The sequence below is a fragment of the Lontra canadensis genome, unplaced genomic scaffold, assembly GCF_010015895.1.
Source record: "Lontra canadensis isolate GAN:19392208 unplaced genomic scaffold, GSC_riverotter_1.0 scaffold327, whole genome shotgun sequence".
Lineage (NCBI taxonomy): Eukaryota > Metazoa > Chordata > Mammalia > Carnivora > Mustelidae > Lontra > Lontra canadensis.
This window is the reverse complement of record NW_022631321.1, coordinates 72,904-144,992: the sequence shown is the minus strand read 5'-3', so window position 1 is coordinate 144,992 and position 72,089 is coordinate 72,904. Positions and strand designations below refer to the sequence as shown.

The 72,089-nt window shown below is 40.9% G+C and overlaps 1 protein-coding gene across 6 annotated transcripts; it reads right to left on the bottom strand.

Annotated features, from left to right (window-relative positions):
• Window positions 1-24,091: 24,091 nt before the first annotated feature.
• On the bottom strand, window positions 24,092-67,327 carry LOC116862785 (protein FAM91A1). 6 transcript variants are annotated; one of them, XM_032850180.1, is made up of 24 exons: window positions 67,016-67,327; window positions 62,060-62,144; window positions 60,889-61,040; window positions 59,167-59,224; window positions 58,413-58,480; window positions 57,725-57,838; window positions 56,108-56,198; window positions 55,635-55,697; window positions 52,207-52,313; window positions 51,688-51,726; window positions 51,070-51,182; window positions 50,533-50,648; window positions 49,622-49,734; window positions 49,205-49,291; window positions 46,356-46,488; window positions 42,155-42,303; window positions 40,274-40,408; window positions 40,009-40,122; window positions 36,045-36,117; window positions 33,289-33,438; window positions 31,225-31,329; window positions 30,360-30,483; window positions 28,984-29,053; window positions 24,092-27,010 (listed from the first exon to the last, which is right to left on the bottom strand). In XM_032850180.1, the coding sequence occupies exons 1-24, from the start codon at window positions 67,085-67,087 to the stop codon at window positions 26,828-26,830; spliced, it is 2,514 nt and encodes an 837-aa protein (XP_032706071.1). In that variant the 5' UTR covers window positions 67,088-67,327; the 3' UTR covers window positions 24,092-26,827. The 6 variants fall into 6 exon arrangements, with proteins under 6 accessions (XP_032706071.1, XP_032706074.1, XP_032706072.1 ...); XM_032850183.1 differs by lacking the exon at window positions 67,016-67,327 and adding an exon at window positions 61,889-61,944; XM_032850181.1 differs by lacking the exon at window positions 67,016-67,327 and adding an exon at window positions 61,893-61,944.
• Between the last annotated feature and the right edge of the window lie 4,762 nt (window positions 67,328-72,089).

Here is a 72,089-nt window from a genome sequence, read left to right as displayed (position 1 = left end):
AAAAAATTTTTTAAAATAAGTGATTAAAAAATAAAAGAATGACTCAGGTGGATGTTTATCAAGTGCTTTCACATAAGTTATATAATTTTGTCCTATCAGTAAATTTTCAAAATACTTTTTTATTTTTAAGTAATCTCCACACCCAACGTGGGGCTCAAACTCACAGTCCCGAGTTTAAGAGTCGCACGCTCCACCAACTGAGCCAGCCTATGATTAACCATTTTTGTGTGCCAAGAGTTGTGGTTGGCACCAGACCTCTGAGGAAGAGAAGACCTGGTCTGTGTCTGAGTCTTTCAGACTAGTGTGGGATGAGGGCTGGGACAGAGAGACCCACAATCAATTATAAAACTCTAAGTACAGAGCACTAGGGAGAACAGAGGAGGGAATGGCCAGCTCATCTTGAGAGCCTATGAGACATAGAGTCTGCTAAGGCTTTCCTTAGAAAGTGACATGTAATCTAAGCCTTGAAGGATACCCAGAGCTTTTGTCCAGACAAATATTAACAAGGACTCTTCTAGATTTGAAGGCTATATTGGTGGAAAAACAACAACAACAACAACAATGTCCCTGCCTTCATACAGTGACTGAGGTGGGGAACATGATTAGCTTCTGGATAGATTTGGAAGGAAGAGCCTGCAGGGTTTGTTCATAGATTAGATATGGTATGCAAGAAAGATGGAAAGTTGTCAGCAACCATGGCTGGAACTTGGCAAGGTGAATGCAATAAAAGGAAATAAGTGCAGAAGAACCAAGGTTATGTACAAGGTAGCAATTATAAGATGGTCTCCACAGAACTGAAACTGATAGAAAGGAAAGTGATGATATGAGGGACAAGAGGAGTCCTGAAAAGATGATCAGGATAAGGTCCCAGTGGCTTGAATAATTGTTGGATTCAGGGAATTTGAGGATAGAAATATGAAGATCAGAGATTATGATCTGAATAGAATGAGACACAGAGGGAATGCAAGTACAGATGAGTTCAGGGAAGCTGAGGCAGAGCAGAGGACAAGGTCACTGGATAAGACTAGGGTGAGAGGCTGAGAGCTCAGGATTCTGCAGAGCCATCCTTGCACACATTGAAATCACTAGGCATTAGGAGAAGCAGGGTTGGAGAGAATAGTGGTGAGCCAGGGTCTACATCTTCAAGTAATGAAGAGGATGGGAAGTGGCCTGTAGATTATTCCAACAAAGAGTGCTAGTGGGTACTTTAAATCTGAAGACATAAGGTTCAAGCAGGAAGATTTTAGGAAGGAGAGAGAAATAGTGGTATAGAACATTAGTGAGAAGAGAGGAGAATATCCCATCTCATAGCCCAGTGCAACGGAAGATATTACAGGTAGGAAAAAGCTGTCACTAATGGGGCAGTTAAAGAAATAGTTACTTGAATGTGAAACAGGTTTCCATCAGGCATGAAACCTGAGAGAAGAGAGTTGAAGATGGAGGGGATTGTGATGAGTTCTAAGAGGATGGTGGATGGATTTTAGGATTTGGGAGGAAGGAGTGTCAAATTAGAGGCTGTATAGAGCCAAAGGACATGAAAGGGCCAATGAGGAGGAAGGATATGGGTATCTGAATCTACCAGAAGAGGCCAATAGGACCAGGGAGAAGGACACAGTGGATCTTGACCATCCTTAAGACAGATAACCATTCTGAGGTTGTAAGGGGTGGTGAGGAGAAAGGGGAGAGATGTGAATTTTTCCAGGTTCACACAAAGCTCTAAAGTCATTTCTTCATGAAAACAGCATGAAAGCTAGGCATTAGGAGCTCTTCACATGATATAGTGACAATGAGGGAAATGAGTTCAGTGCATAGAGAACATGGTGTCCAACAACATGCGAGTGTGAACAAGCACAGCGTGTATGGGGAGCCCCGTGTAGGTTGATGTGGTTGGTGCACAGAATTAACATGGGGACTACGGAGAGACAAGAGTTACAATGTACACAGAGTTCTCATTAGGAGGCACCTTGTACGCCATGTAAGGAGTTCATCCTCCCAAGTAGATATGGGGAGCCATTGAAGGATCCCAAGCAGGGGGAATGACCCTATCACAATTGCTTTGTGAAATGGAATGTTATTTTTTTTAATTTTTAAACTTTTATATTGCAGAATAGTTTAGACTTACTAAAAACCTGCAAAGATGGTACAGAGAGTTCCTATGATTCCTGTATTCAAAATCTCTTCCTAATATCTTAATAAAGTATGTTACACTTGTCACAGTCAATGAACTGATATTGATAATTATTTTCAACTGAAGTCCATACTTTATTCAGATCTCCTTTGGTTGTTCAAAGTGTCTTTCTTCTGTTCCAAGATCCCATACAGGATACCATATGTCATTTAGTTGTCATGTCTCCTTAGACTCCTCTTGGTTATGAGTTTCTCATGTGGTAATGGATTAGAGCTAGAAACATCAGAATGAACTCATGTTTAGCTTAATGTAGCTACTGATGGATCCGTACAGAAATATTTTAAAATATGTGTATATGCATGGATTAGTATACATAAATATATTCTGTTGGCAGAAAGGACCTGTTACAAACAATAACACCCTGGTAAGGACAAGCACATCTCCTCCAATGAGAGGAACCAGGGTTCTTTGAGGAGATGGCAGATTCTAGGACTGGTGCATAAAGTGTACAAGATGAGTCTGGAACACTTTGTAGGTGCCAAACAGTTTAGGAAAAGCTCCAGGAAAAAAAAAAAAAAAAAAAGCCCACAATATTGAAGGGTATGTCAATAGGAAAAAAGAACCAAGTGGGAGAGGTTTCAACGACCAAGGTTTACTCCAAAAGTGAAAAAAAAGTGGCTCCCACCACCAACCATCCATTTCCTTAATTGCTAAATTCTCAAATGCACGTATACTGGTTTTAGAATCACTAATGCATACCCTGTCAGAAACAACATTAACAGCTAAAGTACACTGTGTATGTAGCTGCTTTTGCCTTTAGTCTTACAGACTCTACTCATTTCCTAAGTCACTTAGGCCACTACATTTATCCCCACCCCTTCAGTAAGGTGGTTCTATACATTTTAATGCAGTTAGATTATTTTATCATGTTCTGCATTCCATCCTGGGATCCTCTAACTTCTCACATAATTTTTTAATACTTAAATATATTAAGGTTCATGAAGTTTTATGGGTTTTGACAAATTTGTAGTATCATGTATGCAGCACTGAAGTACTGTACAGAACAGTTTCACCACCCTAAAACAATTCCTGTGTCTCATCTAGTTAATGCTACTCCACCTAACCCCTTGGTAACCCTGAATAGTTTATCACCTCTATGGTTTTGCTTTTTCTAGACTGCCACATCAATGGAATAATGCAGTATGTGTTATTATTACTATTTTACTTATAAAAATGCATTTGAGATGTATCCATGTCTTTGCATGGCTCAATAGCTCATTTTTTTATTGTTGAATAAAATGCCATTACTTGGATGTAGTACACCTTAATTAACCATTTACCTATTTAAGGACACATGGAATGCTTAAAGCTTTTGATAATTTGGTAAAACTGTGATAAACATTTAGGTGCTGGTTTTTGTGTGCACATCAGTTTTCAGATCCATTGAGAAAATGCCTGGAAGCATGATAGCTAGATAACTTATAAAGATGATATTTAGTTTTCTGAGAAATTGACAAACTGTCTTCCAAAATGACTGCGCCATCTTGCATTCCCACCAGTAATGAATGAGAATTCCTGTTGCTCCACATCTTTGTCAGCAATTGGTTTTATCCATTTTCAGATTTTAGCCATTCTAATAGATATCTACTGGAATCTCATTTTTGTTTTGCCTTGTATTTCACTGATGAAAAATTATTTTGAGCATCTTTTCTTAGACTTACCTGCCATCCATGTATCTTCTTTGGTGAGATTCTGTGCAGATTTTTTGTCCAGTTTTTAAATTGGGCTGTTTATTTTCTTATTCTTGAGTTGTAAAAGTTCTTTGTATTATTTGGATGCAAGGCTTTTATCAGGTATGTGTTTTGCAAATGTTTTCCCAGTCTGTGGTGTTGTATTTTTATTCTCTTAACAGTATCTTTTTCAGGACAGAAGTTTTTTTTTTATTTTAATCAGTTTCAACCTATCAATCTTTCTTTCACAAATCATACTTTCGTTGTTGTATCTAAAAGCTCATCGCCAAAGCCAAAGTCACATAGACTTTCTTCTATATCTTCTGTATTTTTGCATATTCTAGAAGTTTTGCATGTTACATGAAGTAAAGTTTCCCAAACTGTATACATTTATTTCTTTTTTTTGTATTCCACTGGCTATGAGTTCCACTAGGATGTTGAATAAGAATGGGGAGAGAGGACATTCCTTCCATCGCTGCCAATCTTAGAGGGAAGAATCCAGTCCCTCACCATCAAGTATGATGTTAGATGTCAGGCTTTTGAAGAAGTTCTGTATCAAGTTAACGATGTCACCCTCAATTCTAAGTTTAAATCATGAATGGGTGTTGAATTTTATCAAATTCATCCTCTGCATCAATTTGATATGATCACATGATTTTTCTTCCTTTAGCCTGCTGATATGGTAGATTACTTTGACTAATGTTTGATTCGTGAGCCAATTTTCCATACCTGGAACAAATGCCATTTGGTTGTTGTGTATAGTTTTTTGTATACATTATTAGACTCAGATATGATTTGACATTGATCCTTATAGCATCAGTGTACAAGGTAGATTGACAAGACCCATCTGGTCAAACTGGAGACGAGATGACTACTTGGAAGACTACTGGAATAATTTGGTTAAGAAATAGAAAGGAATCAAATTCCCTAGAGGTGATAAGAATTGAAAGAATGACCGGTTGAACTTAAGCAGTATTTGGAAGGTAGAATGGGCAAGATTTGGCAATAATGGAAGGTGTGAGAAGAAATAGAGAGGAGAGTTGACTTCCTTTGATTTAAATTGACCTCCAGATTCATAGCTTGAGCTTGAGCAAGTGGGTAGTGCCATTTATAAAGTCACATAAGACAGTATGAAATGGATTTGACAGGAAAGGGGTAGAAATGCTGGTCTTACCTCTGGGCATATTACCTACAGAGATGATGTCTCTGGCATCATCTCTGTAGGTAATATGGCAAGACATCAGATGGAGATGCCCAGCCAGCATTTGGATCTACAGATTCAGACACTGGAGATGGGATGTGCTCAAGATACAGATCTGGGAGTCACCTGTGCAAGAATGGTTGAAGCCACGGGTGTGTACAAGGAAACAGGGAGATCATATATGGGCAATTATTAAGAATTCTCAAAACGTCCAACTCTACAACGACATGTGAAGGTAAAAAGTCAGTTCTTGCAACGATGAAAAGAAACTAGTCCAATCCTTTGCTTTTTCTACCATCAGGCCTTATCCACTTGACTTCCTTATCCAACAGCAACTTCCTTCACTATTTCTTTAAGAAAAATATTCCTGCCCTCTACTCTATCTTAATCACCTTGGACAACCATTCCATCTCACCTGGCAGCAATCCCAGATTCAGCCACAAACTGGATGCCATTGTAGCTGCAGGTTATAACTCACAACTCCTCCTCCCTGGCTGAATTGTTGAGTTATTTATGAATCTCTCTGTGGAGTATATGCTTTACTTTATATTGCACCTCTCTTGAAATGTCTGGCAACTCTTTGGTGACTTCCTGCCTTGTTGAATCATTAGCTCAGAATTGGTTTTGCAGCTACAGTGAAAGAGAGAGAAATTATTACATCTACATCCTGAAATTAAGCAGACAATGACTCCTACTGGAAAATAAAGATGAGTATCAATTCAAGTCAACAGACTTTTATTTATTATTCACACGAATATACCAACAGGCCTGCAGGGAGGTATGCTAGGGGAAAGAAACAGAGGGGTCATTTAGGGCCACCTCACAAAGGGTACAGGCAGCAGAGATCATTTTTCTGGGAGTGGAAAAATTGCTGTACTTAGAGTGTGTTTTCATTATATAAAGAAATGAACCATTGGTTATGACAAATAGAATTATCAGGGAAAAGTTGTAGAAGGAGATGAAATAGTTCTATTGAATGAGCATCTTGTCTAGCAACAGCCTAGAAAAGATGCTAAGTATGGTTTGGGCTTTTTTATTGTTTTTTGGTTGTTTGCTTTTTGTTTTTTAATTTTCATTACTCTCATTTTTTTATTCCTTCCATAGACCTGAAATCACTAATTCAAAACTTCTTACCACACTTGGAATTCTTAAATGTCAGGATTTTAAATAAGACAGAAAAGCTCACCAAATCCTCTTACTTAATCTATTTATTTATTTATTTGTTTATTTATGAGAGAGAAAGATCACAAGTAGGCAGAGAGGCAGGCAGAGAGAGAGGGGAAAGCAGGATCCCTGCCAAGTAGAGAGCCCGATGTGGGGCTCGATCCCAGGACCCTGGGATCATGACCTGAGCCAAAGGCAGAGGATTAATGCACTGAGCCACCCAGGCGCCCCCTTCTTACTTGGTCTAAATAGCATGTTTTCCTTTTAAAAATTCTTGTTAAGTCACCACCCATCTATTTTCCCCCTGTACCCGCACTTTAGTCCCTCCCAATAAACAAGGAGAGAGGGAGAGGGGAGGAGTTGAGAGGTACAGAACTCACAAATATAATGTCGAGTGAAACAAGTCAGACACACACAAAGTGCATGCTATGTGTTTCCATGCATATAGAGTCAAAGGTTGGCATGAAAGAATCCACACTGTTAGAATTTAGAATAATGATTTATCCTTTGTGGGCAATGTGACTGGTAGGGAGAAAAAGGGAGCTTTGCGGGTACCGGCAATGCTTCTGATACTGATCTGGATGCTGATTATAAGGGTCAATCTAGTTGGTGGAAATTCGTTAATTTGCATCCTTATGCTATGTCAACTTTTCTACAAATACATTATACCTCATTAAAACTCATTAAAAGAGGGGAAATAGCATTCTTTTTCATGAAAACAGCTACATACAAATATTGTGGGAAATATTGACACCCAACATTTAAGGAGCAGTCCCCATGGCCTAGGCACTGTTCTGAGCTCTTTGCTCAGTCAACAATTAACTCACTCTTATTCTCAAAAACCTAGTCTATGAGACAAATACTAAGGTTATCCCCATTTTACAGATGAAGAAAATGAAATTAGTAAGTCATCCGCCCAGCATCACACAGATAGAACATACTGGAGTCAGGATCTAAACTCAGGTTGTCTGGCTCCCAAACCTGCACTGTTAACCACCGTGTCTTGTGTTGGAGGAGTGCAGACATTGGACCCAGAGTGGGGCACTTGAGTTGTTGTCCCAGGACACACTGTGACCACAGACAGGCATCTTCCCACCTTAGGCTTTACCTCCCCTATAAAGTGAATAGGTGGAGGTCGTGATTCCCTGCCTGGGACTACACTGCACATTGCAGGAAGTCTACCATTCCCAGCCCCTAGCCACCGCCACTAGTAAGTGGTTGTCGCTGATTGTCATAATCAAAACAACACCACACATTTCTGGTCATGTGGTCCCTAAGAGGATGGCACAATCCTGGTAGAAAACCAGTGAGCTACATGACCTCTATGATCCCTTCCAGAGCCAACATTCTACCGCCTGAACTGTGAAGGTCTATCGTGGAAACCTTCTGTGGCAGAGGCAGGGCTGCTATTTCTCAGCCCACCTCCCCCATTCTCTGGATGTGCACACAGTTGGTTGTGATTCCCATACTCCCTTGCAGTTGGTTGTAAGCATATACCTGAGTTATGGCCCAAATATATGAAGAGAAGTGATCTACGCCAGCTCCTATGCTTGCAAGATTCACTCTTGTTCCTCTGCTTTCTTTCCTCTCCCCTCATTTGCTAGCAGGTGTTAAAGATGGCACTGTGCCCATAAGTCTGGGACCCCCACTCCACTGGTGACTGAGCTGTAAGCCAGCAAGAAAGAGGCATCTGGTGTGTTTGCCACTGAGGCTCCAGGGTGGGTCTGTTCTTTTACAGCAGCTAGCACTGCCCTCACTAACACGACAAATGGGAGTAGGCAGTGGGGTCATGATCACGGAATTCACTGGTATTACCATTATCCTGAAGCAGCTGACCTCACACAACAGTGGAAGACGAAGTCACAGTGTTAGCTGGCTGGCAACCCCTACAGAGCTGGGGCAAGGCTCTTTGGGGGGCTGTACATGGTCTGAATCAGCACCCAACATATGGGGCTGTTTTTGACTTAGTGAAGATCCGTGGGCATGGGCATCAAGAACAGAAGTGAGAGTGGCACCACTCATTACTAACCACTAGCAAATAAAGCCACACACTTGCTTCCTGAGCCAAGCAACAATATATATAAATCAGTTGAACATTCACATCAATGAGCAAAGGAAGCCCAGACAACAAACAGTGCAAACCATATGATCCCATGTACATGAAATTCAAAAGCAAGGTGCTAGAGGTCAGCACAGCAGTGACACCTGGAGGGGACATGAGTGAGAAAGAGCACAAGAGGGTTTCCTGGAGTGTTGGAAATGCTCCTTTCCCATATCTGTAAGTGCACGTGCCCACGCATACATGCGCATATGCACGCACATGCACACACACACCCCCACAGGTCTGAGTCCTCCAATTTCAGGATGACGTCAGTGAGAGGGAAGGGCTGAGAGGCAGTTCCATAAACAGCTCTGTAGGAACAGTGACGTAAGGGTGGACAGTATGGCTGAGTGACCAGCCTGGATCCTTCTAGTCTATATACTCTGTAACCTCTCATGAGAAACAGGTTTTATTTTGATCCCAAGAGAAACGACCTAACTGTTTGAGACCGTTGAGATGGACTGCATGATGTCGTTCAGCACAGGTTAATTGAAAGGGCAGCATCTGAGGGAATGGAACCCTCTGCCCAGATTTCAGGTTACGCAGACCCAAGACTCTTCTGAGAGTCCCACTGGTTATCCCACTTATATTCCAACCGGAGTTGCTGGCTGGGTGCTGGCAACCAGCCGGGGCCTCTGATGGGGCTGTGAGCAGTTCAGACCCCTGCAGGGCTGCGAGGTCAGAAAGACTGAAACTTCATCGATCTCTTTTGTTCACAAAAGGGAACACTCTGGTAAGTGACTCTGCCATGGCTGGGGTCACATTAACAGGATGCTGAGCCGAGCATATTTGTCAGGACTCACCGATGGTGATGATGTTCCGGAGCTCTCACTCCACATCATTTAACACTTGCCTGCATCTGCAGGGTAAGTCTTATCCATCCCTATTTTCCTGATAAGGAAAGTGGGGTTCAGAATGATCACACAGCCTGTCCAGGGTCACTTAGCCAAGCCAGTATTCTCGAAAGCGATATCCGGCCTTGTTTTTAGAAAGTGTGGCTCTAAGAACAGTCACTCCGCGGTTGCCTGTGGTGACTGTGCCCCCCTCCGTGACTGTTGTCCACAGTGTGAAAGTCAGGGATGCGTGATGGCCAGCCTAGAGAACTGTCACAAGTTGGAAGGAAACGCTCCAGCACGAAGTCAGAACCGTGACTGACCCCCACAGTCTGCAGACCTTACGGAGCTGACCAGCTTCAAGTCAGATGAACAGTGGGACACCCACGGGTCTGAGCCATTCCATAGATCCAGAAACTTTACTATCTTCTGTAAGTCCTTATAATATGCCAATATTCACACCATCTCTTTAAATCTTTAATGCATCACAGTGAGGAAGAGGTATATCCCCACTCTACAGACAGGGAAGTCAAAGTTCACATGGTGAAGTTTGTCGCTGGCCACACTGTAAGGGAATGGATGGATTGGTATCACAGAGAGAGCATGGGAGTCTGACAGCCCCGTACAGTTGCCAAGAAGAGAACCAGCTTGCAGCCTTAGCCTAGTATACGCCTGCCCCCATGTGGCTCTCCACCAACGGGGCTCCACGCAAGGACAAAGTGAAAACACAGCTTGCTTTCCCCAGTAGCATACCCAGTGTCCTGAGTCCCACCAATATCCCCTCAGCCCAACCCAAAGGCTGCCCGTAGCTTCAGCTCCTGTGTACATGGCCACCTTCCTTCACCAGATACAGACGTTTCTCGGTCTCAAAGTGTCACACTGACCCGAGAAGTATGCTCAGCCCCCAGGTTGGCAAGGTCAAGGGTGCCAGGGAGTTAACGCCCACAGGAGCTGCCCTCAATCAATGAGGGATGGGGTCAGAGAAGCAATCCCCAGAGTCTCTGACCCACAAGGCACATTGCTCAGATGGGCCTCCCCAAGTTTCCCAGAGGGTCCCCTACAGAGTGGAGCCCTGAACGTCTGCAGCCTTTATAGACCCTTAATGGCTCTTCTCCCTTCCCTCCCCCTCCCAATGTGATTTCAGGGGTCAGCTCTCATATAAACTATTTGCATAAAAATCCATCTCATTTTGACATAACTCCCCAAGACACACCTTTAATTTGTACCTCAAATCAAGACATCAAATAGAGATATCGCTACTACTCCACATCACACAAATAGACAAGTTCAAGTACAAATGGAAGGGCAGCCCTCAGTGCTTGATGCTGGGCTCCGGGCCACTGTGTGTCACTGGGAAAGCTTGTGGGTGCTGTGGACCTGGGGTACAGGGGCATGGGGTGCAGATTAAAGTCTCTTTTCTCCAGTCTTTTCATTCGTCGGTCATAACTTGCTCAAATCCTTTTAAACTCCTTCAAGGCTCTCTTTGGTGGGCCAGGGGCGGGGTGGGGAGGCAGCGGGAAGTACTCTGAACTGTCCAAGCAGTGAGCATAACATGCGCCATTTACTGATTCAGAGCAAACACACAGTCATGGCCTTCCCCCCACCCAACCCCGCCCAGCGTCAGCTCCCCGGTCCAGTGGAACCGGGAATCTCACTGGACTTAAAGATCTTTGTGAAACCCTCTGCTCCTTCCTCCATGAAACCAACCAGCCTAACATAGAGAGCCAGCCCCCTATTGCGTGCAGACCAGGTGCTGAGGGACACTCACCTGGGTCGTCCTGAGGAGACAGCACCGCCCACCTGCACGGAGCCACCGAGGAAATGCCACCTTGGTCTCCCTTTCTAGTCCTCAAAATTTCACCTTTGCCCTTACCCTCCCGTACACCTGGAAGGCTTTTCCTCCAGCTCTTGCCATCGTTGGTTCAACTCATCCCTCTGGCGCTCAGCTCCACGTCCCCTTTCCAGAGAGGCCTTGGCTAAAGAGCCCATGTCCAGGGCTTTCAGCCACCTGCCATTCCAACACCTCCCCGTTTACTTTCTTCATGAGCACTTAGCACCCCCTGAAGGTATCCTGTTGCTTCCTTTCTTCTTTTATCTTGTGTCCCCAGCCCAACGTCCTGGTCACGAATGGAGACACCATCAGATCAAGAAGCTTGCATGTCTTATTTCCGGCATGTGAACTGTTATCTGGGGCAGTGACAGAATTCCTGCCCCCCGAGATTCCCCCCCACGCCCCGGTGTCACAGATATTCTCTTAGTTCTTTGATCAAACACTATTTAGGTGCTGCTGTGAAGGGGTTTTGTAGATGTAATTAAGGTAAAACAAGGATTGGGTGCAGGTGGGCCTGACCTAAGCACCTGAACCGTTACAGACGATTTAGAGATCAACTACAGAGAAGTCAGGGAGGGTCACAGTGTGACGATTCAACACAAGGAAGATTCTCCATGGCTTTGGAGATAGAGGGGGACAGGTGTCCGGTAGCACAGGCAGCCTTTAGGAATGAAAAGAGCTCCGGGCAAGATGGTCAACAAGGAAACCAGCCCTGCAAGGCTCTGAATTCTGAATTTGGCCACGATCCAAATTGTGGATTTGGATGAGCTCTGGATGAGAAGCAGCCTTCCAGACACCTTGATTTGAGCCTCAGGGGACTCTGAGAAGAGAACCCAGTTACACCGTGTGCGACCTCAGAGCCGCAGAGGTGGTTCTAAGCCATTAAGTGTGTGGTAGTTTTTACACAACATGGAAACCCAACGCACACACAACATTTCATTCAATGCAAACATTGATCAAGTGTCAGCTTTTCAGACTCCGTAACATCCCTCTGCTGTGAACCCACCCTTCTGTGCCCCTCCGTGAAGCCAGGCTGGGCCAGATGCTCCTGCGTGGCCCCTGTTGAGGGAAAGGTGACTCTTAGAACAAGGTCAGGAAGAAGGGGTGGTGGGCACCCATCTCAGCCACTGCCACCCAAATACAGTCAAGTGATCTTGTGACAATATTCCTGTGTCACCTTACACAGACACCCCCCAGCACGAGACAATTTCCCTTGGAAATATATTCATACCAACCTAGGGCAGTAAGATCTGACGTTCTCAGGGTAATTCTGCAAGAGAACAATAGTTAACAGGACTGGGGAGGTGGGCGAAGAAGGGGGACGACCACCCCACCGACTCCTGCTTACTCTTCTGAAGAAGAGATCTGTGCGGTCCTCCCCGTCCTGCCTGGCAAGCTGAGAATCCCCCGAGCAAGGATGATCAGAAAGTGAAGCACTGCCACCCAGCGGAAGGGAAGAGCCTGCAGATAAGACTCGAACTACCCCAGCCATTCGGACCCCAGCGGCAGGAAGGGCTTTGCCTGAGTCCTAAGGCTGGCCCAGGGGCGTGGACAGTCACTTTCCAAACACCAGCAAGAACATCACCGAGAAATCACGTTTAAAGAAAGGTTTAATCGGGCACCTGTGTTTTGGCATTCTGGATTTTCAACGTTGTTCTTCAAAAGACAGTGGACATCTGTCTAAAAGACAGATTTCTGCTGGACAGTCAACTTGGGATGAAGCCAGTTTCTGCTTACAGAGTGGAAAGTGTCCGTTGTCTTCTCTCAAGGATGAGACGTACAAAAACAACAGCACATTTTAGAGCAGATTCACATTTTCCCAAGCTCTGTCCTTGTTCTCCCGCACAGAGAGAAAAATCACACTCTTGAATTTGGGCCCAAGAAGGAGCCTCTTGGGATTTATTCGGAATTGACATTCACTAGGCTTTCATCGGGAGGTTTTTTTTTTGGATTGAGAAAATGGGCTAGTTGTTCGTGGACTTTATTTTAAATAAGTATAACTTTCATTTTATTCAGTTGGCCTTAAGGAACCACCTAAGTTTTGATCCTCACAATTTTTTAAGACAATTTACTTAATTGGGGTGCTTAGGTGGCTCAGTGGGTGGAGCGTCTGCCTTCGGGTCAGATCATGATCTCGGAGTCCCGGGATCGAGTGCAGCACCCAGCCTCCAGGTCCCAGCTCAGCGGCGAGTCAGCTTCTCCCTCTGCCCCTCCCCCTGTTCATGTTCTCTCTCAAATAAATAAATAAAATCTTAAAAAAAAAAAAAAAGACAATTTACTTAACTAATGATGCTATATATCCATGAAGAAACTTTGGCATGAAAGTATACCTTTTCAGAGAACATCTGATAGATGAAAAAATCCTAACGAGGTCATGTGGAATGGAAAAAGCAAGAGACCAGACTTCGTGTAGAGGGAGGTTCCCTTTGTTCCAGGCGTTTACCTATGTCTACGTGTCTGTGTTTCTGTGTTGAATAAGTGGGAAAAGGTACTGCAAAGAAACACACCAAAAAGTTTCCCGTGTTTATCTTGGGGAACTGAAGTTATGGTTCACATTGTCTTCCTCATTTTTGTCTGCATTTTCCAATGTCGTAGTGAAAGTAAATTGTGTCCTAATTGGAAAATAACGGTGACTTTAAAAGCTTTCTAAAAATAATATAAAAATGTACACAATTATAGAGGCTATGCCTGATAGTGATTTTAAAACATGTCTATATCTCTGATTGCTGTCACAGTTGGAAGAGTCAAGGTCAGCAGCTCTCAAACATTTCAGTCTCAGGGCTCCTTTATAAGACTAAAAATTATTGAGGCCTCCAAAGGGCTTTTGTGTGAATGGATTATATCTGTTGATCTTTAGTAGAAATTAAAACTGCAAAAAATGTTGAGCATTTATTAATTCAGTTAAAAGTATAATGATAACATATGTAATGAAAAGTAACTCTATTTTTTTTAAAGATTTTTATTCATTCATTTGAGAGAGAGAGAGAGTGAGAGAGCGCATGAGAGAGGAGAAGGTCAGAGGGAGAAGTAGACTCCTCATGGAGCTGGGAGCCCGATGTGGGACTTGATCCCAGGACTCTGGGATCATGACCTGAGCTGCAGGCAGTCGCTTAGCCAACTGAGCCACCCAGGTGCCCAAAAGTAACTCTCTTTTTCAAAGAAGAAGTCCTTCCGTGAGAAAAAGAGCACTGTTGACTGTCCCTGCAGATCTCTGTAAACGTCTGGCTTACTAAAAGGCATCTGGATTCGCATATGCTTCTGTATTCCGTCTGTCGTGAGATGTCATTTTGACTGAAGTATATGAAAACTATTTGGCCTCACAACAAATATGTGTTTGGAAAAGAGAGGAAGTAATTTAAAGATTTATTCTGAGAGAGAGAAAGAGAGTAGGGGGAGGGGCAGAGGGAGAGAATCTCAAGCTGATTTCCCACTGAGCGCAGAGCCCAACGCAGGGCTCCATCTCACAACCCTGAGATCATGACCTGAGACGTAATCGACAGTCAGACGCTTAACTGACTGAGCCACCCAGGTGCCCTGAGAGGAAGTAATTTAGGGTTAGCCTGTTCAGAGAGTGCTGGATACTCCCTTTTTACTACACTGTGGTGGGTTCACTGCACATGGCACCTTGGTCAGACCACGGGGATGGGTGAGGAAAGAACAGATGCTCTCTTCATTGAAGTAACGGGGGATCCAGGCTGAGTGAGCTCTCACCATTTTTTTTTAAAGATTTTATTTATTTATTTGACAGACAGAGGTCACAAGTAGGCAGAGAGGCAGGCAGAGAGAGAGGAGGAAGCAGGCTCCCTGCTGAGCAGAGAGCCCCACGTGGGGCCCGATCCCAGGACTCTGGGATCATGACCTGAGCTGAAGGCAGAGGCTTTAACCCACTGAGCCACCCAGGCGCCCCCCTTCAAGCTGTCTGGCTGCAAAGAGGGTGGCTATCTGTTAGCCCCCAGCTGTTGGTTCCTTCAGGGTCACCCTCAGCTTTCCACCCTGGGCCACAGTCTTCTCAGGGCAGCCCACAGCCAATGACTGAGCACAAAGAAAGAACACCCAACAGAGAGAGAAAGGGCGAGGTGACCATTCTAGCCAAGTGGAGGGACAGGGACACGTCCACATGTCCCTTTTGTTGGGCAGCCCCTCCATCCACTACACCCAGCCCCACAGTGGCTTCCTCTGTGGGTGGAGTTCCTTGTCCCCTAAGGGAATAAACAAAATATAATGAGGTTGGGAGAATTTCTGATTTTGAAAAGTTAAAGAACATTCTGCCCTTCTTCTCTTGGCAACCGTGCACTAAAAACCACAAGGAGAATGAGAAGCAGAGATAATCACCAATAAAGAGAGGTTTGTAACCAAACCGTAGCACACGAAGATGGAAGGCGGATTATTGGGAGGGCAGATGGCTTTTCAGAGCAGACGAAGGGGAATCCAACAGAAAGTCGAGTTCATTATAAAGAGCACTGACTTCCCCACATCACACCACTTCCTCATCCAGCTAAGATGTAAGGAGAAACAGTCAGAAAGGCTCAGGCAGAGTAAGGCAGGGGACGGAAGGGAATGGTTAATAAAACCTTGACTCCACTTCCCTTCCCAGCTCCCAGAGCTTGGTAGCTGTGCTTATAACCTCTGGACAGGAACTTGAAGTCTCTCTAGAACCTCTCCTTGAACCAGAAATGGCACAAGTATCCAGACCACACCATTACACTGACCATTAACACTGTTCAGACCCAGAGAAAACACCTCCAGATCCAGACAGTTGGAAGCACCTAGGAAAAAGCAGCTTCCTCCTTCAGTGATTCCCACCCCGCAACAAGCCCCACCTGCGCACATCCCAGTGATCTTCTGGGGGGGACCCACCCACACAGATGATCACCAGTCTTTAGAGGAAAATCTCCAGAAGCACAAGCAGGAAAAAAAAAAAAAAAAAAAGGAAACGAACACATCATTTGTTGATTCTTCTATTGACTTTTGGATTATTCCCACCAACCCCCATTTTCTGCTGCTGCAGAAATGCTGCTCCTTGCCTCCTAAGTCATTTTTAGGACTAGAAATGCTGGATGTCGGGGTATATAAATTCACAGCTTTGCAAGGTTGTATCAAATTGTTTTCCAAAAAAAAGCTTGTTCCAATTTATACCCCAGGCAGTTTGCAAGAGCTCCCACTGGGGAAGGTCTTCTCCATGTGCACACCTGGGGGGTTCTATCTTAGAGAATCTTCAACACTTTGAATCAGCAACCACCTCGTGGCACCCGCTCTCCCATATTCAGAACACGAGGGCCCAGGAGTCAAGGAGGGGAAATGGGCATGGCTTCCTTCACGACGACACTAATAAACCATTTGCCACATTTCTGCTTTTCCTTCTGCAGATTTTAGGCTCCCCAGGAAGGAATGCTTCCTCTAGGGAGCACAGCAAAGCTTCCTTTGAACCAGTAGCTGAGACTGCCACCTGGCCACCTGGGAACTTCTTACGTCATTGAAAGAGCATGTAATCAAGGGGGTCACTGAACCGGCCAGATAACTCTGGTTACTGAGGCGAATTGGAATTGCTACCATGCCACGGGCAGCGTTAGTCCAGTTTCCGCTTCTCACCCTCAGCCGGGAGGTGCTCCTTCTTCAAATCCGAGTCCCAGCACCGCAGTGGACCTCTTCCCAGAGCTCCCAGGGCAGCTCGGCAGCTCAGCCGTGCTGTCTCCTTCCTGGCCAGCTTCCAAACTCTGGAGGGCTCCTCCTCCATGCTTCAAGGTTCTATTCATGCTCACCTCCTTTGAGGTTTACTTCAGACCTGGGAGGTAGATTTCCTGCAGTTACTGAACCTATGTGATCTCAGTTTTCCTTTTCCCCAAAAAACTGTTTCCCTATTTTACTTCTCTGTTAAAATAACTAATTGGGGCTTCTATTTTCTACGTAAACGCTGATAGACAAAAGAAGTTCTTCGTAGCAGTGTTGCATAAATTCTTACCTCATTGCTAGGAACTTGAGGTTTTTGCCATTTAGTACCTTTCAAAATATTTAATTTTTGTTTATTCCTGGTGAACAGAGATGCATCTGAATTTTATTTACTTTTTTAAAGATTTTATTTATTTATTTGACACACAGAGAAAGATCACAAGTAGGCAGAGAGGCAGGCAGAGAGAGAGGAGGATGCAGGCCCCCTGCTGAGCAGAGGTTCCCGACTCGGGACTCGATCCCAGCACCCTGAGATCATGACCTGATCCGAAGGCAGAGGCCTTACCCCACTGAGCCTAATAGTTCACCGGGTTAATTTGTTTTCTGTATCAAGTTTCATTACCTGTGGATAATGGCTATTCCTTTCATTGTTTCCAACCTTTTTTTTTTTTCACTTCACTGCGCTAGAACCTCCCACATATGATTTAATAAAAGTAGGAATTCTGGGTATGTTAATCTAGTTGCTGAATTCAAAGGGAGTTTTTCTAACACTTCCCCACTAAAATGATATTTGTGGTAGGTTTTTACTAGATACATCTTACCAGGTTGAGAAAGCACCTTTCTTCTCTCAGTTTGCTAAAAACATTGCCTTTTTTTCTTCTTAAAATCAATACCTCACACATGGATTGTTGCACATACGCAAATTCCATGCTTGCCCCTTATTCTCAACATACCAGCCCCAGGGATCGGTAAAATGTCACACTGTATGCTTTTCTGCTCGAAACCTAGTGATTGCACACCTGAGTCCAAGTGCAAGATACCAAACCGTTGGCCTCCTCCCCTGCTACCAGGTCTGTCCAGCAACCCCCCAGCTCCCTTTACCCAGTCTCATCACATTTCTTGAAGGTCCTTTGGACATGCCATGCATGCTTCTACCCAAGAGCCTTTGCCCAGATGGTTTTCTCTCCCTCAACGCTCTTCCCCGGATGTCTACATGGCTCACATTCTCATTAAGTTTTTGTTTAAATGTCTCCCTCCTCTTGAGGTCTTCTCTGACCAGTTACGGGTGAACTAGAATCCCAGGCCTTAGTGTTTTCCATCCTTCTCATCATGACTTTTCTTTTTTCCCATAGAATTACCACCCTCTAATGTGCATGCTGTTTTGTTTACTGTCTGCCCCCACTAACTAGAATGTAAGCTCTATGACGTCCAGAATTTTTAATTCACCGATCCACCCTTACAAACTAGCACCCATTTGCCATTTAGTAAATATAAGTGTTGGGTGTGCAAATCGAAGATTATTTACTCTAAAAAATATGAGTGGAGTGCTTTAACTCTATGTAAGACATCTGACTCACACGCCATTATCTTTTAGGGTTTTAGTCCTATTTTCTTACTCTCCCATATTAAACATAGTTTTTATTTTTATTCAGAAAAAAATTTTAATCAACATTTTAATCAACATCTGTGTGCAGCATTCCCCATATTGCAGAAATTCCTTCTGGAGTAATTCTCCTTTATTTGAATTTTGAATGGTTTCTTAGGTGAGTCTAATGATAAACTTAGTAACTTATTTTTGAAAATATCTTTTTCACCTTTGTTGTTGAAAGTTTTGCTGGATTCATAATGTAGGCTAACATTTTCTCTATTTTTGTGATGTGATTGAATTGTTTCTTAAATTCATTATTGATTTGCATTGGATTCCTGTACTTCTGGACTCATTTCATCTGTTCTGGGCAATTCTCAAACATTTTCTCTTTGGAATTTACCTCACTTAATCTTTTTACTTTCTGATCCCACTGACTAAAAGGACAGTGAGGGAATACAGGCATTCCTTGGAGACAGTACAGGTCGGTTCCAGACCACTGCAATGAAGTGAATACGATAACATCAAATGAAGTTTTTGGTTTCCCAGTGCATGTAAGTTATGTTTACATTATCCTGGAGATGATTTTTTTAATTTAAATTCAATTAGCCAACTTACAGCACATCAGTAATTTCAGATGTAGTGTTCAATAATTTACCAGTTTCGTATAACACCCAGTACTCATCACATCACATACCCTCCACCAACCAATTACCCCATCCTCCCTGCCCATCTCCCTCCAGCAACTGTTTGTTTCCTATGGTGGTTTTTCTCCCTCTCTTATGACTTCCCATTCTGTTTTCCCTCCCTTCCCATAGGGTCCTCTGCCAGGTTTCTTCTATTCCACATGAGTGAACTATACAGTAATTGTCTTTCTCTGACTTATTGCACTCTGCATAGTCCACATCAATGTAAATGGTAAGTATTCATCCTTTCTGATAGCTGAGTAATATTCCATTGTATAGAATATACCGCATCTTCTTTACCCATTCACCTGTCAATGGCTATCTTGTCTCTTTCCACAGTTTGGCTATTGTGGACATTGCTGCTATAAACACTGGGGTGCAGGTGACCCTTCAGATCACTTTATTTTTACCTTTGGGTAAATACCCAGTAGTGCAATTGCTGTGTTGTAGTGGAGACGATTAAGTGTGCAATAGCACTGTCTAAAAAAACAATGTTGGGCGCCTGGGTGGCTCACTAGGTTAAGCCTCTGCCTTCAGCTCAGGTCATGATCCCAGGGTCCTGGGATCGAGTCCCGCATCGGGCTCTCTGCTCAGCAGGGAGCCTGCTTCCCCCACGCCCCCCGTCTGTCTCTCTGCCTACCTGTGATCTCTCTGTCAAATAAAATCTTAAAAAAAAAACAAAGTACATACCTTACTTTAAAAAAGCTTTGTTGCTAAAAAATGCTAAACATCATCTGAGCTGTCAGTGAGTTGTAACCACTGATCACAGATCACCATCACAAATATAACAGTGGAAAAGTTTGAAACACTTTATTACCAGAATATGACACAGAGACACAAAGCGGGCAAACGCTGTTGGAAAAATGGTGCCAATAACCTTCTCAACGCAAAGTTGCCACAAACCTCCCATCTGTAAAAAATGTTAATTATCTGTGAAACAATAAAGTGGTGAGCAATAAAATGAGATATGCCTGTACTGCGTACAATCAATGCTCACAAACTCACACGTAATTCACCATACTGAGTCTAAATAAAAATAAACCATTTAATCATCTCATGGAATACAATGAAAACAAAGACAAAATCCAACATCCATTCATGATAAAGAAAAGAAAAAAAAGGGGAACACCTCAGTATGTAGAAGGGAACTTCTTTAACCTGATGGTCACTTACTTAAAATTCTACAGCTAACATCACACTTAATAGCTAGAGACTGAATACTTTTCCCCTGAGATGGGGGAACAAGGCAAGGATGTCTGTTCTCATAACTCCTATTCAATATTATACTGGTAGTTTGGTCAGTGAAATAATGCAAGAAAAAGAACTAAAAGGCATGCAGATTAGAAAGAATAAAATGTCTTTATTCAGAGACCACATAATCATCTATGTTGAAAATCTCCCAAGAATCAACTATAAATTTCACTAAGTGAGCTTAGCAAAACTGAAATGTACCAGTCATATTTCTATATATAAGCAATGAATAACTTTAACTTGGAATCTTACAAAATTTCTAAAAGCACCAAAAAAATGAAGACTTATGAAGAAATCTAACAAAATATGTAGTTTATGTATGCTGAAAGCTACAAAAGTACTCAGCCCCCTCCCCAAGTTATAAATAGAGAGATATTTGTTAGGGTGTCAATTCTCCTGTTTATAGATTCAATATAACTTTGATTTACATCCCTGCAAAGCTTGTGTATAGCTACTGACAAGCCAATTCTAAAATTTACATGGAAAGGCAAAGGAACTAGAAGAGTTAAAATCAATTCATCGATTCTCAAAAAAAAAAAAAAAAGAACAAAGTGGGGAGGACTCCTGCTAGCCAGTTTCGGTGTGGTATTCAAAGGACAGACACACTGATCAAAGGAACAGAAGAGCGGGCCCAGAAACACAACCCACACAATGTCAACAGATTTTTTTTCAAATAGCTTTATTGAAGGATAACTTACACATGATAAAATTGGCTTAAGTGTACAATCCAATTATTTTTTGGTGACATTTCCAGCACCCCAAAATGACGTATGCCCATTTGCACTCACTCCCCATCTCCACTTCAGGCAACCACCAGTCCAGCTTCTGTCTACAGGTTTATCAACTGATTTTTAATAAAGATGTAATGACAATGCAATAAGAAGCGTCTTCTCATGAAATGGCATTCTATCAACCGGATGTCCACATGCATGAACATGCCTTGAAATAAATCTCATCCCATATATTAAAATTAGTTCAACATGTGTCCAAGACCTACACATAAAACTATGAAACTTTCAGAGGAAAACAAAAAATCTGCATGACCTTGGGTCCGTGATGAGTTTTTTAGGTACCCGCATCAAAAGTATGGCCCATTAAAAAAAAAATAAAGTAGATTTCCATCGAAATCAGAAACTTGGGGCACCTGGGTGGCTCAGTGGGTTAAAACCTCTGCCTTGGGCTCAGGTCATGATCTCAGGGTCCTGGGATCGAGCCCCGCATCAGGCTCTCTGCTAGGCAGGGAGCCTGCTTCCTCCTCTCTCTGCCTGCCTCTCTGCCTACTTGTGATCTCTGTCAAATAAATAAATTAATTAATTAAAAAAAGAAGAAGAAGAAATCAGAAACTTTTGTTCCTTAGTAGAACTGTTAAGAGAGTGAAAAGACAAGCCAGTCTGGGAGAAAATATTTGGAAAACACGCATCTAACAAAGGAGCTGTGTTCAGAATAATTTATGGAACTCTTAAAACTCAGCAATAAAACCCAATTTTTATTTATGTACTTTCAAAATATTTTTATTTACTTATTGGACAGAGAGTGTAGAGCAAGAGAGCGAGCACGAGTGGGGGCTGGGGTTGCAGAGGGAGGAGAAGGAGGCTCCCCACTTAGTGGAACGGCTCACTGGGATCATGACCTGAGCCAAAGGCAGAGGCTTAACAGACTGAGCCATCCAGGAGCCCCAGTAAAGCCCAACTTTTTAAAATACGGACAACAGATCTGAATAGGCACTTCAGCCAAAATATGTGAGTGGAAAGTAAGCATATGAGAAGACTGATGCTCAACATCATTTTTCATGAGGAAATGAACATTTCAGCCACAAAGTTACCACTATAACAGAAACTCTGCTTCACTGCTGGTGGGATGCAAAATGGCAGTCATTTGAGAAGACAGTGTGGCAGTTTCTTACAAAGTTAAATATACACTTAGCAAATGAGTCACCAATCCCACAGCAAAATGAATTATGTTTATACTACAGACCTACATGTGACCATTAAAAGATAAACCTTGATACATCCATACAATGAAGTACTCAGGAACAGAAAGAATGAGCTACTGATTCATGTAACACAAATTTAAAATGCATTCTACATTGCAAAAAAGGCCAGATTTTAAAAAGCTACGAATTGTATAATCCCACCATTTATGACATTCCAGAAAAAGCAAAATTATAGGAATGGAAAAGAGGTAAGTGGTTGTGATGGTGGGGAGTAAGAGAGGAATTTTTAGGGTGATGGGACTATTCTATACAGTACTGTGACAGTGGGAACATACCATACATTTGTCAAAGGCCATACAGAGTGAATTTTATAGTATGAAAAACTCAACTGAGATGTAAGAGGCCCCAGATGGAAGGCACAGAGTGACAAGCCAATCTGTTTTCCAAATGTCTGACATAACCTTAATGAAGGAAGTGGGAAATAACAGGAGCTGAACTAAGTTACCTTGGAAAATGATGCTTCGAGTAGCTAGTATAAGGCTCAGGACAAAAACACTTACTTCAATACTGTACTCCAGTGGGGCCATTTTTCTCACAGGGGTAGAACTTGACTATTCCAAAACCACTTTAGAAATATTCCAAGGTTCAACAAATAAGCAAATAAATTATAAAGAAGCCAGGGTTCTCACTCTTAGAGAAAAGTTATAAACGAACACAGAGGTACAACTAGAATGAATCCTGCAGTGCTGGTTCAGTGAGTATAACTGAATGTTTAATTCAACATATATACAGATATATCAAGAAATAATTATAGAGATGTGTACCATATACTGGTTAGTACGCATATAGTAACTCTCAGCACATTTCACCAAAAAACCGTAGAAGCAGTAGCAGTAAGCAAACCCAACACCCAGATCTTGGTATCTAAATACCAGTCTTCGATAAAAGCAACCAGTGTTCCTTGGAGAAACAGCTAATTCTAGGGCCTGCATCAAGATAATACTTGGCAGTGCTAGAAAGTAAAAATATGGTCTTAAAAAAAAAAAAAAAGGAAGGCACATCAAAAGAATTTAGGAGTCATCCTCAAAGAGTTCTCAACAGCCCAAGTTGAAACAATTTACACAATAAATAACAGTATTAGATTTTAACCTAAGTATAAAATAAATAGCCATGATCACATTACTAATATAAACAAAGGATCAAATAAATAGGAAAGAGGAACAAATTTTAAGAAAAATTCTAAGTAATGTATATAGATACTACCCTCCTCCACTTTACTGTGGGCTAGACTTAGTAATTTACTTCCAAAGGCAAAAAGTATAGGAAGTAGGAAAATACTTTACAGTGGAAATTCCCAGCAGACACCAACTTAGCCAATGAAGGGCTATTACCAGTAATGCCTACAGACATCACGTACCCTACGATGTGAAACGGTGCAGAAGGGCACAGCACCTCTGTGTATCCTTCCCGATAAAGCATAACCTCAAATCTAATCACAAGAAAACATCAGACAAACCCATTTATTAAGGAACATTCTACATAATAACCAGCACTCTTCATAGTGTTGAGGTCATGAAAGACTGAGAAACTGTCACAGATTGGAAGAGACAAAGGAGGCATCAACGACAAAAGAAATGCAATGCAATGTTCTAGATCGGATTCTGGAACAGCAGAAGGACATTAGCGGAAGGCAGATAAATACCAAATTAAGTCCATAGTATAGTAAACAGTATTGTCTGAGTTTTCTGAGTTTTGACAGATATGCCATAGTTTATACAGTGGTGACATTAGGGGAAGCTTGGGGAAGGGTGTAGAAAACATCTCTGGACTATCTCTGCAACCTTCCTATAAATCCGAAATGTCTTCTAAATCTGAAATTAAAAGCTCATTAAAGAAAAGTAAAGAAAAGCCACAGCACTGAACGCACGGCTATATTTAATATTAAGAAAGAGACTTAGAGATTATATACACATTTTTGCAGTAATTTGATCAACACCACAGTTTATTTGTAAACATATTATATGTGTCAATAATCAAATTGACAACACTTTATACATTTTGTTGCAGAATATTAACATCATACCAGAAAACAAGCCACTGTACTCAGTTACAGAGTTGTGGTACTTTAAAATCTTTAAATACAAACTGTATTTGAAACACTGAACATAAAAGAGAAACATGAATGGCAGAGAAGATTGACAACATCAAGTAAAAGAAACTGATATTCCCCCAAAAAACGAATACAAAATCATCTGATCACAGATTTAAAATGAAATAAAGGAATCGAGAAAATCAGGTATGGTTTTAAATGACACAAAGTCCCATTTCTGTAGACCCACCTGAGAGGTGAAACTGTACCACACCAAATTCTGTGTCCTTTGGGATATTTTTCTCTTGGTTTCTAGAGAATGTTTCCCACGGTTTAAGTACATTAAGGGGAGAAAAGAAAGGGGGAGGTAGCACAAAGCCAAATGAAATTACTTTAAAATTCTTTCATAAGTCTTCTTTGGCAAATGAAGTCTACACTTAAAATTTAACATTTTGTTGAATTGGATCAACACCTGTAGGATTAGGAGCTGCATCTTTCCACGAGTTAACACACGGATGAAACAAAGCCAAATTCATAAAGCAAAGCACAAAAGCAGCTTTCACATTTTACTAACAGCTCTAAAAAGCAGATTCTCCCTCCTTAAAAGTATGAGAGGTTTTTCAACTGAGACTCAGAACCTTTCCTCATTCATGGGAGTTGCCCACCTGTTTTGCCAGTACTTTCCCTAAAATTCATGATCACTATTAGGTCCCAATTCTTCCTCCATTATCTCTCAAAGGAAATACAGCAGCAAATCACTCCCATATTTTAAGTTTTCAACTTTCCACCCACTGGGTTCCCCGCCAACAACTACAGATTATTCGATTCTTTATTAGTGTACATGTCATTACTGTAGGCTTAGATTAACACAGGAATAAATAAAATAACTACAGTTAATATAAACAAAGCAGATGAAAATGAGATTAAAGAGCCCTGATCAAGTGAAATACTTACAACTTTCTGTTGAGAAACTATAAAAGTTACATACATACCTAATAGCACTAGGAATGTACAATATCAATTATTGGAAAAATAAATGAGTGATTCACAGTCATAAGAAATTATTTTAATATTAGTATGTATTTTTCCTTTTATAGACAAACATTTATAACATACACTTGATTTCTACCTCATATAAGACAAAGTAGAAAACGAAACGTTACTGCACTTACCCCAAAACACAGCACTGACTGTGTGTCACAGGTGACCTGCTCCGAGATATTCAATTCTATAGGTAGGCCATGGTATTGAATGCATGGCTATGTTAACAGTTTTAAGAAAGGCATATTTTTCCAGAAGTATGTTAAGTACACAAATACCAGTTCTATAAATAACAAAAATTATCAGCAAAAATGTTTAGGTTCTAACATTCCCGAATTTTCTAACGCTTTTAGTATTTTAGATATATATGTTGTCTGACCAGTTAGTTTGGTTACAGTTTTAAACGAGCAAACCATTATCCTATGAGAAGAGCTACACTAAACTATAACACTGCACAAACTTCCCAAGGAAAGTAACTTAGAAAATCTAGAAACTGATTCCAATTATTCTTATTACCATTTGATATCTAAAAGAACCAATGACCAAAGAAACATTTTGAAATTACTCAATTTTTCTCAGTTCCTCCAAAACTAGTCACATAAATTTAAGATCCAGATTGCCTAAGAAAGTCCTCAAAGCAGGTTTATCACCAAAGTGTTTTTTATCAGAAGACATAGCCTTAATGCCTCTAATATGTAATTCTAACCTAAAATCACAATCCTTGGTTTCAAAACATCAAATTCGATTTCGTAACAATTCATTGGTAAAGCTACTAAACAAAGAATCAGTCTGGGTGAAAACGTGCAGCAGCCACAGTTACAAGAGTGGAAAATAAATTCTATTCTTCCATAAAGACTCTATGAAAATATAAAGCCCAGAGTGACAACGGAAGTCCACATATAAACATTGGTTTAAAAATAGAATGTTTTTCAAAGCTTCTCATGAGATGTCAATGTATAGTGATAGTCTGAGTTAAGACCTTATAAATCAAGGTTAAGTTATACATAACTATGCTGATTTACATACCTTCGACAATGTTCAACTCATATACATAATTTACAGACATCCACAGAAATTCTTAATGCCCCATCGTATCATCTCTCAAAACTGGATGTTTATTGTTTTATAGTTTTGCTACTTTAAAGTACCAAGAAGCCTTTTTAGGGGAAGAGTTCCGCCTCTTCCCGTGATCCCCTAAAGAGTAGGTAACAAAATATAAAATTAAACAAGATTTATGTTTGATAAACTAACATATAAAATTACCACTACAATATTCATAGTGACTGCTTATAAACGGTAACAGTCATCGTAAAGCCTATAAAGTATATATCCTCAGTTTTATAAAAGAAATGCAGATTGTCTCAAGGTAAAAAATACAGTGCAGGCTGCTAAAAAGCTCTCTGTGGCGTGAGGAGGTGCCATAATGAGGGAAACTTCAGAAAACGCCAACCCGTTCCCCAACTGTTGAACATCAGTGAAGCGTGAACTGCGCTGCCGCAGCACGATGCTTTTTAGTGGCTGGCACTATAAAGCTAACGTCAAGAAAGAAAAAAGGCAGAAGTGTGAGCAACGAAGGGTGGAACCAAATTATTGCAAATGGAGATTAGGAATAAGAAGCGAGGAGGGTGACCGTCCACTCCACTCTGACAAGACGCCATCTTTAAATATTAAGTTCTTTGCCGGAAGTGGAACGCCCGACTCGGCGCAGGACTGCGAGAGCACGCTGGAAAAGCCGGCCTCGGTGGGAACGTCCAGGGTTGAAGCACCTTCCTGAGAGACAAAGAAAGGAGAAAAATCCTATAACCAACACTTTACCAAACTACTTCATACAGGCCATAATAAATACAGACTTCGCTGACCCAAGAAATGTTTATGGAACGCAAAACACTGCGGGAGACGCAGATCGCTACCTCACAGACCCTGAGATAACCAGCGACAGGTATCACCGCAATGCGATAATGGCTAGTACAAGTCAGGCTGTCCTAAGTGCTTAGAAATAAATAGAAATAATGGACTATGAGACTGTAAGAGAAGACAAAGGTTCAATCTTAGACAATCTCTAAAAACCCCTCACATAGCATTAAGCACCAGAACATTCCATGCGCTCCCAGGGCTCTCTGATTCACATATTTAGGGCAGACCTTTCCCCAGGACTCCAGGCTCACACCCTCACATCGGCTCTTGGTGTTTCGCCATCCATTCCACACCTACCAGGTTATCTTCACCCTCCAAGCTCTTCCCCTGTCCTCCCTACTCCACACATCAAGCTCGCCCAGAAACTGGAGAATCATGCCTGACTCCTCCCTTCCTTTCACCATCAATCTTTTCCTCACACTGAATTAACTGCCAGCTTCCAGCAATCCGCCTCCAACACTTTATTCATTCACCACAGCCCAGCACCACAGTCTAGGCCAGTGGTCTCCAAAATGGGGTATGGGACTACAAAAATTTTAGAAAACCTGTATCAACTACTGCATCCCTGCAGAATTTCTATTTTTGTGTTATGTTTTATAATATACATAATTGATTGATATAACAGTACACATGGGTAATAAACTTTTATTATGGATACATGCAGAATTTGGGGTTATTTTTAATTCAAGAGGGTGCTCAGCTACCAAAAAGTCTCACATGGTCTCTGAACGAGCTTGTCCCTTTTTAATCTGCTCTCCAAATAGTAACTAATCTTTTAAAAAAGTTGATCAGAAATAATGTCATTCCTGTTTAAAAGTCTTTAATAATTTCTCTTTGCACTCGAGCATAAAATACAAATTGTTTACTATCCTCTAGAAGGCCCTGCCTCCCCTCCTCTTCCGCCTCACCTCTTGCCAATGCCCCACCTCCCCAACCACTTTCATGAGGCTTCAGCCACACCAGCCTTCTTTCATTCCCTTTCATTCCCTTGGACACAGAGTGTTTTCCTGACACAGGACCTTTGCTCCTACTAAGCTCTGCACAACATACTCTTTTCCATCCCTTAGGAAGTTTGAGCTTATGTATCATCTCTGTCCATTTAAATTAGGTCTCCCTTTGGCTTCCATCAGATCCCAAGGAGTCTGGCTCCTTTCAAAGTGCTTACTGAAATCTGTAATTACTTACATATTTCAATGTTCACTCCACTATCTTCTGTCTCTCAAACATTATAAATTCTACTAGTGTCCTGGACAGCATTGCTTCCCCAGCACCTAGTAAAGGGTCTGGCAGCCTCAAGTAGTTATTGAAAAAAATAAATGAAACAGAACTCCAAAATACTGATTTTGTAACACTGGATCAGATATTCTGAACAGAAATATTTCTGTCCAAAAGTTTATCCACAAATCAAATCTACGGAGTACCCTTTCTTTCCCTGGGGGAGGGGAAGACAAAAGGTCTACAGCACTGGCCTGAACTACAAACAGCCGCCTCAGCCCCAACCCAGAACTACTGCAGTTAACAGGGGCAGATCATACCCAGCAACCAGCACCTGTGTGTGGTTAACGCAGTTACGCAGCATGGGAGCCGCGTAACGCGTTTCTGTTGAACGATGCCCTGGCACAGAACAGAGTCCCAGCTTTAGACCTTCTCCACCCAGCCAGTAAATCATGTGCAAGAAAATGAACTTCCTAAATCTCAGCATCTTTATTTATCAATGAAAATTAATGCTTATTTTATTACTGTGGAGACCCAGGACAAACATGGAAGTGTTCTGCATCCTATCCTCTAAAGCTCTATGCAAAAATACCATATTTTTAAAATTTTGTTACCTGGAATGAGTGAACAAAGTTAAGGACCTGTAGAGAGAGTTTTCTACTGGAATGTAAGAGGTTCTGAAGGCTGAAAAACAGGGGCAAAAGTTTAAAACAAATTTAATGAGAAGAATGAGTATCTCGCGAGTTTAATTTCAGCAACTTAAGTGCATTTATATATGTAAATATATTCCGATTAATCACATAAATTTTTTTTAAAATTTCAACGGTTCTCATCAATGAAACTGTCCTGGGGGCAATGAAAATTGCCATGGTTCTCATCAAGCTAATAATATTAAAACTGGGAGTTAATAATGCCTAAAAAGACCATTTTGAAATAAAAAATCACGTATAAAACCAAAACTGAGAAGTTACCATTAGCAAAAGCTTAAACTATTAGCAGCAAATACAAATGTTAAATGAAAGAGAACTTTTCAAGTAGGAATGACAAGTATGATACCAACTTCAAATACCCAAATTTATTTTAAAATACATCCTGATAAAAGGTCTGACAGAATAACTATATATCAACCCACCAAAATCAAGTATTTTTCAAATATGGAAACTGGTAACAATTATGGTGGCAATCTTTAAAGCTGTATCGTATTTCTACTTTTTTATTCATGTAGATGACTTTTGGAGAATTACTGAAATTTGTGTCGACTGAGTACTTTTAATCTTCTGATAAAATATTATTAAGTCAACTGAATGAATTATTATCCAACTTTGTTTTCTTAAATGAAGAAGTCAAGGAGACTTGTGGACATCCACTCTCCCAGACACCCTTGCCACGAGAGTCAGATTCAAGGACATTCCTCTCTGCTCAACAGTCGTAAAAATTTTCCAACACTGCCTCTTAGCAACGGCTCCCAATGGATCAGAGTCGGCATGCAAGACAAACCTCCACGTCATCTCTGATAAGTAATACATGCTCACTTTAGAAAATGTGAAACTGAAGAAAATTTAGAAATTCAGCTATAATTCCAACAAAAGAATCACTATTTACATGACATAACTTGAGTGTGTTTGCTCAAAGGGACAGAAATACACAAGGGAAACATTCTACAGAGACATACATATTACAAACACTAGGCACGATCTCACATAAGCATGCTAATTTATATCACACTCTAACCAAATCGGGTAACTAAGTTAACATAATTAAAATTAACCAAAATATGTGCCCCCAATGTTTGCATGTATCAAAGTTTTGAGATGCTAAAGTTTAATTTTGAAAAATATAGTAAAACCCTTAAGCTAGCAATCTTTATTCAATCAATGAATAGACACAAGGCCATTACTATGCTCATGTGTGAAATAAAGGAAAATAAGACGTGGCAACTGACAGCCTAAGCCTCACAGATGAAAAGATGACAGTGAACATAAACCCTTACCTCTCTTTTCTGCAAAGGCCATGTGTAGCAATTTTTCTACAAACTTTCCGGTTTAATTCTGAACTAAACAATGGAATTCCAAAGCACAGCTCGAGAGGAACCCAATCTGCTTCTGTTGTGGCAACTAGAAGACAATTTATAGTTATTAATCACATACGTATTTACAAATTTTTAACTGACCAGGGTTTCTTAACAGACATCCAGAAATTTTCAGATTCCTCCTACCCCTGGGGTCCACCAATGGGCTTCACAGGGGAGAGGACTTAGGGCGGGTCAGTGATCTCTGCAACAGGAAAGAATCTTTACTGAGTAAGTACATGCTTCTGGGGGGAAGGCACAAAGTTTTCACCAGATGCTCAAAATGGCCTTTTACCAAAAAAAAAAAAAAAAAAAAAGAGAGAGAGAGACTGTAAGACATCAACAAGATGAAAGAATTTAACACAGGAAAAATGAAACTGAAGTCATTGTTCTCAGGTCCTATTTTTGTAACATTTTCATTGTTATTCTAAATACATAAACATGTTTCCTAGTGAATACTTACTAAAATAAAAGGCCCACTATGGATAATCAGAGCAAACAAATGACATCCAAATGATTTAACAGAAGAGTTCAATCTCTGAAGCTAATCTAAAACTGCAAATAATTTTTTTTTTAAGATTTTATTTATTTGACACAGAGAGAGAGATCACAAGTAGGCAGAGAGGCAGGCAGGGAGTGAGGGGAAGCAGGCTCCCTTCTGAGCAGAGGGCCCAATGCGGGGCTCAATCCCAGGACCCAGAGATCATGACCTGAGCAGAAGGCACAGGCCTAACCCACTGAGCCACCCAGGTTCCCCTAAAACTGCAAATAATTCTTAAAGCCGTACCAGAGTTTTGTTTTATTGACGAGTCTATAGCTGCTTCCTCAATGACCATTTCAAATGACTCTGTACTCCCATTTACATCCGAGCCAGAAGCCAAATCAGGTTCTCCTTGCAATGAAAAGACATACACAACGTTAGGATTCTCGTAGTTGGCGTAAGTCGTCCGTCAGCCCTAAAGGGAGAGAAGACTTCCAGCAACAGGAATGACAATGGAGAACAACGAAGGGTCTTCAGCCTATAGCAGCTGTTCCCAACTAGGGGGCAATCCTGCCCCCCAGAAGACCTCTGACAATGTCTGGAGACCGATGCAGCTGTCAAGCATGGGGAGAGGGACGCTACTGATATCCAGGGAGCTAAACATGCTTCAACGCACGGGATAGGCCCCACAACACGGAACTGTCCAACTCAGAATATACGTGGCGCCGAAGTGGGGAAACCTGGGCCCCAGGAAACGAGGACTCTAAAGTCAGAACACAAGTTCAGACTTTCACTTAGATCATTACCAAAGTCGCTTCTATCCCCATGGAAACATGCAGCCAGATTATGTCACTCCTCTTCAAGATTTGGAGTCCTCCTATCTTTTAGCACATGAGATCCTCCAAGATCTCCTGACCTTACCTACTTCTCTACTCTCATTTTCTACTACTTTCCAACAAATTCTTTCTTTTGGCCCAGAAGAGCTATTTTTCTGCCTGGTTCCCTCTGCCTGAAAGGCTGCTACTGTCCAAATAAACAAACATCTTTTATGTACCCAAAGCCTCACTTTTCAAAACTGAGTTCAAACTTTACCTTCTCTAAGAAGCCTCCTCTGATAGCTCAGAAGGGCCGAGATGCACCTTCTCTGTCCTACGGCAGCCCATTAAGCCATTGCCAAGCTCTATCGCAGCCTCTTAACACTACAAGGCAGGCTGGTTCACTGGCTTGTCTCCCTTCCTTTGGTCTTAGTAATTTCAATCCTTTCAGCACCTAAGCGGGTACTCCATAAATGTTTGAGCGGTGAAAGAAATAAAAATGACTGTAGCAGACATGCTTTGAAATGACTGCCTTACCCATACCCCCGTTTGGAAAATGCCCTGTGATATGTGGCGGCCAACTGTTAAGATTTACTCAGATTCTCCGGCCAAAGGTAAAGGACCAAGGCTGGATATGTAACTCAAAGGGAGCCAAGCCAATCCACTGGACATCGAGCAATGGACCATATTTACTCAGGATTCCATGCTAAGAGGCTTAGGGAACCAATATCTATCAACAGCAGATGTTTGAACTGAAAGGTTTTCTAGAGTCACAGACCAGAGCTGGTACCAAAGCCACATACAAGCCAAAATTCTTCCAGAGCAGAAACAATCAGTAAGCAGAAGGTGATGGGAAAATACATTTTTTAATTAAAAGGAAAAAGGAAAATCAGCTGTTGTCAGCATGAAGGCTAGAGTGGAGACAGAGGAAGGAGAATGAGGCCAGGAAGGCTAACGAGCAGGACAAGGCTCCAACAACTCATGGTCAGACGACTGAGACGCAGACCAGCGTGACCGTCACGGCGAATGTAAAACGGAGAAGGGAAGATAGGATATAACAGACATTTTTAAAGACTGATTCACAGAATGTGGAAACTAAACGGCCATCATGGCAAAAGAAGGAAGAGACAAAGATTAAGATTACAGGCCTGGGTTACTGAGACAGTCATGCCTTTGACAGAAAGAGAAAGCTTCAATGGGAAAAACTGTTCATTCTACTTGAGAAACAGTATTACACAGAGACTGAAGTCTTGAAGCCATCACCCCACAAAAGGACTTAAATTAAAACCTACAGAGATGACAGGGCTAACACCCCACACCCATTCTATACTCCAACCCCAGGCTAGCACCCCTTTAGCTGGGCGCATAGTGTTTTCTCCATCCCAACAACTGGTTTGTCCAAATAACGTCACAGAATACTCCATCATCTTAGTGAAAAAACACCAAGCATAAAATAATTCAACATCCCACGGAAGTTTCCCTGCTTCTTAAGTATTAAGACTGTGATCAACTCCACAAAATGATCTTAATTCAAAGAACCCAACTGTTGGCTGACCTCGTTCATCAGAAGCATCACTGAGTTTTCGGTGTGCAAGCTGGCTAGAAGCATTCAACATGGTGACATAGCCACAAAAATGCTGCAAGTCCACTTTGGTCCTTAATAGTTGCAAGGCTTTATGAACACCCATATTGATACGAGTAAACTCTGAGGACAAAGATTGACAGCACATTTTAAGTAAACAGTTTTATAACATGACATCAAAAATGTAACTATACTTCTATTAATCAATTCTTTTTTTTTTTAAGATTTATTTATTTGACAGACAGAGATCAAAAGTAGGTAGAGAGGCAGGCAGAGAGACAGGGGAAGGGAAATGGGCTCCCTGCCGAGCAGAGAGCCCGATGCAGGGCTCGATCCCAGGACCCTGGGATCATGACCTGAGCCGAAGGCAGAGGCTTTAACCCACTGAGCCACCCAGGCGCCCCCTATTAATCAACTCTTAGAACTTTAATCTATCAACACTGATTCTAACAAAGAACTACCCATGAACATGAAAGGCCGGTGTACACATATTATTTACAGCCTCCAGGAGGCATTTACTGTATCAAAACAAATTACCTAAGTAAGCAAACAGGACCAGTCGGGGCAAATTCTCAAGGCTTCTCTTTGTGGTTCTATTCTGCCTCAAATGCTTACTTGTTGGGCTTCTGCCAAGAAATGTATTAAATACACACCATGTTTTTGAAAAATTTTTAGAAGTAAAATTATTCCTACTGAAACTAAAGCTAAAGTGCACTTGAAACTATATCCTTAATAAATTATTCAAATATTAGTGCAATTCCTCATAACTCAGTGAACTTATAAACAAAAAGATGCTCCATACTCAAATACGAAGATTCCTTTCTTTTATTATTCACACAATCCTCTCCCAAGGCAAGAGAGCTATTAATCAGTCTTTAAGATTTTACACATTTGAAGATCCTGTTGTCACTAGCCTGTATCTTCAGGTGAACAAATATTTTTCCCACAGAATTTATGAAGTGTCAAAGGATTAAGCAGCAGAATTTAATTGCAGAGAAGTACTTATTTCTGAGAAAGGGGCTGTTTTTTGGAAGAGAAAACTCTTCTCCAAATTTCACGCACATTTATTCACAACAGGCAAAAGAGAACTGAACTTCAAACGCAAGGCTTCTGCAGTCTGGCTATGTGAAGAGGAAAAAAATAATTTTAAAACCTTCCTTTTCCCTACTTTGGGGAAGTAAGGCAAAGTGGTGACTACTATCATTCTGGAAGAACATTAAGTTCTTATATAAATTAACCTAAGTTTACTTGAACCATTCACTGCTCTCTAAAAATTCAAGCATCATGGCTCTAAGAACCAGAAATATACAGAAAAAACATATGAAACCAGAAACATAACCATAACATAAGGTTACAGAACAGCAGTTTTACATGGAGTGGGAAATGTAAGTGCTGTATGAATATATGGCAGTTTAAATCAGATAATGTTTTTCTTTTGAATATATATACCTTTTTAACATTCAAAAGAGAGAGGATTATCTCCTATAATAAACAGAAGGAAGAATAAATTTACTTTTAACAGAAATTCTGTGAGCATCTTTCATCAAATGCACTTGTAGCTCGCATCCAATTCTAGAAAGAGCTAACTTTAAACAGGGCTTTCCCCCCTTGATTCTAACTAGCTTAATTTAGCTCAACCTCTAACTCACATCCTCTCTAATAGCAAAAATAATATTTAATGGTAAACTCAAATGCCGAAAGAGGGAATCCATACAAGTACTCCGTACACTGTAAAGTACATACATGTTGATTGACACCTGGGTCTAAATTACCTTAAAAAGCCCCCATGAGGGCTCAGTGGGTTAAGCCTCTACCTTCGGCTCGGGTCATGATCCCAGGGTCCTGGGATCGAGCCCCGCATCGGGCTCTCTGCTCAGCAGGAAGCCTGCTTCCCTTCCTCTCTCTCTACCTGCCTCTCGGCCTACTTGTGATCTCTCTCTGTCCAATAAATAAATAAAATTAAAAAAAAAAAAAAAAGCCCCCGTGAGGTAGGAGGGACAGTATGCAACATTGGGGAGAAAAAAATCAACTAAGCATGAAATATTCCCAATGAACTGTCTTGTCCTCCAGCCTCCAAATAAACAACACAAGGAAAGTGAAAGGCTAAACAGAGAGAAAACCTAGTCTTCCAGCAGGCAGGGACCCACCGATAAACTCTTCATCTCCAAGGCAGACTAGCATTCCTTCAAAGGTCCTGAGTCTTATTCTACTAGTTCTTTGTGGGAAAAGGCACATGACAGAAAACTATCTTTGCCTCTTTCTTTCTTTCTTCCTTTCTTCCTTTCCTTCTTTCTTTCTTCCTTTCTTCCTTCCTTCCTTCCTTCCTTCCTTCCTTTCTTCCTTCCTTCCTTCCTTTCTTCCTTTCTTCCTTCCTTCCTTCCTTTCTTTGAGATTTATTTATCTATGAGCACAGGAGCATGAGGGCACGGAGAGTCAGGGGAAGCAGAAGGAGAGAGAGAATCTCAAGCAGACTCCTCGCTGAGTGTGAAGCCCAACATGGGGCTTGATCTCCTGACCCTGAGATCATGACCTGAGCCAAAATCACGAGTCAGACGCTTAACCAACAACCCATCCAGGTGCCTCCATCTTCGCTAACAGTCTTTAAAAGCAGCATAAGCACCTAGGACTGAAAAATTTTAAGAATTCACTTCCTGCTACGTTTTCTACCAAACTGCTGACAAAGATTAATGATAAAGAAGTTAAACAGATATAATTCAAAAGTAAGGTACCTCCTTGTAGTTCTGTTTCATCAAATGGAAACGGTATGTGGACAGTTTCTCCTATCCCATGCAAACCATGTCCCTAAAGGTGAAGAAACACAGTTGAAAGGTATAAAAGAAACCTGTATTTCCAAGAACAAACAGATCATCAAACCATAAATAAGACTATGCCATGTTATGGTATACCCTACATTAATATTCCATTAAAAAACTTTCAACAATTTTTTAATTTTTCTCCACCAAGCAAAGACCATCTTGAGGGCATATTATAATTTACAAGGCCATGTGTCTCCAATGGAGTGGATGGCTAATGAAAAACAAAGAGGCCGATTTAACAGGTCCATGAGGTGAGGCAGCGGAGACTAAAATCGAGCACGCTCGCACAAGGGTTAGCTGTAGTTCTGATGAAAGAATCCCACTGTCAACTGCCTGGCTGATCATGAGCTGGGAATGCGAAACTCAAAAACCTTCATTCACTGACATATATTCAAGATTGTATAATTATAAAAGCCCCTCTACAGGGGTTCAGTAAATTAATGGATGTATTTTCAAGGCAGCAGCGAAGGGGGGCGGGGGGAAGCAAGCTCCCTGCGAACTGAAATGGAAAGGTCTCCACTTGCTAAGTGAAAATCGCAGGGGGATAGCACTGTGCATTGGCTCGCACATGCAAAGAAATCCTAGACAACGATAGCAAAAACTAATAAATGTATCTGATCTGGAGGAGAAAAGGGGAGAAGGGAGCAGACAATATAAGAAGTACGGTAACACTTTTCTCTGTGCATCTTTTCATAGTGTTTTGTTTCTGAATTATGTGAAGATTCTATTAATTCAAAAATTAAATTAAGAAAAATCTTGAGTCTAACCACCCCACTCCCATGCTATGCATAATTTAGTTTTACTATTGCATTCAATTAATGTTCATCTGAATTGTTAGTTTTAAAGGATTTTTTGCATTTAAATCCCCAAATGTTTTGATGTAAAAATAATAAACATGAAGAATCTAATGTTTACATGCATTTAGTGGTGTTATAATAGAAAATTTAAGTTGACACTGGCAATCTATACATTTTTCCCTTTCAAAAAAACCTATACATTATTGAAGTCAAAGTACTATGCTATAAAAGAAAAAAACATTTCAGAGAAAAATAGCACTCATTAAGATGGTTCATACAACAACCCGAACACATTTCTTCAGACAGTTCTTTTCAACTTCATTGGTACAGTTCCGATTTAAACCCTAATCAAGACTGCTGTAACAAAAGTGTGGTTTTAATCAAAATCTTGATTTTGTTATGAATTCCAGCAAGGTGTATTTCTTCCATACCACTTAATAAAGAAGGCATTCTTGTTGAGCAAAAACAAAACTTTGAAACTCCTGTCTGCTTCTCCTACCACTGCCACCTCACACTGAACATCTTGGGAGACCTTCCTGTGTGCTACGTGTAGGACTCTACCCGTTTTGTGCAGATTATGCAACTCGGTCATAAGTTTCAACAACCTTATAAAGACAGAACCTGTTATTATCTCCAGTTTGCAGGCGAAGGAATTCAAGATTATCAAACTCACCCGAGAGTCCTCATAAGCGGTAGAACCAAGATCTGCATCTAGACAGACTGACTGGAGCCCACACCTAACCCATTCCATTATGTCATTTCCCACCATGAAACCCTGCCTCGTGTTCCTCCTTCCTGGCTAACACTTCGTCCCTCATGGTTTCAACTACCTCCTCGTGCTGATGCAGACACTCAAGTCAGTGTCTCCTGTTTAACTCTCATTTGGATATCAAAATATTTTCAATTACCGATTAGATAGCACCACCATGCACATGTCCCATGGGCACCTTATACTCAACACGCTCCAAACGCAGCACATCATCTGACCCCCAGTGACTGGCTCTTCCTCCTCTATTCTGTCAAGCAGGGATAGCACCGTTCTTCCACTTTCACAAGCCAACACCCCAGGAATCATTCTCTTCCTCTTCTCATATCCTTCTCAGACATCTGATCAATTCTATTCATCTTAATTTGTAATAATTCTTGAACCCATTTTCGCTTTCAATTCTTATTACCACTTCCCTGATCTAGGCTGCCTTCACCTCTTACCGGGACTCATACACTAAATCCTAACCGGATTTCTTGCTTTAGGTCTCTTACCCTGCTGGGTTGGGGGCAGCATACCTGGGTAGCATCCTCTCCAAGCTGATCTTCCCAAAACACACTGACCATAAAAATCCCCTGCTCAGTACCCTTTACAGGCTGCCATCAATGTAGAGGGTACAGTGTAAGCTCTGTAGCAAAACGGTCAAGGTACACTCTACTCCAGGGCCTGCCTGGAGTGTACATCAAAACACTCAGGAGAAACTACTCTGAGCGAGGTGCTGTTCTAGGTACTAGGGAAGCAGCAGCGGGGGAAAAAGAAAAAAAAAATCTCTGCCCAGAGATTTATTCCTGCTAACCCCTGTGCCTGGCCGGGCTCTCTTCTGTATCATCCTTCTATACTCAGCCTGAGTTTCACGGTCTCTGATGAGTGTCCCCCAAGCCCTTCTCCTTGCCTCAAGGCTGAATTGGGTACTACTCTAATGCGTGCACCATATAATCCTATTCAGCACTCAGGAAAGAACCGAAATGGACTGCTTAGGCAACATTTCCCACCAGACTTAAATCCCTTGAACTCAGGGACTATGTCTTATTTGTATATCCACATTAACTGGCACAGAATATGGCACATACGATTGTTAGTTGAATAAATTGATGAAATCTTTATTGAGAACCTACTATGAAGCAGAAAGTGTGCTGCACACTTCACACACAGTCCTATTTCATTCAATAATCCTAGGGCTATAAATTGCTTATCCCCTCATTAGCTGCTACTATTACTTTTCATTGTTATACAGTAAATATTGTCATGGCCATTCTACAGGTGGGAAACTAAGCATAAGAGAAGTATCTTCAAAACGCCACACAGCTCATTAGCACAAGAAAAGAGGCTCACCATTGTTAGGCATCAGGAAAACACAAATCAAAACCACAGTGAGATACCGCTTCATACCCTAGGAGGGTTATAATAAAACAAGTCAGATAATACCGAGTGCTGGTGAGAATGTAAAATGGTGCAGCCACTCTGGAAAACAGTCTGGAAGATCCTTAAACAGATGCACACAGAATTACCATATGACCCAGCATTTCCACTCCTAGACACACACCAAAGAGAAATGACAACATGGCCACACAAAAACCTATAAATGACCATGTGTAGCAGTGATTACCATTATTCGTAAAAGCCGAAAGGTGGAAACCCAAATGTCCATCAGCAATAGGCGGAAAAACAAAATGCTATTCACACAAGGGACTCTTCTTTGGCCATAAAAAGGAATGTAGTACTGACTCATGATGGACTGATACATGCTACGTGATGAACCTCAAAAGAATTCTGCGAAGTAAAAGAGGTCAGTGACAAAATACCACATATTACGTGACTCCATGTATGTGAAATGCCCAGAATAAGCATTCTAGAGAGATAGTAAGGTGCTGTTTAGGGCTGGGGAATAAGGGAGGGAGAACTAAGCATTCAGGAGTTCTTTCCTGAGGTGATGGAAATGTTCTAAAATGAGCATGGGGAAGGCTGTGGACATGTGTGCCTACAACTAAAAACCACGGAGTTGTACGATGTCAATCGGTGGGTTGTACGCTATGTGAATTCTAGCTCAACACAACTACTGTAAATACAGCCACACGGGTAGCAAAAGACGAAGCTGGAATTCAAAGCTGGGTCTCACTCCAAAGTCCATGTTGTTTCTGCGATTCCCACACTTCCAGACGAAGGCCAGCACGAAAACCCGCATCTGATCCCTTACATTTCAGCTTTACAAATCTCAAATTACTGACATCCAACTGCGGCTCGGCAGAAAGCTAGACAACTTATAATCTTCCAAGTCAAAATCCGAAATTGGTTGTTTCAAATAAAGCAGCAGTACCTGAATCAAAACTGCCGAATGAGTCAAGGCGTCATTCAACATTGTGAGCACATTTGACGTAGGAACTACCCCAGGATCATGGCCCCAAGATGTTATGAGTAATCGATCATAACCCTATGGGGGGAAAAAAAATGAATAAAAGATGAATAAAATGGTGTTCAGAAATGGAAAAAAAAATTTTCAGAAGGTCATTAAAATACTGCTTACCAAATTCTACCCTCCTCACAAATAAAGAAAAAAAAGAGACACACTTTGCACAACGTACCTGGAATATATCTGGCAGTTTTCGAAGTCTTGTACCTTTGGACAGCAGAAGAGATGGTGGTCCCTGCCCAGTGATGTAGTAAATGTACAGTTTAAACCAGACAGAACTGACTTCTGGGATAGCTGGTCCAATATGCTGGAATCACAAAACAGGGAAGATAAAGTTGTAATACTTGATGAAAGCAGACACATCTCACCAGGGACCAAGGATGAAGTCTTGCAAATAGGTAATGCCTCACATAGATGTTAAATGCTATTATTATCCCTATGAAAATAAACTTCAAATGCTCCATTCAAACAGTTTCAATCTTATCCTAGAACTGAGAAAGCACGTCTTACACAATGGACTCTGGAGCAGAACACCAAGGTTTGAATCTTGGCTTTGTCCCCTAAGCTATATCATCTTAAGAAGCTCACTATAACTCTCTATACCTCACTTTGCTCTTCTGTAATGCGGCGATAAAATATCTACTTTGTAAAGACACTGTAAGATTGTTCCAAAAGGTTTAAAACAGCACCTGTCATCTAATTAGCTCTATTTCAAAGTGCCAGTTACTGTCATTAATCACATGTGATTTTTCACAAAAGGAACTAGCGAACCTTCCATCCATCTTATCATCTGTTCAGTTCATGGATTCCTACTAGGCCTAGAAGTCATGTCACAGAATGGGAGAAAGTGTGTATATAGAGTTGCAGGGGGAGCACACAAAGAATTATTTTTTTTAAAGTTGGTAAATGCTAACCTATAACCGCTCCTACTGGATAGAGGACAAATTTGGGGGTGCGCGAGGTATGCTCACTAAGGCAGCTAGAAGAGCATATAAATATCAACCTTGTACCAGGATCGCTTCCCTTCTTCTACACCATTAACCTCGCACATCTAGGGGACCAGGCAGGATGTAGCACTAAGAAGAGCAACATGATCCCCGCTCTCTGAAAATGGTAGAGGTCACAATGTCCTTGCTAAGCATACAAATACACAACTGATTTATGTTTAAAAAGAGAGCAGTAATGTTCATAAGTCAATTGTGAGATACCCAGAGTTCTAGCTTTCAAGCAGTCTTTCCTTTCCGGTTTATTTAGCAATCGTAACTCCACTTCTAAGACACTTTATTTTTCCTCATTAAACTGACTTTATCCCTGCAGGCAATCCAGGCTTCCTTCATAGAGCACCCAGAACATTCCCTTTAAAATACTGCAGTCATCAACGTGGCACCTGAGTGGCTCCATTGGTTGAGCGTCTGACTCTTGGTTTCGGCTCCGGTCAGGATCTCAGGATCTGAGACTGAGCCCTGTGTTGGGCTCTAGATTCAGTGCAGAGTCTGCTGGAGATTCTCTCTCTGCTCCTGCCCCTCTCCCCACTCATACTCATACGCTCTCTCAAATAAATAAATAGAATCTTTAAAAAACAGTAATAAGGGGCGCCTGCATGGCTCAGAGGGTTAAAGGCTCGGCCTTCGGCTCAGGTCACGATCCCAGGGTCCTGGGATGGAGCCCCGCATCGGGCTCTCTGCTCAGCAGGGAGCCTGCTTCCTCCTCTTTCTCTGCCTGCTTCTCTGCCTACTTGTGATCTCTCTCTCTGTCAAATAAATAAAACCTTAAAAAAAAAAACAGTAATAAAGTAAAACACTGCCTTCATCAAGAAAACGTCAATGTGTCCCAAGTCACTAGATGAAACATGAATAAAACATACCAACTCTATCTCAGAAACTGAACGTTTTACAACAGCATAAAATACAAAACTGCTTTCTGAGTTACTGATGTGAGCATGCGGCATCTGCAAATTGAGAAATAACATGATCAAACCGGTAAACCTCTTCTTCGAGTCACCACAGGGAAGGGTGAAATGACAGCACTCGCCATGCTCCAAGTGGCTCTTTACCTGAGGGGTACAGCTGCTCACAGGCCGGATTTCATTGGTGAGAGGAGCCATGGACACGAGCAGTGTGTAATTTTTGTTTAGAACTCGGCTGCACGTCGCAGGGTCCAAACCAAGAAGGCTCTCACAGCGTAAGAGATCCAGAGGAAAACCTGGACGATGAGCAAGCGTACAGGGAGGATGAAAGACTGAAAAGGTGGAACAGCAATGTCTAAGACAAAATACCGCTAACCATCCTGGTGGTTCAACATCCTTCCAACAGACAGAGTATCTCTATTAATAGTGCCAAATTCCCTCAGAAACCACGAAGACCCTTTAGGATTTAAAGCTAACAGTCTTTATTCCCTGATCTAGAAAGATAACCATCTACTGGGGTTTTGTGAGGCTACTCCCTTTTGTATTAGAAATACGTGTTTGCTCTACCTCATTTCCTCTCCATCTCCAGCCGTTCCCAGGAGGTGGCATATTATGAAGATATACAGGCCACAAAAAAGCTGTGGCCTGGCTTCCCCCAATTTCCAATTTCTGCAAAGAGTTTCATGGCCAAGTTCTGAATTTGGTATAGGAACGAGAGGTTCTCATTAACAATACGGGCCCAAGACTGCTGGTCCATAAAGCAAGAAGTCCCTCGGCATGTAACAGATTTTCAGTGTTCCCATTCTAGAACTCTTTCAGAAAATTCCAGTCCTATTCATTCTCTTAAAAAGATAGATAAGGCTGAAAGAAACGCCAGGAGACAAAGTTAGCTCATCTCCCCCTCAAGCAAGAATGAACCAAAAAACATATGGCCTGCTGGAAGGGCCCAGAAGCACTTGGCACAACTAGTACCAGGACTTCACTCTTGAATACCATGTTCTAATAAAAGAAACCTGGCTCCTGGGAGAAAAGGTTGATTCCAAGACTGGGACAGAAGTACAGGAGAAGACTGTTTTGCCAGAAAGTAAAGAACTGCCCCAAATGTAAGAATTCTTTTAAAAGATGGAGGCATGGCACAAGGAAACTGGAGGCAGCTTGAAAGGAATCCTACTGGCAAAACTGGAGACAACCATAGCACACAAGTAATTGAGAGAGAACAGTGACTAATTATAAGCCATTGAAAAAAACAGGAATTCATCAATCCATACTGAGAATATAAAAAAATGCTCGGTCCCAACTGTTACCGGAAGAACTGGAATTGGAAAAAAAATTATCAATTTACAACCATCACAGACAAAAATGGTTCAGGCAGGAACAACACTGGTCGCTCCCTCCGGGGGGAGGTACTGACGAGCAGCAGGTGATGTACACGGTCTCAGAGTACCTGTCCACAGACTACTGAGTCGCTGCACGAGGGGAGAATACTTAACTACGTAGTAGAATAATCAAAAACACAAAAACAAAACTAGTATCACAACGGGAGCGGATGGGAATCCCATGCCTCCGAATGTCATACCCTTAGAAGAACATGACGTTACTTAGGTAATACTCTGGACTTGAGTGCGTGACCTGAACCTAATCACAACGAAACATCCCACACACCCAACGTGAGGAACTTTCTAGTAAAACTAACAAAAAGAGACTATATTCTTAAAAAAATAAGAATTTCGTAAAGGACAAAAAAAGGTTACAGACTTGTTCCAGAATAAAGGAGATAAAGGAGACATGACAATTTAATGTAGTATTGAATCTTAAACTAGATCCTGCATTTGAGGGGGAAAAATGTTATTAAGGACATTACTGGGTCAACTGATAAACTGGAATATGAATGGCAGGTACTGTAGCAATTAACCTTCTGAAGATGATGTCAGGGACTAGCCCTATTCTTAAGAAACGCCCCCCGAATAATTTTGTGGACAAAGATCACGGTACGCAACTTACTCCCAAATTCTGGGTTCGAAGTAATTATACTATTCTTAAATTCTTAAAACTTTTTTGTAAATTTGTGGTATTTTCAAATAAAATGTTGCTAATGGAGGAGAGCAAGTCATAGACATCAGGAAGAGCATCTGTTGCACACAGCCAGCAAACAAGGTGGGAGAGTGAGGGGGAGAAGACAGATCTGGCTGGAGCCAGATGGGAGGTTCATTTTAAAGGAAAACGAGAGCTAAGCAGGTGGCTTAGGAAAAGGAGAGAAGGGGCAAAGTTCTATAAAGACTAGAGAAAGGGCCCCTGGGCAGCTCAGATGGTTAAGCGCCTGCCTTCGGCTCAGGTCATGATGCCAGAGTCCTGGGCTCAAGCCCCACATCGGGCTCTCTGCTTAGTGGGGACTCTGCTTCTCCCTCTGCCCCTCCTCCCACTTGGCTCTTGCTCTTTCTCTCTTTCTCAAATAAATAAATAAAACCTTAAAAAAAAAAAGACTAAAGAAATTATGCTTGACTACATACAAGAAATCAAGAACAAATTTAATAAAACTGATAAATCAGTTATGAGTGAAAAAATGTCAGAAAAAAAATCTTAGTGAGGAAAGACTAAACAATGAAAGCTCTACCTAGTACCAAAAACAGTCCACTATCAAACCAACCTCACGAGTTACAATAATATTTAACTACTTTCATACAGATAAGGTTTAGGTTTTTTATTCAATTTAACTTTCTGGTACACAGACCATTCATGGTGAAAAACAAAGTTTAGTCCAGACTACTAAGCAACAAATTGTTTAGGAATAAATCAACAAATAGTTTAACGTTCAAGAGAAGGTAATAAACGGGATAGAGCAAAAAAAATTTTTTTTGAAGAAACATGGACTTAAGTCCCATGTCTTCCACCGACTAATCCATACAGGACAAATGGGCAGAAGATTTGACCAAAACAAGCTAATTTATCTACCTATAAAACGAATTACATTTGACTGGTCACCAGCACTAACATTCCTGGACACTATGATGCACAGGAAAGGATGGTATATTTCAAGATGGCTATGACAGAGTATTTCAAATATTCTAATCCATCACCTCCCTAAGTCCCTAAAAAGTCCTAGTAATTTCAGGATTTTTACATACAAAGACATCTTCAAGAGTGTGCTGCTCGTTGCTTAGGTCACATGATCTACCTGGCAGCCAAAAAATGGTTACCATTAATGAATGCCTATGAATAAGTGCTTTGGCCTCTTGGCACTTGGTGACTTAATATCCAGTCGCAACTATTTATGAACAATCTCAGAAAGAACCCCAGCATGAAATCAGTCCTAATTGTGCTAAAGCAGAACTCTGAGCCTGATATACTACAGCTGCAGAAGCCAGTCACCAGGATCTGAGTGTGTCCGGCTTCACTCGGCTCAACTACCCAGCATCTCTGTCCTCATCTCCATGACCACTTTTGTAAAGTGACAACTGATTCTGTTCTTAAATGCTCAAATTGAGCTGAAAAGAAAGTCAGGTGCTGTTGAAAGAAGTAGAATGTAACTGGGTATGACTCAGAAACCACTGGTTCCCGGCCAGAAAAACAGAACTTAAATTTTAAGTAAATGAAAGAAACGAGCTAAGAATTCACGGAGTTCTGAGACGCAGCTCCTGTGAATGAGCGAGGACGGTATCCGAATGCTCTTCCCTGGCGCCCAAGCCGTGCCATCTTTTTAAAAACATGCATTCATGGGTGGCAATGCCCTCCTTAGGACCTATTATCCGTTCAACCACAGTCTGGGAACCCCCCCGCCGCCACCTATCCCACACCCAAGAGTACAGACCAGGGCAAGAGCCACGTCAGGGTTCATCACAGATTAGAACTGCCACTGCCTTCTTTCTTTTACTCTTTAACAAGGTTTTCTGTTCTCTTTTTTAATTTTTTAAGTAAAATACTTCAGTAAGTATTACAACAGCACTTCAATCGGAAACTCCTGCTTATTCCTTTCCTACAATGGGATCTTTCCTTCAAGAAATAGTAGGCTTCCTAAATCACTACATTTTGGCTTTGTTCACCCCTCAACCCGAGGCCTGTTCTACATGCCATCCAGCCACTTAAACAAGTTAACGCTCCAACCGTTTTTGTAGGTTCTAAGCACACTGAGATAACTACAAATGTCAGTGGCACAGGAGAAAGGAGAAAAGGTAAAATAAGAAAGAGCTGACAAGCAAAGGAAGTCACAAAACAAGCCTCTGGTTGCAAATTCAACATGCCGTCTACACTAAATGCATTAAGCGATGATTAAATAAGTAAGCATGACCTGTTTAATTTCTTAGAAAGAAGTTCCATGGGGTCATGTCTTCAAAATCAAGTACATTTATCATACCATAATTCGGTTGGTCTGGCTGTGCAGTTTGCGCAACTAGGTCTTTATTATGACGCAGAAACAATATTGTGTTTCTCAGAGTGAGTGCATGATCGAAGTATCTCTGTGCTTCTCCTTCACCAGTGCTCTGAACCTAAACCGAGAAAATAAATTTTGCAGTATCACTCTCAAACCATTCATCCTAATATACAATAACCATATAGTACAGACATTAAAACACTACTAAGACTCAGTAAACCAAAATTAGCCCAGGCAATACTGAGACAAATCTTAACCTAAATCTCGGCTGAGTTTCCATTTGAATATATCTTTGAAGATGACAGAAATTATCCTAGCAAGTAAAACTAACAATTTGAAGCAACCAATTAATGCTAAATTATTCTATTATATATGTTTTATCTCCCACATAGGATTCAAATAGGGTGCTTAAAACAAAAAAAGAAAAAAAGCTAAGATCTATTTTCTGCTTCATCCAGAAAAGTATTCCAACCCATGGTCACCAATTATGCTTCTAATTCTTGTCACTATGCCCCCCGTTCTGCATCACTGGCTGCAAGGGACAATGGAGTATGAGATTCAACATCATGGTTTCCACACTACTGAGTATACAGCTTAAATTCATTCGAAAAGGATTCACCAAGTCCCTGTGATGTGCTAGGTATGATCCGTCTAGGACGTAGGGACAGAATAGCGGACAAAACCCCTGTGCTCACTGGCCTTACGTTTTAACGCATGCTCTTCTGACACTGAGTCAGGTGCTTCTTTAACATGTAAAAATACACACATCCCAGAAACAACACAGGAAATGAAAGGACAGGTCTACAAGAGGAATGACTAAATTAGATTGGCATTTAAAAATAAGATCAACCGGGGCACCTGGGTGGCTCAGTTAGGTGTTGGCCTTCGGCTCAGGTCATGACCCCAGGGTTCTGGGATCGAGTCCTGAGTCAGGCTCCCTGCTTTGAGGGAAGCCTGCTTCTCCCTCTCCCTCTGCCCCTCCCCCTGTTCATGTTCTCTCTCTCTCTCTCTCTCACTCACTCTCTCTCTCTCTCTCACTCACTCAATCTCAAATAAATAAAATCTTAAAAAAAAATTAACCAACTAAGTTTAATTAGGACGAGGCTTCTTAAAAAATAGCTAAGAAACTTTTTTTTTTAAGAAACTATTTTTAATGACTAAACTTCAGACTAAAAGGCCTTCCCAAGAATGGCTAGGTGGCATAAAATGAAATAGATATATAAAAATAAAGTGATCTTCTAATTGTTACACATGCTAAAACACTAGTTGAGGTGAGAAAAAAATCAGGAAAAGAGAAGTTAAAATGTCTTAGAAAACAGGGGCGCCTGGGTGGCTCAGTGGGTTGAGCCCCTGCCTTCGGCTCGGGTCATGATCTCAGGGTCCTGGGATCCAGACCTGCTCTGCTCAGCAGGGAGCCTGCTTCCCCCTCTCTCTCTGCCTGCTGCTCTGCCTACTTGTTATCTCTCTCTGTCAAATAAATAAAATCTTTTAAAAAAAAGTATCTTAGAAAATAAAAAATTTATTGGCAAAAAATGATACACATACATTAGAAATGGGATTAACAGGATACTAAAAGCATTGAGGGAATAATGGAAGTATAAAGGTAAAAATGAAAGACCAATTAATTGCAAAGGATTATCTCAAATATAATTCTGCACCATCAAGTTAAAAATCCTATGGAGAAGGAAGAGTGAAAAAAATGTCATTTTTTTTTTAAATATAAAGAAACTAATGGAATCATCAAAAATCCTCTAAGTAAAACATTTAATATACAGAGTTCATCACTGAAGCACAAAAGGTACCAAAATTACTAGTCAAGGTGGAGACTCAGCACACAAACTATTAGCATAAACAGATAACAAAAAAACAAACAAAAAAGACAAAAATAAAAAGCCCAGGGAATGGAAAAACCATGAAAGGGCAATCGAGATTTAGAGCTAAGGACAAATCGGGCTATTTTCATGTAGAGGAAGAGGTGCCTAAGAGCAGCTATGGCTGGAGTCTTCAAGATGCTAACGGGGCTAGTGAGAGTGGACATAAATATGGTACCCGTGGATGCTGCTCCAGATTTAAAACAAGGGGAACAAAAACTTTAAATAAAACTGCTGAAGAGGAGATCTTAAACAGTCATATCAAAGGGAAAAAAAAAAAAACCAATAACAAAAACAAAGGCTATTTTAGAAAAATGTAATTTAAAAACTTACATTGAGGGGCGCCTGGGTGGCTCAGTGGGTTAAGCCTCTGCCTTCAGCTCAGGTCATGATCTCAGGGTTCTGGGATCGAGCCCCGCATCGAGCTCTCTGCTCAGCAGGGAGCCTGCTTCCCCCCTCTCTCTGCCTGCCTCTCTGCCTATTTGTGATCTCTGTCAAATGGATTAATAAAATCTTAAAAAAAAAAAAAATTTATATTGACTATTTCTATACCCCATTTCATTTTTTTTTTAAGATTTTATTTGACATACAGCTAGCGAGAGAGAGCACAAGTTGGGGGGTGGCAGGCAGAGGCAGAAAGCAAGGAGCCCGATGCGGGGCTCAATCCCAGGTCCCCAGGATTATGACCTGAACCAAAGGCAGATGCTTAACTGACTGAGCCGCCCAGGGTCTCCCCTATACCACATTTCATAAAACCAAATCATGCTAAGTGAGAGGTAAGGTCCAAAAACCACTTTGAAAATCACAAAAATCCATTCATCCACTCAGTATTTTTAAGTGTAAATGACTGTTACAGTAAAGGTGGGGAATGAGGCAGACACCAAAAATCAACACAATCGGTATCAAGCAAGGAACAGCACCAAACGTCCTGAGATCCCATAATGAGCAATCCAGACTTACCTTTTCTAGTTCTATAAGAAAGCTGTCCAGAGACTCATCTGAGAGTTTACCAACTTCGAACATGGTGACCGCATGGCTTTTCAAGTTCTGGCATAGAGAAACAAAAATAAAAAAACTAAAATGGATCTTAAAACCTTATACAAGTCTATTATGAATAAGTTCTAATTTTCTTTTTTTAAAATGAAACAGAACATCTCATATTTCTATTATGCTTTCCAATATAACCAAAGGTGATGAAGTGCGAGGCTAACCATCACTAAAAAGTTACGACGCTCCTCCAGGGAATATAAAACAAGACGATTGGCATTTTGTGTTTTCAGGAATAAATCCAGTACTTCAAAAAAAAGATTTCAAAGCATGAACTATTTTACATCTAATCTTTAAACACTGTCACATTTAAACAAGAACTGGACTTACCGGTGAAAGATTTCCCATCATTAAAAAGGCAGTAAGAGTTGAGTCAAACAGAAAAGCAATGCGCTTTGTATATCCTGTAGATAAACTCAAACTGCTTACACTGGCTGTATCCGCTGGAACAACAAAAAAAAAAATCATGATTTAAAATCGAGTGATTTAGAATTATTATTTGCCTACCATTTGGAATGAGAAAGAACTGCAATTCAACTTGATTTAAAAATTCAAAAGTATGTAACTAACTATAAGTAATTTTGTAGTCAGTCCTAAGTGGCCCAATCCTATCCATCTCCAACCAGAGAATGTTTAAAAAAAAAAAAAAAAAAAAAAACTTTTAAGTACTCACTTTCGTGGTGTTTCTTGAAAACCAGTAATAAACCAAGACTTGATAACTGTCAGAACACTTAAGACTAGCTAGCCTGACCTCTTCAGACAAGTCACCTGGCTCGGTTAAGAGCCTAGGGTAAGAACAGAGCTATGCTGTGCTCCTCTCCCCATGCCCCAACATAAAACCACGCGCAGCCCCTCACGCACTATGCTTTCTTTGCCTCCCTTTGTGCTTAGCCCATGCTGAGACCTTCCCTCACTCACCAGCTGGCAAGCTCTTATTCGTTCTTAGCCCAGTTATTATCTCCTCCATGAAGGCTTCCTAAATCTCTAGACAAGAAAGCTCTTTCTCTTTGCTCCCCACAAGCACCAAAACACTTCTCACACTGTTGTGGTTTTTGTGATTACACTGCCTTCTCTCTCCCTAGACTTATTCTCAGAAGCAAGGTACCATAGTCAATTCCCAGCATACTGCTAGGGACTCGAAGACTGCACATCAAATGAATGGTATCAAGAACAAAGCCTAGTTCGCTCTGTGAATGTCGGCATAGACGCCTGGCGTCTCTATACCCTGAGGGACTGCTAACCCGGATCTTCTTGACTATTGGTGTCCGTGTCAGTGGCTGATGAGACTTCCTGCGCGGGACTCCTGCTTTCCCCACCATCCCACGACAGCAGCATCTTCTGTGGGTCTAAGGTACTCCTATGAATGAAGAATCCAGCCACGTTTTACAAATCATGTACATCTTAGCTTATATAAAAACAGATACTGAAGTCAGCACTCAAATTATGAATACCCACCCAGTCCCGTCTTATGTTCAAGCCCCAAATGGAGACGTAGCCCCAAAATGCTCTGCCCACATACAGCAATGGTTCTTAACCAAGACCCATGGGCAGGCTCCAGGGAATGTGAGAACTCTTCACAGCTGTTTGTAAAATACCATATGTACTTTTCTCTGGGGAAAGTGTTCTTGTTCTCATCAGATTCTAAACACCATTCATCGCACAAAAGATTAAAAACCACTAACAGGCAGTGTTCACCTCAATAGTAAAATTTCTGTACATAGAGCAATGTTTTTTTTCAAAAGGAAACTCTAATATCTCAGACTGAATAAATGAATTACTTTAATCGGTTTACAGATGGAACATTCCTCCACGATGAATGAAGCTGATCCAAATTTATTACTTGTCCCTTCTTATGGGCAAAGCCCAATCGGCAATACATTGAAACCGCATTCTGAAAAAATATAAAGAAGTTAGCATTTAAAATAAACCAGACATCAGACTATTTGTAGAGATAAAGTATTGTCATTGACTCTGACACAGTGATCCCCAAACACTTTTATGCCACCAGAAAAAACATTTTCAGTAGGCCTGCTCCTCCCCTAAGTTGTTCACAGATGTGGAAGAGAGAGTACTTCCAATTCTCTGGCCTGGCGCTCTTTAGGACGCAGCAGAAGAAGATGGTGCTTTCAGTGACCTCGTCACAAGACACTGATCGGGCAGCCTCTTGCACGTGCAGGAGCATGAGTACAGGCTTTCACTCCCCAGCGTGGAATACTGCTTCAGCGCCCTTACCTTGGTTTTTTCCATCTTTGCAGGTACCCCCTTTACTGTCCTCACTCCCCTGCACAGCCAATAAGAATCTCACTGTGTCTATTTCTCAGTAGCTAATCAAGACAAAAGTTTCTAATAAAAGCCATTCAGTATTTATAAATAAAAAGAGTATAAAAATTATATACCTTAACCAAGGATAAGTCTATTTCAAGGACATTTGCAAGCTGGAAAATAAAAACAAAAAATTATTTACACTCCTAGAATTATCAATATTACACAGTTGTAATAAACAAGTGAACCATAATCAGCAAAATTTTAAATTATGAATAATTAAAAGACTCAATATATTAATTCTGAAATCAGAACTTTCTTCTTTCCTTATGTCTAAGTAGCATGAATCCAGATAGTGACCATAACGATGGAAGGTTCTTTCCTCTTTAGTCTCTTTTAAAATAAGAAAATGCTTATATCAATCAATAGTCTGCAATCCTTTTACCAAGAAATAAGTTATTTACCAAATTATATTATTATACAGAAGGTAACTTAAGAATTGTAACTTAAGTATATTAATGGTCTATGACCTACCCATGCATATTGACTCTGAAAACATTTTAACCTTATCATTAAATAACTTTATCTACTTTACACAAATGTTTTTTATAATCTTGAGGTTAAGTTCGTTCATAAGACATTGTCATACTTACCTCTGCAACATTAGTATGCTCATCTATGGAAACAAATATCTTATAGAGTAGAGTTTCAAAATAATCCCCTTGTACCCGATTCATTACAAAACCTTCAAGAGGAGGAACTAAAACAAAATAGACTTTTATCAGTGATTCAATTTTATAAAACAAGAAAGCATATGCAAATACCCATTCAAAAAGGGAAACCTCTACCTTAGGGACTAAATTCAGTTTTTGATTTATTTTATCTACTCCACAGCAAGTTTTCTAAAACCCCCAAAGTTAAGGCCATCTACAACCCCATCTACACAGAGGACTCTGATAGTAGAGCACAAATCCTACAAAGAGTAACCCCAGGGAACTGTCAGCATTACTGAGGCAGAGGAAGTGCTGGAGGACATGAACTGGGTAGAAAGGCAAGGGGACTGGGGCTGCTTCGGAATGGGGAAGGCTTCAATGGGTGTGTTTTAATGCCTTACAGATAGCAGGGGTGACTGGGCTAAAGCAGAAAAGCAGGAGACCAGGGGCGTCTGGGTGGCTCAGTGGGTTAAAGCCTCTGCCTTCGGCTCAGGTCATGATCCCAGGGTCCTGGGATCCAGCCCCGCATCAGGCTCTCTGCTCAGCAGGGAGCCTGCTTCCCCCTCTTTCTGCCTATCTGCCTACTTATGATCTCTCTCTCTCTCTCTGTCAAATAAATAAATAAAACCTTTAAAAAAAAAAAAAAAAGTAGGGGCACCTGGGTGGCTCAGTGGGTTAAAGCCTCTGCCTTCGGCTCAGGTCATGATCCCAGGGTCCTGGGATCAAGTCCTGCATCGGGCTCTCTGCTCAGCGGGGAGCCTGCTCCCCCCCCACCCTGCCTGCCTCTCTGCCTACTTGTGATCTCTGTCAAATAAATAAATAAAATCTTTAAAAAAAAAGAGTAGCTCTTAAAAGTTCTCATCACAAGAGAAAAATTTTCTGGTAATTCTGTGTGGTGATGGATGTTATTAACTAGACTTGTGGTGCTCAATTCCCAAAACATACAAAATCATCAACACTACAGTTTAAACCTGAAACTAACATGGCGGATGTCAATTTTAACTCAATAAAAAATAACAAAATAAAAATTTTAAACACGTTAATAAAAATAAATAAATATAAAGAAAAAAATGCCTGGAAATAGCCAAGAAAAAAAGTTATTAAAAAAAACAAAATAAAACAAAACTCACAAGGAAGGCCCAGCCATAACTAATGTTAAAGGTTACTTTAAGTCACTGTAGTGAAACAATACAGTATAAAAATAAAAATAAATAAGTGAAGAAAAAAGGATATCAGAATTAGATCCAATGCAGAGGGGAATTCAATGTATGACAAAAGTTACGCTTCCATTCGGTGGTCATGGCTTATTGAAAAAACCGTCCTAGCATTTATCCAAATGTTACTGGTTTTCCAAATAGAAGAAAACCAACTTGGGCCCTTATTTCACATAAAATACAAAAATAAGTTCCAGGGGTGCCTGGGTGGCTCAGTGAGTTAAACCTCTGCCTTCGGCTCAGGTCATGATCCCAACGTCCGGGGATCGAGCCCCATATCGGGCTCTCTGCTCAGCAAGAAGCCTGCTTCCCCCTCTCTCTCTGCCTACTTGTGATCTCTGTCAAATAAATAAATAAAATCTTTGAAAAAAAAAAAAAAGTTCCAGCTACAGGTTTGGATTTATATGACAAAGGTTTTTAAGAATTTTTAGACTATTTCTATATGTATCTTAGAAGTATTCTATTCAAGCTTAACAGAAATCTAGAAAGCTGTAAATGAAAGGGGAGCCATAAACCAAGCAAGTATAAGGTCTGACGATGGACTAAATACGTCTTAACAACAAAACCCCTTCGTGACTATTCTCTTTATTTATCCAGTTTATTTGTTCCACCATCATACTGCTTGTTTTGTTGAAACAGAGATGAAATGCTTTCTCTGAAATCAACTTCGGTGTCTCGTGCTAAATTCGATGGCCTCCATCTTGTCAAACTGCTTTCCTTTCACAGGTTATTCCAAATTAGGGAACATCCCATGTTCCATGGCGACAAGGAGGATATATTCAGCACTTGTAAGAGCATGAGTCTGTCTGTACCACCAGAACTTGCTAGATCCTAAGAAAAGCCTGGCAGAACACATCTCTGCAACGGCGCAGCCATCCACTTGGCCCTTCTCAGACCACACCTTGCAGATGCACTTAGTGATAATGTGAGTCAGTGTTCAAACAGTCAACAGGGACTGAAATGAACTAATCAAAAACCAATCTTTTTAGGAGATTCTCAAATGAGTCAACATTAGTTTACTGATGAGAGTAAAGACTAGCATAACGCATAATGCATTCCTATTTTCTCACAGTGACAGGAAACCACTATCAGCCCCGTCCTCCAGAAATCATTTCCTTGTCAAAACCTTTCGAACTGTAAAACTAGTATTTTATTTGTTATAGCAGCAATTCTACAAAGCAGAATTAGTATTTCATTGCTTTTTGGCTGTCCTTCCAAACTGAAAATAGAATTCACGTTTGCACATGATTCAAAATCCACTCTTAAAGAACCACTGGCGCATGCGAACACAAATAAAGGTCGGGACACACGACAGCATGATAACCTGTCCGGATTCAACACGGATAGGAGGGAGTATTCTTGTCATAAGCCCCTATCGTCGCTCAATAGTTAGTAGCAAAGTCATTCCCTGGCCATTTTTGACATTTTATATTTGATTACACAAACATTAAATATCTTAGTATGAGGAAAGATACCAACAAACCAGAACAACAGCTGAAAGATGTGCTGGAAAACATACCTTAACATATGACCTAAATACAGTGTAAGAAATCTAACCTAGAGGAGAAAAGCTCCACTGTGTTCAAGGATGTTAACCACATCACTACCATAGCAAGAAAAGTGTAAGTAATCTCAATAACCAGCAACAGGTTAATACACTGATACATCCACCAGAAAATACACAAGGGCTTTAATAGCGGTTTAACTGGGGAATGGGTGAAGGAGAAAGGGAGGAGTAGATAAAGACGAGAAAGACAATAGTGACACAAAAAAATAAGACAGGCACACAGAGTAAAACTATCAGATCACAGGACTGAACATCTATAAAACCAGTTATGCACTGAACAAAGACTAAAAGGACATAAATCTGTAAAATCATTGAGTTGATTTGGGATGTGAGAGATTTATTTCAGATTTCCATTATTTTGACATTACGTGTACAACAATGTGAAGATAAAAATAAGGAATTTAAGTAAAACACACTGCAATGTGTTACCATGTAACAAAGGAGAAATGCTGTCCTCTGAGAAATTCTATTATTGCAGATCTCAGAACGGTATGTGTCTAATCTGTTAGGGTGATAGATGTGATGTACGCAATGCCCAGGACCTAGTAACCACTGAAAAATAGCGGAAAACACAAACACATACTTACCTGCTATACAACTGTCATCAGATATTGGGACATCCAGATATATAAATCCTTTGTTATATAAGCCTACGGAAGCAAAAGTATTTGTTTTAGGTGGAACACTAAACTACAATAAATTTAAAACAAAACAAAACAGATTCCTGATTTTCTATAAAGATCCTTACAACTGAATGCTAGATGAAGGAGAAAAAAAAGTAAACAGAAGAGGAAAAGAACTGAAGTTTTCAAATCTGTTTTCTTCATATGCTCAGAACTACAGAAATATCCTTATAACTCATCTGTATAAATTTCTAGTGTATGTGTATAACTGAATGAAAGCCACACAGGGAAACAATGGACCAAAGTCACAGCTCAAACAACAACATGCCTTAGTAAATAGTACCATGTGTATCTAACTGATAAAAATTTCTATTAATTATTGATGGTTTAGAACAAGTTTTTATGTTGACAAAAGACCGCTTCTACTAACCACTTACTATGTACTACATTGTAATCAAGCGATCCAGAGAGCTGAGGGCCCGCGTCGATGATCTTATCAATAGCGCACTTCTCAGACAATGTGCATATCTATAAGAAGAGCAAAATATTTTCAATTAAGTTCGATCCAAAGTAATTTGGAAGTCTCCTGAAATCATGTTTAAATCAAATGATTATTACGATGATGATTATTATATTATATATGATTATATATTATTACATTTTATGTATTATACGTGATTATGATTATTATGTGTCATTAGCTAAATGTACCACATACTTTTTCTTTTATCACTCTAGATTCAAAGGAAAAAGCTATGTACATAACCGTCAATTAAGGCGCCGTAATATGCTACCAACAGAATGGAGGACCAAGTAATTGTAAGTACCAATATTTGCTGTTAAGTATTAAGTGTTACCTAACAAATGCCAATATTTAATCATCATCTCTGAATGGGATTTGGATCCATTTGCTGACTCTGAACTGCTCAGATAGGAAGTTTATTCAGACTCCACATGCATTTATCAGTGACAAGAAGTTCACTATCTTATGACAGTCTGACAGCTGTTAGGAAGTTCCTACACTGAGCCGCTCATGAGATTTAATCCATCTTCTGAAGTAAAATAAAATGCAAACTAAAAAAAAAAAAAAACCCACACTCACTTTTATTCCTTCCACCACAGAGAGGCGTGACCTGGTCTCTAGGCCCTCTGGTCTGTGGCCCTGCCCCTTTTCCTCCAAATCAGCATTTCTTCTACCAGGCACAGGCTCATCTGCAACGTGGTCTGACCCTGGGAACATCACTGCCCTTGATCCAGGCCCTCCCCGCCCCCCCATCAAAGCACCTCCCTCTTCCGGAGGACACTTCAGCAGAGCCACGTGGAGCACCACTCCCACAGCAAAGTGGCTGAGGTAAAATCCTGCACCTTCACCCCCACGGTGACTTGAACCACTACTTCATGTCTCTGTGCTCACTTTCCTCATACATGAAATGGCGTACAAGGAAGACCCACCCGGCGGGCTGTTAAGAGCATCTGAGACAATACAAAAGGTGCTGGGAACAGAGCCCCGCGCCTCTAGCGCACAGCAAGTGCTCGGGAAGCGCCGGCCGCTATCGTGGCGGCTGCAGCATCACGTCACTTGGGATGAAGCTTCTGTCTAATCCGAGTCCCCAGATTGCTGAACACGAACCAAGTCAAGTCTCCCTCATTATTGGATTTTTAAAAATGTACTGACTTGAGAGAGAGAGAACATGCATGCACGCACATGTAAGCAGGGAGGGGGCAGAGGGAGAAAGGATCTCAAGCAGGCTCTATGCGGAGCGTGGAGCCTGATGTGGGGCTCGACTGCACGACCCTGAGATCACGACCTGAGCAGAAATCAAGAGCTGGACGCTTAACCGATGGAGCCACCCAGGTGCACCCGACTCATTACTAAAGAGTGTCTTTGAAAACCACCAGTATTCCAGCCTACCACCGTCATTTACAACTTTGAACTTACACTTAATTTTCTTCAGGAAAACCAAATAGTGTTACTTTTTAGAAAAATTAGAGCTATGATTAAAAGTTATAATTTAAAAAATAAAAATCCAACGTTTAATTCCAAAGGGATCTACCTTTATGTCATCTTCTGTGATATATCCTGCCTGCACCACCCACCACGCCTCTATGGCGATCTCCACCGGCTTCACTGGTAGAAGATCACGAGCCGTTTTCCTTCTGAAAAATTTCTTCAATGGTACAAACATGAGAATTTGCAATCAGCCTGAAATCCATACTTTCTTTTTTTACTGATCATAGTATAAGACTGTTTCTCACAGTCTAACAAACAAATCTTTTTAAACCCTCCTGCTTTAAAATCTGAAGAATTTTAGATATACTGGAGAGAAATATACTAAAGAGAAAGTCATTCTTCAATTATTTCAAACTGAATTACTTCAAAACACTAATCACCAAGTCTGGATCTAAATCCAGAAACTCAAAGGAGTTTTTTACCAGGAGGTAAAAATGAATTTGGAGAACGTGTCCTTACTTCACCCATCATGCTGGGAGAGGAATGAGCAAGTAAAAAGACCAGCAGAGCAAAAATTAAATTTTAAAAATAAATATTTTATTCCTTAAACATTTTAATTCAATAATCGCATAAGCATAACCTAGAAAATATGGAGGAGTTGTTTTGGTATTTTATATGAAGCATATTTTCTTGATCAAAGAAATTTCAATTCAGTATTTCTACTACTTAAAACAACCAGAATGTGTGATAACAGGGATGAAAAAAGAAAGGGAAGGAAACAACTAACTTACTTTTGACGACCGACACTGATTCATCAGATCAATGTACTGATTTCTTCCTATGCCAAGAAGCCTTAGACCTGAAATTAAGAGCCTTTATTTTAAAAACACTTAATGTATCTTAAAATATCAGTACACCCAGGTCTTCTAGGAAAAAACCCTTAGCTTTTGTTCATCTCTGATGACTAACAATCAACATCAAATTAAAATAAATTCTTCAAACAAAATACAAAAGAAAACCAAACTGGGAAAGATGAACTCGAGCTGACACCTCTGACAATGTCACATGGAAAATCTTTAAAAAGCAGAAACCCTTCCAATATCAGGAAGTCAAAGTGTACTTCTCAGCAAAAGTTTCTCCTTACACAAGAGAACGGTGTCACATGTCAAATATATACTTCCTTAAAATAAGCATAATAAAGCAAATTATATTAGTAACAACTAGGTATCATGCTGTGAAACTATCGTGTACAAATTTTAAATTTTCTTCCCTCATGTGGAACACAACACAGCCCAAGTATCAGAAAGAATTCATTTTCTAGAAATACAGACTTCTCATTTTACCCTCTAACATATTTCTCCCTTAGACATTTAGACTAAACCTTATACTTGACTTGCCTCACCTGATAAAAATTCCTACCAACACTGTTGCTTGCTGTTTCCATGCTTCAGATGTTTCAGGTTAAAAACACACATGACGACACACACAACAGCATGCATGCACAACGACAGACTAATCGTTACCTTCAGGTCATTTCATACTTACAGTCAGCGGCAGTAAAATTGGGCAATGAATCATAACTCTTCTCACTGTTCATAATGTCCTTTCAAAAAGAAAACAATTAAAAATTCTAAACGCAAAATATCCTTAGATAAAAAATGTGAATAAATACATATTAAGAGAGCCAAACAGGATAATCAGAATTGTTGCCCGAAGCACTGAGATGAGAGTGTGCGACCTAAAGCATGCAGGCAGCCCTGTGCTACTGGCCACCTGGGCCCAACCGAGTCACCGAAGATCAGCCCTTCCGGTCTTGGTTTCCCACAGCGCTCCTGAATCCCAAACATCTGCCCTGCAACTTGCGCTCTGTGGAAGCTACGCAGAGAACACCGCTTTCAGAGCTCCCGGTTCCTGCCTCTCCATGCCTCACACCACATCCCAGATTCGTGCCCCAAGAGAGGGCCCCTGATGTGTCACGCTTCCATCAACACACATCTGAGACGCGCACCACCAACAAAGACTGTGACCGCTCAGTCATCTTTGCTCCTACGAAACCCAACCAGCAGCACAGTTAACCTCAGCATCCAGCTTCTTCCAATGCCCATCTGTTACTCCAATAATAAACCAACTGTCTACCGTGGGGATAGGGCCCATTTTCAACCTAGGACCTACACCCAATGGTGTAAGAACAGAAAGCAGAGAGCAGCGAGTGCCTGGACACAACTGAAAGTTGGTAAAGGGGAGAAAAAACCCTCCCCCTATTATCTCTCCTGAACCTCATGGTCAGTGCCAGCAAACAGAGGCAGTCCAAATTATTCTACGTACTGATTACCTGCCACCTTCATTCTGCTGCCCTGGCTCTCAGGAAAGGGGATCGACAGAAACTGGGGCTGTCAGGCCTCAAGCTTTACACTAATATTTCCTCCCAAACAGGGACACAGAGACATGGGAGACGCAGGACGGCCTAAGTGCTTGTGAAGAAGGGGCTCAGGGAGAAAAGCAAAGGGAGCTCTCGCAGAGGAAGCCACATCGGAACGTGACCTCACTGTCCCTGCACGTTCCCAGCTCCTTCAGTTCAAGGCCTCCCCCTGCTCTGGAGGCGGCTAGTGGGCCCAAAACAGTGGCACTCAGATAAAATTAAGTAGCCACTGAATACTAGACAAACATTGCCAATCTTTACACACAGCTCACTTAAAAACAGTATATTTAAAGTTCCTTGACAAAGGTCTAAATGCTGACTTTGGAAAAAAGCTAACATCCAAAAATTAATAAAAATGGCAAGACATTAGCAGCCAGAACTACAAATACCTTTCTTTTTCTAACATGTGTATTGCATGTTGGGTTTATAATCACTTATTCTTTCTCTAGTCAGAGAATCGTTAAACGCATTAAGTTTCTCTGAACTCAATGCTCAGTTCTGTCACCCACATTTTCAACCTTAATCACGTGTTCAAAGCAGTCGGTTTTATAGAGACTCTGCTAACATAAATGAATGACTAATGCTACAACAGCACAGAGGGTCAACAATGCCCTCAAAAACACGGCACAAACACAGGTACCTTTCCACTATGAGAGCCTGGACGACAACTCCTTGTACAGTGTGGATGACACAGTTAACTCGTAACCAACTCTCTTTTTTTTCCACTGTAAACTCAGAAACAATGCCCACTAGGGCTGAGAAGGGCACAGCCAGTCACTACTGGCATCGCTGTTGACGACACAGAGTCCCGTCCCATTCCTAATGCCCCACGTACACCGTGAACTCACCTCCATGATCCCAGTATAGTATGAAAACGGTGTTATCCTCAGGCCCTTTACCATTATATCTGACAGATGGTAAGGGTACAGCATGAGATGATCACGACTGTACTTTAGCAGCTCCTCGTAATATTTGCGTTCATCTTTCTTGACATGTTTAACTGGGGAAAGCGAGAAATTTTCAATTTTCATGTGTCTTACAGTTATCTAAAATTATAAATGCAATAACAACTACTTTACAAACCAACATTAACTAAAAATAAAAGCACAGTAGTTGGAAGAGAACAAAGGAAACTAAGTTGGAACAAAGAAACAATTAAGCCACAAAGAAACAGACTTCAGAGTACACAAGCGGAATCTGCAACAGGACAGATAAATACAGAAAGAATTCTTACCAAGTCAGAAAGCCAAGAAAGCAATCATGGAATGTTCTCTCTAAAAGATGCAAAACGCAAGCTAGAATTCATCAAATCCCTTACTATACCACAAGAGAGCCAAACTGAATGGTAGTTTTCAATGCATCAAGTCAATTTCAAAAAATTATTTAATAGTTTTTGTTCTTTAAATGGAAAAAGACCCCTGATTCCCATGAAATACATTTAAATAAAACAAAACTATCTCTGAACTATAGTGCTTAATCTGAGAGTAAATCCATGCACAGGAAGACTAGCAGGGCAATAGAACAGACTAATGAGTCATCTGACAAAAACCAAACATTTAAAGAAAAAGTTAAAACACACACACACACAATCAACTATGCTTAAAATTTGTTCCAATTATTACAGAGATTTCATTAAACTTATATTTTGAAAATTTATGGGGAAAAAACCCACAAAATCCAAAATCAGAAACTATTAAGAACGAACGTACTTCTCTTCTGGCTTATTTTTTCACCTAAAGTGAAAAAAGTACGTCTGAATTGAGATTAATATTCTATAGGTAAAATGAATCTACAAATGATACTCTTAAAAAAAAATAATTTGAATCCGATTTAGAAGGAAAAATTTACTTGCTCATACAAATTGTTGTTAGGTGGGATGGGTCAGTACAGAGCTTCTAAAATGTCTACATGGAGTAATTTCAGTATTATAAAACATGCATGGGAAAGACAGGATAGATTAATGAAAATGGTAAATAGCAACAGGAGTTTCCACCGTGATATAAAAATGTCTCTACTTACCTAAGTTGTTTCTATATCGTAATTGATTGCGGATACTGTAAAGAACAACCTGCTTTTCATATTCTCTCTGTGAATTTCCAAGACTCTTAAAAAAAAAAAAAATCAGATAGTTTTAAAAATAGCTTCTGAACTAAACAATACTTTTTCCTCATACAGTTTCAAAACCATGCTCCTTAATTTTATCCTACTACCTCTAATTTCCAGGACAAAGAATATTTTCTTAAATGCTATTATACTAATTTTCATTCTATAATATTAAACAAAAATTCGATGTGTTTATTTTCAGTTTGCCTTTCTAAAAGGACTTAACTGAAATTACCTAAAGTATTTAATATCAAATAACAGTCCAAGAGCATAACTTCATTAAACTAACAAAAAACTAAACTCTACTTAAAAAGATTTCTTTCTTGGCTGTTCCTAATTTGTGTGTGTTGAATAAGTGGACAGATGGATAGATAGATGAATGGATGGTTTCTTACACCTACTTATCTTTTTAATTTAAGAGTGGCAACTAAAGACAGATCCCTGTCTGATAATTATTTACATTTGAGTGCTATGATTATTAAAAATTAATGTCTCTGGAGAATGTACATTTCAAATGTACCTCTAAATGATAAGATGACTTCTTTCCTCTTTTCTTTCTAAGATTTATTTATTTGAGAGAGAGAGAGCATGCGCACACATGCAAGTGTGGGGAGGAGTGGAGGGAGAGGGAGAAAAAGAATCTCAAGTGGGCTGCCCACTCAGCACAGAGCCAAATGCAGGGGTTCAACCTCAGGACCCTGAGATCATGACATGAGTGGACATCAAGAGTCCAGTGCTTACCCGACTGAGCCACCCAGGTGCCCCAATAAGATGACTTCTAAAAAAACACCTTCTCCTTATGGTTTTGTTAAAAAAAATTTTTAGACAACTTTAGAATTCTGATACACTTTTTAATGGGCAAAAACCTTTCTAGCTGTGCTTTGGTGTTTTAAGTTCAAAATTGGGCTCTCATGAAAACAAGGAACAAGTATGTCTGATTACAGTCAACATTACATTCAATGTGCAACCACAAACTCAATTTAACATGACTGCTCTCCCTCTTTTTAATTACTAGGTATGATCTTTCCAACACGCTGTAATATAAAATCAGACATCTTAGAAACTAATGGCAGAAAGATCAGAGGATTAAGTTATTATACTTCCTACCCACAGGTCTGCAAAGCCAAGGTAAATGTTTCTACACATACCTTCACCGAAGGCCATCTTCATAAGACAGGTTAAGACATAGAATAAACTGGCCCATAACTGGACCACTGGTGGGATGTACTTTAACAAAAAAGTGACATGTGAGAAAACGGAAATCTTTCTTCCTGAACCTATGTTAATTAGTTTTCACAGGCTAAACAGTGACCCGTACTACTGACAGAATATACGTGCTTTTATTTTTTTCATCCATCTTAACATCTGCAGAGGTTAGGAGCAAAGGTCATCACAGAGACACTACTTCACATCCTCTATGCAGCACCAAAACCTGGGTAATAAAGATGTTGAGGGGAATTCAAATGCTGGGTTTGCTACAAAACTTGTAAAGGGTTTTCTCTAGCTTTGTTGCCAGAGAAGTAAGCCTCTTTCCCAAAGAACACAAAACACAGACGCACACAGCACACGATTTTGGTAGAACCTGGAGCATCTTCTGCACTTGAGGTTTGCTCTTCTGTTTTAAAATAAATCTCTTAATTTATCTCAACTTACAACCAGGTTCCGCCTTTCTAACTTCATTCCTGGGAACGCCAGAACAAAAAGTGTAATCAAGCCACTCATACAAAACATAAGGGCCTGTTAATTATAAGCCAGTTAGAGAATGCAACGTTTCAACATCTAAGCCTTCGTGCCAGGAATTAAGTAACAACTGACCCTGATCAATCAATACATATGTGGGCCCACAAATACCTAAAAACTTTCTTAGAAGTTGATTTTGTTCTTCACTACCCAGATACATAAAATAAAACTGCTCTGTTCACAAAGATTCCTTGGCTTCTCTCCACTTCTCCCCCAAATTTCCCACCATCCACATTCTGAAACACTGTTACCACCACAGGAAGCAAACTAAAAGGGTCATTTTACTCTGAGACCCACTGACCCTGCAGAAATAAGGACCAGGTCTGACAGATGAAGTACAGCGGCATATAAAAGGCACCATAACAGATTCAGAGAGGCGTAGCCGCTGGCTATCAGACAACCATTGCACATCAGATTATGCTAATAGCAGAAGGAATTTTTTTCTAAAGACTTTGCTCCCACAAACACCAATCACGGCCCTCCACAATAAAGATACGCACAATTTTTTAACTGACTTTCTTAGATGATACAGAACATCGTCATAAGACTTTCCTTAAAATAACTACAAATTGTTTTTGAATAATGAATACAAGAAACTAATAAGCTACAAAAAACCTTGAAATAATGGCCTTATCTACAACTTTTAATGTATTTTTTAAAGTCCTGCACAGACCATTATCAAATAAAAACATTTCATCCCATCCATATAAAAGCTTTATGTACAGTTCGTAAAAATCTGGAATCCCCTTACCACTAGACATGCGCTTTTAAGAAAAATCTGAAATCACCTTCTCACAGCTTTCAGGAGTGGGAAATGAGTCATTTCTAAATTAAAGTCATCAAAGCTTACTGGAAACTCTATCAAAGTATTTAGTAATAGCAATACTAAATAATGGCAAAAAAACAAATTCCTTCCGTACAAGGACCATTTCCCACTTTTAAAGTGACTGAGCTTTAGTCCTGGAAAAATACTTCTGACTGATACCATCACTCACTTGCTCCAAAAATATTTACTAAAAGCCAACCATGTGATAGGTGCCCAAAATACAAAAGCAAAACAGGTAATGTAAGCAGCAAATGCAACACAGTGGGGTTGAATGGTATGGATGAGAAACAGTTCCAGGGAGGGTCAACTTCTCTAGATGTAGGTCAGGGAAATCCTTCCTGGAGGAGTTCTGACATTCAAGAAGTTACAAGTAATCTATAAGAGACAGGCAGTACAGGACTGAATGGGCCTTTTAGAAATCTCACCCCAGTATATTATGAGGAATGAATGTGAGGGAGTCCTTCACTGAAGAAGAAAGACCAGACAGAAAGCTGATGTAGCAATCCAAGGTGGAGCGTGACCTAGGTGAACAGTAGTAAGGCTAGATAAAGTCCAAGGAAGTAAGTAGTACAGATGGATTTTCCAACACCTTCTCCAAGTGGAAGTTTATCCTAAGCTAAGACAGCTATTGTTTAAGTGATCTTATCAAATTTTAATTTAATGTCACATTTCTACCAAATGATAATACTGATTTGTGATTATTTTTAATAGTCCTAAGTATTAGATATGCTTTTGCCAATACTAATTGAGATCCATTATTCATGCTAAACGTAATTGAATCATCCATCTTTCTTCCATTATGCTACATTTATATTCGTGAAACGAAAAGTAAAGATGGAAACAAAGAAAAGCACTCTTGGTGCTTCCAGCTGTCTCTGGATACGCCACAAAACTCTAAAGAACAAAACTACCAAAGCCTTCATTCGAGCTTAACAAGAGAAACACTCTTTCAAGCTTAGAGCTTTGTTCTTCCAAGTCAAGATAAATGCCACATGGGCAGCCACAGAAAACCAAGAAATCTTAGTTCCTTTATCTTGCTACTTTCTTGTTGGGTATCTTCCGTTGAAAGCACTTTCCCCATCACGTGATGCATTGCCAGGACCTTAATATTTGTTTCCCAGTACTACGCCCCCATGCTGAGTGAGGAAGCAAACTAATAATCCTATACCATCACCACCACCATCCCAAACGTTCCAAATATAACTGCCCAGCGCCAGTGGAAAACAGAATTTCACTCTGAACCAAGCAGAAAGGGAGGAACTTGAAGCTCAGTCCATGGCCAGAGAAACAGCGCCTTATATGCAGCATCTATCACTATCTTCCTAAGATTCAACACCACCTGCCATGTTCAGTACTTCTTTGTTTCGTTGTTTACTGTCTTTCTTTACTAAGACATAAGCTCCATGAAGGCAGGGTCTCTATCTTGTTGACTGGGGCAAATTACCCATACCTGGAACAAGGCATAGCAATCAGGTGTTCAGTTAACATTTGCTGAGCAACTGGTAAAAATGTCATTCAAGCAGTTGAGAATTAACCCTCAAAAAAAACCCAAAAAAACCTCCTGACACTCTCTTGTTCAAACATCGCTAGTAAGCCTATCCTGTCTAGGGGATACAGTCCAACAATCAGAGTAGGAAAGCCCCTTCAAAATCTGGCCCTGCCTGCTTTTCCAGACTTATCTGCTACCAACCAACCTCCACTCACTCACAAAATCCCACCTCCAAACACCAGTATACCCACATCTCCACCTCCCGGGATACTAAGTTGCTAGCTACTCTCAACACGCTCTTTCACTCGTCCAAGTTCTTCAAATAACTTTCCGTCTCCCCGGAAAATCTTACTCCCTCTTATCTCTCATTCGTCCTTTAAGGCCCAATTTCAGTGCCTCCTCCACACGGGCTCCAGACACTCCCTGGACAATTTCTTACTCCTCCGTGTGCCCACATACACTACAATACAAGGATGTGTGCGCGGCTATCCTCCTGTAACGCAGTCACTTGTTTCTCGTCTATTCCCCACCATCCTGAAGTTCTGGAGATCAAGGGTCGCAAGCGCCTGACCCAGCGCCTGGTTTTAACGAGACTACAGGCAAAGGGGCCAAGCGAGTCCATCCCATTTACCAACCGCCCCATCCTGCCCCTGTGGCCCCACAGCCGTCCCCTCCGAACCCCTAGCCTGCGGGACTACTGCCCCGAGACCGCGGCGGGGGAAGAGCGGGAGTCAGCCGCCAGGGGCAGCCCCGGCCCAGCGGGCAAGGTGAGCAGGTGACGGCAGGGCGGGGCCCCGACCCCAGATTCCGGCCCTACCTGCCTCACGTTGGCCGGCAACTTGCTCCAGGGGTAGTTGTGCCGGATGTGAAACTCCACGTCTATGTTCATGATGCCGGGAGCCCGGCCGACAGCGGCCGTGACCGCAGCTGGAACGACGCCTCCCGCTTGCCCGCCCTCGGCCTATCGGGGAGCCCGCGGGAGGCCCCGCGCCTCACACTGCGGAGGGCCGGGGCTGCCCCATGGCCAGGGATCCCGACAGCTTCGCGCTGCCGGGCCACGGGGCACAGGAGGAACAGAGACCCTGCCAGGAGCGCCTAGGCAGCTCCAAGTTTCTTCCTAGTTTCGGCCCGCCGGAAATGGCTTTGGGCTTGCGTCACTTCCGCCCTCTGGCGCGAGGCTTGAGGGGCGGGGCACTGACTGGCCTCCTGACCCGCCCCCAGACTGTAGGGGGCGGGGCAAGGAGGTGGTAAGGCCAAGTCCGAGTTAACCGCCCCCTGCCCACGTGTTTGGCTCCACCTGTCAGTTCTGGATGAATAAAGATAAATTCTTGGGTCTGCATTGCCATTGTCGGATGTCCCACTTTTCTCCAGTTTCAGGCACTGGAGTAAGTTGTCTAAGAATGTCTAAGAATTCCTCCTTGGGGAGGAAGTCATAGCTGGCTTTTTTTTTTTAAGATTTTATTTATTTATTTGTCAGAGAGAGAGAGAGAGCGAGCGAGCACAGGCAGAGGCAGAGGGAGAAGCAGGCTCCCCGCTGAGCAAGGAGCCCAATGTGGGACTCGATCCCAGGACTCTGGGATCATGACCTGAGCCGAAGGCAGCCGCTTAACCAACTGAGCCACCCAGGCGTCCACATAGCTGGCTTTAAATAGCGGAAAAGCAAAGCCAGCACTGAAGAGTATCTCCAATCAATGGGGTTGGGCAAACTGGACCACTATCTTACACCATACACAAAAATAAATTCAAAACTGATTGAAAACTGTAACCCCTGAAACCAAAAATGCCTAGGAGAAAATATAGGCAGTAAGGTCTTTGACATTAGTCTCAGCAGAATTTTTTTGGACCAGCCTCTTCAGGCAAGGGCAACAAAAGCTAAAATAAATAAATGGGATTACATCAATCTAAAAGCTTCTGCACAGCAAAGGAAACCATCAGCAAAATGAAGAGGCAGCCTACTGAATGGGAGAAGACATTTGCAAATCATATATCCAATAAAGCGTTAATATCCAAAATGTAGAAAGAAATTCTATGACTTTGTATTGAAAAAAAAAAAAAGCTGTGAGAGGGCAGGCACCTGCAGGAAGGCCTCCTGGCTTCGAACAGGGCGCCAGCAGGTCTGTGCTTCGCTCCCTCAGAGTCCTGTCACCGCTGACAGGATTTTTACCAAATGTAAATTGTTGTCTCACCAGCCATTAGAACTCAGAGCCTTCTTTGCTTATTACAATGCCATCTGCAACAAAGAAACAGGCCAGCTCAGCCGATCTGACAGGGAACTGGTCATCATAGTGACCAGCCTGGCCAAGAAGAGCCCATGCAGTAGGGTTGTCCACAGTGCCAGGTACAGGGTCTACTTGAAGAACCCAGTGCTCCCTGACCAGGTGTGTGTGAACTGGAGAGAGTCTGACCTCCCTGCTGGAGTCTGCACTTGCAGTTTTCCAAGCTGATACATAACAGATGACCATTTCAAAAAGCTCTCAAGCGGCAGAGCTTCAACAGAGAAGATACCTGGGATATTGCTGCCGTTTCAGCTTTTTTTTCCATGTCCAACCGCCTCGCTCATTTTGTCAGTCTTGTTTGCAACAAAGAATTCTATTTGATGGGCACAACCAATGATGTCAAAGACATCAGGAGGGAACCTGCTGCTCCCGAAGAATAGAAGCCTAAACAGAAAGACCAGTGTTAACATTCCAGGCACAGTGCATTATAAGGCATCTGTTAGGAAGTAATTTTTAAACACATCTAGTAGATTGGGGAGAAGGTAAATGAGTTTGCTCCCTGCCTGCTAGATCAGATAGATCCTAAGCGTTAGGGAGACCCAGGGGCATGGGATACCTGGGCATAGGGGAAATGTTTGCTTATTTCAGGAAACCTTTGCCAATGGTTTCCTTGTATTGTGATCTAAAAGGAACATCAGAGCAAAGAAGTTCAAAGGATGCTTTAGACATTTCAGATGAACAGATATCTGTGAAGTTGAGCAGTTGAAGTTGAAAATTTTTTAGCACTCCAAAATAGTGTTACATAGAAATTGGTCTCTATAGACTGTGATTTGCAGTCAAATCCTTGTGAACATGACATGATTGTATTTAAAGTCTCTCAAAGGCAGTGGGTAAATAGGAGCAGTCACAGTTGAAGTTAATCTATCTTTAGTGCCTGAGTCTCAATGAACTTCCAGTATTTTTTTTTTTTTTACTGCTGGGTTTTTTAAATCATGGCCATCTCAACTGAATTTTAGTTCTTATGTAATTTTTTTATTTTAGATTTTAGTAAAAATTATTTGGAATAAGTGAGGACTCACATTTTATTTTTTAAAGATTTATTTATTTATTTTAGAGAAAGAGAGACAGAAAGCGTGGTGAGCGGGGAGGACCAGAGGGAGAAGAAGAGAGAATCCTATGTACACTGTTGAGTGTAGAGTGCAATGACGCAGGGCTCGAGCTCACAACCCTGAGATCATGACCTGAGCCAAAAGCAAACTCACATGCTTAACCGACTGAGCAATCCAGGCGCAGCACACAGTAAAAATTTCTAACATATTTTACAAGTCTATTTTCTACTTTGTTGGGGGACTTTTCATCACCATTTGAAGTTTCTCTAGGGAGGCTAGTTCTTCTTCCTCCAGATTAAGCCTCTTGAAAAACGTGTACCACTTTCTGTGCCTTTTTGTTAGAAGTAAGAGTGGCATTATATTTAGACGGGATCAGCTTTAGGGGCAGAAATCAAGAATACTGTTTGGAGTTTTTTCCCCATGCTTTTATTTATTTGTTTGTTTGTTTATTATGTTCAATGAGCCAACCTATAGTAGTACATCATTAGTTTTTTTTTCATCATTAGTTTTTGATGTAGTGTTCAATGATTCATTAGTTGTATTTTAAGCAGAAGCCTAAGAAAGAAAAAAACAAAAACAAAAAAAATGCCATTAAACCCTGAATTACTGAATGACTGGTTCTGTGTGTTATAGCTATCACGGCCTTTATCGGTTATCTTCTCAAGAATCATTCTCATTATCTTACTGGTAGAAGTACATGCAAACCTGCGAAGTTTTCTCTTCCCATTTGGCTTCTTCAGATTCTCTAAATTGTTGGTGAACGTTTCTTAATCAGATTGGGGACTATGTGGTGTTAATTTTGAATTGCCTGAATGGTGAAATCCGATCTTAAGGGAGCACAAACTTTCATTGCAGAGCTTTCATTTTTCTCTCGGAACTATATCTTAAGTATCTTGGAATATGTTACCTTTTAAAATTGTTTTATTTTACCTATGGAAAAATAATAAAAATTTTTATAAAATTTTTGAATTTTGATTAAAATATGGACAGAGAATGTGAATAGACATTTTTCCAGAGAAGACATACAGATGGCCAACACACATATGAAAAAAGGCTCTCGGGCGCCTGGGTGGCTCAGTGGGTTAAAGCCTCTGCCTTCAGCTCGGGTCATGATCCCAGGACCCTGGAATCGAGCCCCGCATCGGGCTCTCTGCTCAGCGGGGAGGCTGCTCCTTCCTCTCTCTCTGCCTGCCTCTCTGCCTGCTTGTGATCTCTCTCTGTCAAATAAATAAATAAAATCTTAAAAAAAAGAAAGAAAGAAAAAAGGCTCTCCACCACCCATCATCAGGGAAATGCAAATCAAAGCCACAGTGAGATATCACCTCCCACCTGTCGGATGGGCGCTTATCAAAAAGACAAAAAATGACAAGTGTTGGTGAGGATGTGCAGAAAAGGGAACCCTTGGGCACTGTTGGTGGGAGTGTAAATTGGTGCAGCCACTGTGGAAAACAGTATGGGGGTTCCTCAAAAAATAAATACAGAACTACCATGCAATCCAGCAATTCCACTTTTGGGTATTTACCTGAAGAAAATAACAACACTAATTCAAAGAGATATATACACTCCAATGTTTATTGTAGTATTATTTACAACAGCCAGTATATGGAATATTACTTGGCCGTGGAAAAGACTGAAATTTTACCATCTGTGACCACATAGATTGAGCTAGAGAATATTATGTTTTAGCATTTATGAAATAAGTTAGAGAAAGATAAATACCATATGATTTCACTTATATGTGGAATCTAAAAATCAAAGCAAATGAACAAGACAAAATAGAAACAGACTCATAGATACAGGTACCCAACTGTTGGTTACCAGAGGGGGGAAGTTTTGCCCAGTGGGGGAGGGGGGCGGACAAAACAGATGATGAGGATTAAGAGGTACAAAGTTGCAGTCATAAAATAAGTAAGTCAGTGGGATTGTAATGTACAGCATAGGGAACATAGTCAACAGTATTGTAACAAATGGTAACTAGACTTATATGGTGGGGATCATTTTTTAATGTATAAAAATATTGAGTCACTGTGATATACACTGGAAACTAATAAGCTATTATATATCAATTGTACCTCAATAGAAAAAACTTAATCTAGGGGCATCTGTGTGGCTGAGTTTGTTGAGCATCTGCCTTCGGCTCAGGTCATGATCTCAGTGTCCTGGGACTGAGTCCTGAATTAGGATTTCTGCTCAGTGGGAAGTCTACTTCTCCCTCTCACTCTCACTCTCTCTCTCTCTCTGTGCTTTCTTTCTCTCTTTCTCTCTCTCTCCCTCAAATAAATAAATAAAATCTTTATTAAAGAAAAAATAATCTAATTATAATTGCATTAAAATTTCTTAACTTTCTATCCTTACAGCTCACATCTATTGTTATAAATAAGCAAAAAAGAGAGCGGGAGAGAAACTGTTTTTAAAGTCTTTTAAAATGTCCAGATTTCTTCTTTTGCTTATTATTGGGAACTCCTCATGGGTATGACAAGTAATGCTAAATATAATTCCCCATATTTTCTTTAAGTATAAACAATTAAATTATACCACAGCAGATGTAATCAATTTTTAAATGATA

What these genes read in the sequence shown, in the direction of transcription:
- LOC116862785 (XM_032850180.1), bottom strand. Translation starts at nt 67,087, where the DNA reads ATGAACATAGACGTGGAGTTTCACATCCGGCACAACTACCCCTGGAGC. An exon ending in TAGACTTATCCTTGGTTAAG is followed by an intron (nt 51,183 to 51,687) that starts GTATATAATTTT and finishes ATATTTTTTCAG; the next exon opens with AATGCGGTTTCAATGTATTG. An exon ending in TGATGCTTCTGATGAACGAG is followed by an intron (nt 31,330 to 33,288) that starts GTCAGCCAACAG and finishes TTTCATTGCAAG; the next exon opens with GAGAACCTGATTTGGCTTCT.